At 38.7% G+C, this 61,596-nt stretch overlaps 2 protein-coding genes across 6 annotated transcripts; one reads left to right on the forward strand and one right to left on the reverse strand.

Moving 5' to 3' along the window:
* The first annotated feature begins 284 nt into the window (after positions 1–284).
* LOC109976085 (cGMP-dependent protein kinase 2) lies at positions 285–18,400 on the forward strand. Of its 5 annotated transcripts, none has more exons than XM_065959813.1 (20): positions 285–425; positions 1,127–1,310; positions 2,019–2,381; positions 4,099–4,265; positions 4,889–5,002; positions 6,248–6,353; positions 7,325–7,388; positions 7,490–7,567; positions 8,415–8,509; positions 9,686–9,754; positions 10,007–10,105; positions 10,213–10,360; positions 11,686–11,822; positions 12,534–12,623; positions 13,768–13,909; positions 14,018–14,181; positions 14,720–14,842; positions 15,236–15,298; positions 15,906–15,972; positions 16,638–18,400. In XM_065959813.1, exons 2-20 carry the CDS (start codon positions 1,192–1,194, stop codon positions 16,731–16,733), a joined length of 2,304 nt encoding a protein of 767 aa, XP_065815885.1. In that variant the 5' UTR covers positions 285–425; positions 1,127–1,191; the 3' UTR covers positions 16,734–18,400. The 5 variants fall into 5 exon arrangements, 4 of the variants coding, with proteins under 4 accessions (XP_065815885.1, XP_020481952.1, XP_065815886.1 ...); XR_010667079.1 differs by having other exon boundaries at positions 292–429; positions 14,720–14,847; positions 16,638–16,708; XM_020626296.2 differs by having other exon boundaries at positions 292–429.
* Positions 18,401–23,699: 5,299 nt separating this feature from the next.
* si:ch211-250c4.3 (uncharacterized protein LOC100535981 homolog) lies at positions 23,700–56,571 on the reverse strand. Its single transcript, XM_020626734.3, has 8 exons — positions 56,258–56,571; positions 44,216–45,012; positions 37,167–37,328; positions 32,730–32,892; positions 29,149–29,273; positions 27,940–28,061; positions 25,864–25,974; positions 23,700–25,620 (listed from the first exon to the last, which is right to left on the reverse strand). The coding sequence occupies exons 1-7, from the start codon at positions 56,334–56,336 to the stop codon at positions 25,872–25,874; spliced, it is 1,551 nt and encodes a 516-aa protein (XP_020482390.2). The 5' UTR covers positions 56,337–56,571; the 3' UTR covers positions 23,700–25,620; positions 25,864–25,871.
* Between the last annotated feature and the right edge of the window lie 5,025 nt (positions 56,572–61,596).

Genomic DNA, 61,596 nt, shown 5'->3' on the forward strand with positions numbered 1-61,596 from the left:
ATGGACTTGAACTTGCACCACAGTAAAATGTGTAACATGCATGTATTCAATTACTCACAACATTTGTTAAATTTGTTAAATTTGTTAACACCCCCCCCCACACACACACACACACACACACACACACACACACACACACACACACACACACACACACACACACACACACATACACACACACGCTCTCATTGTGTCATACACCACAAGACCACCAGGGGTCGCCAGATACTTCCACATTATCAGAAGATCCACTTGTTGACACAATTGAGAACGGTGCAGGAGCTCTTCCAGTTCAGATGGATGTCAGTGTGCTTCTCGACTGCAACCAAATAAGACTCCGCTGATTTATAGTGGAAGGATGCAACAGTGAGTCGGTCCTTTACAGCATCAAGATAATCATTTTCAACACCTTTCCTAGCAGCTCTGTGAGTAAGTAATGCATAATTCTATTTCTTCCTAAGTAGACAATGAATTTTGGTTAAACTGAAGGCTGCATTCCTCAAAAACCTGGATTGGGACTTGGGCTTATGGCCAATATGATAAACTTGCCAGGATGGTGTATATGTGTATGCATAGCTAGTTTTGTTGATGAAATGATTAAGAGATGATTTGATCAAAAGTAAAAAAAATAAATAAAAAAAAAAAGGCAGTCAGATGATGTAGATTGATAGATTTTGTTTATTTGAGAAGCTTAGCAACACTAATACATTAACCTGAGTATTGTTACAGTTATGGCAGATGATAACAACAGAAATAAAAACCCATTTGCCCATTTTATAAAGCCATATGTCCTTATTTTATAATACGATATGTGGTAATCTTGAGTCTAATCTAAAGTGATTTTTTTTCTGTAAGCTAAATGTCCCAATTATTTAACCAACAGATGGTGCAGGTGAGTTTTTCAGCTACAATGAGTTGCCTCATCACTTTGACAGCAGTGTCTTAGCTATATGATCTATAGCTTAATGCTTTTTTTGTCAATGAGCACTGAGTTTGTAGTAGCATAGGCTGATCAAAGAAAACACTGTAAGAAGTAGAAGCTGCCAACGTGTTCATCCTGAGCCATTATTAATTGATGAGTAGGCCTATTGGTCATTTTTATCCATAACATATGTTTGCACTGAAGACTGGAGGTATAAAAGAAGATAAGGACGCCTTCACTGCTGTGAGTTTGACCTGAGGGCTTTTCCTATGGTGGCCAGCCAATGCCTGGCCATGGGCAACGGTTCAATAAAAGCCCCAAAGGCTGAGGAGAACAGCTGCCTGGCCTCCATCCACCTGGACCCTACTGGCCTGGAGACAGAACTCAGGTTAGAAGCTCATGACACCATGGTGGAAAACGTATTGTTAATTGAGTAGCCTACCTATACCTAACTGTGAGTCCTACACTAGAGCACAGATTGGGCCCAAAAAATCAAGCCTGACTGACCCTCTTAGTAACTGTATTTATGGACCAGAGCCCTACTAAACTACATCTTTTTCGCTTTAATAATTTAAGTTTTAAGCTGTTTGAATGATAGAAATCTGTTCAGATATGCACAAAAGCATGTAATAGGTTATAGTCTTTTTTAAAGCAGTGTATTTAGTATTAGGATCCCTAAAAACACAGATTAAAACACTTTGATACTGACAATTTTATAAATTTTCTGCTGGTTCCCCCGAGCAGCTGTTTGTCATTTCTAAGCGGTGATCTATCTGTGTGAGTGTATCTCTATTCTGTACACTTAGCTGTGGACGTGGGCCGAGTTGGGTTAGGAATGGGCAGAGAATGTGAACTCTCTGAAACAGTTGGGAGATTACAAGGTGGTGAACCGCCACCTTACCGTGTTGGAGGTTTGTGAGTGAACATGGGAACTGTGTTGTAGGGAATGATGTTTTTTTTTTTATTAAGGACTACATCCAATATATTTTCAATCTGAGAAAGAAGAGTTTTATTATTTCAAAGAGTTGATATAAACTCAGGTCAACATCTGGATATTTGTCTTTTCATATTAGATTAAACACATTCTTTTACTCAGGATGAGGATTACTCACCTGGAGGCAGAGCTGGCACATCGGAACCAAGAATTCAGAGCCCAAGAGATTCAGTTATGGAATCTCCAGAGGGAACTGGAGGCCAAGATCTCCCAGATTGACAAGCTCCAGGATGCTATTGGCTACAACAGCCTGTGCTGCTCCTCGCCAGCCTTGTGTCGCCACAGCCACCGACGTTTCAGTGTCATCAACCAGGGGTCAAACCGCTTCCACAAGGTAGCTGTGGAGGTCCACCGCAGGCTCAAAGCAAAAGAGGGCGTCTCTGCTGAACCCACCTCAGAAAACTTCTGTGGCGGGGGCAGGGCGACAAGCATCTCCATCGCCAAGACCATCCGTAAAGATTCAGGGTAAGTTAAGAGAAAACCGGTCAGAAATGTATGCTTTGAATGAGAAACACAGACTCTGTAGACTTGAAAGTGACTAAAGCTAAACATGTTCATTCCAGGCCATTGATTGATTTCGCACAAAAATATATCAACCTCTGGGATCTAATGTCCACACGTTCTTAATTTGGTCTAACAATCCGTTTTCTGAGGTTGAGAATATCATAAAATTATGATATACAGTAGGAAATGTCAGACAGAGTAAGAGTGGAGTGACATTGCAAAATGTGCCAGAAGCTCTTTCAGTTTTAAGAATTGACAAGACACCCCTGCCTGGAAGTGCCAGACGTCTCCTCTCCTCTCATCTTTGCTGCTTGACTGAGCTCACTGCTGTAGCCTTACTTGCTGGTGATAATATGATCCCAGCAGTAAACAAATCAGTCTGCTGGGAATTAAAAAAATACAAAGAAATACATCCGTTTTAATAGGGGGATATATTTAACCTTAATTAAATACACCAAGTTCTTCAATTGTGTCAAATATATGACAACTGTTGCATTGTTTAAACAGTTGGATTAACCATGTTCTACCCATAGATATCATTGGCAGGAGGACGGGAGAGCACTGCGGAGCCTTTGTAATATCACCGACATCTAAAAGGCTCTATTAGCATGGCAGCATAACAGAAATGGAGGGAAACAAAAGGCCTCAGAATCAAAATGCAGGGGGTGGGTCATTATGGGCTTCAATTACACAACCTCTGCTGCCTCCCTTGCCCACTACTCTAAGATCCATTCAGCTCGCTACTTCACTGAATGCTAGAGAAAATTATCCGTGTGATGTGCTAATCAGTGATTCACAAAAAACAGTCTCAAGGGAATCTGCAAATAAAATGAAACTGCACAATTAATGCAGTGGTCTAACCTAGGATCCAGATATGCAAAGCTTTATCAGTCTAGTGGCAATGTCTGATTAAAACTGTTGAGAACCAACGCTGATATAGTAACAGATATGTTTTTGAAAAATGAAGCTAATTCCAGTATCAAATTCAGAGTATGATAAATGACTAGGAGAGGTCTGCAGTAACAACAACTAATGCTCTTTAATCTGAACACAGAGAAAATATGATTCTTCTTTTTATTTCAAACAGGCATTTAACCTTAATAATAAGAAAGTCATTTTTTTAGTCCAATTTAGGTGCATATTAGGGCCCAACCGATATGAGATTTTTGGGGCAAATATACAGATATCGATATTTGGGGGAGAAAAAAATCTGATACCGATAAATTGACCGATATCTATCTATGACATGTTCAATCTGTAGAGCTAAATAGATTTAGATAGACACATTTATTGCGTTGATCCCTTAAATGGAGTTATCAAACGCTTGTGAAAAAGATTTATAATGAAGACGAGATGGTCACTCAACTAGAAAGTAACTGCCCATGTACGTAAATCACACTTGACACTCTGAAATGTGATGATGCTTGTTGTTATCTGTATAGCACACTCTGTTGGTGACAGCCAGAACGAGAACTGCTAGTGTAATACAATGATACTCAAATAAAATGACATTTGAACAGTGAATAAATCTGGTAATATCTGCACATATCTAAGATAAAATAGTCATTGGATAAGTTAATATTGGCCGATTAATCGGTCGGGCTCTAGAGCATAAACAGGCTAATTGACTTTATTTGACTTTGTCACTCTTTGTTTCTGTTTCCTCTCTCCATCTCAGCACCAAGAAACTCATCAACAGTGCAATCATGAAAAATGACTTCCTTAAGAAGCTGGAGGCTCAGCACATGAGGGAGATGGTTGACTGTATGTATGAGAAGGTCTACACTGAGGGCCAGTTGGTCATCCAAGAGGGGGAACCTGGAAACTACCTCTATGTCCTTGCAGGTCAGCTCAGCACAATGTGTAGCGTAATGTCATTTTCATTACATGTTAAAATGCTTGTAAGTAGGCCTATAGCAACTAGATTTTGAAAAAAATCATTTTGGATGGTGGAATGAGCAAATTCAACCCAAATAGCACTTTGCAAAAGTCTTTAGCATGTGATTAGCAGGATCAAATTAAGCTGTATGTTAATGTAGTTTTAAGTTACAGTTGAAGTGTTTGTATATTTTACATTTAGAAGTATCAAAAGGCTTTGATTGAAGCAATTAAAGGTACTGGGTAATTAGTAGCACAAGGTACGCAGTATGGATGCAAGTTACACACCTATAGGAAGGGCCTCTTTGTGACAACTACTGCGAGGGCTACTGTCTGGTAGAAAATCTAAGACAAATAAAAAATACACAATTTGACAGAAAAAACAAAATTGGATTGCCTTCCAGAACCATGGACTCTAATCCACTCAGGTTTTTCAAAAGTCACTATTGGTTTGTTGAGAGCCAAAGGGGGGCCAAGTTTAGACAGATAGATCAGGGAACAGTTGATATTGTACAAAAATAAGAATAATTTTCATTTTTACCACAACATTAAAGTTACTTTAAAGCGTGTCTGTGTTTTCCTCACTGTAGAGGGCTTGCTAGAGGTTATCCAGAATGGGAAGCTTTTGGGGGAGATGCGGCCTGGCACAGCATTCGGAGAACTGGCCATCCTGTACAACTGTAAGAGAACAGCAACAATTAAATGTGAGTAAAAAAAAGCTATTTTTCTTATCCAAGGTAAACTCAGTCATGGTTCTTCACATGTATCACCTCTGGGATTAAATACATGCATACACTCCCTGGAGCTTGTGTGTCAAATGTATTGTGTTTGACAAGCATGTCCATATCATGTGTAACACACCTACCCACTGTATGGTGCATGAGCAGATGATAATTCTCAAAGGGCAACGTTAAATATATATTTGATACTTTTCTAGTCTTCTGACTACTCAAAGCTCATTTTACACCGCAGATCAAATTCCCCTTTTCAAACCATGTTAACCCACTGATGTCAGAGGCTGCTATGTAAAGTGTCCATCAGTCTTAACTAATCTCAGTCATACAGATTCACAATGATGCAGCAGCAGGTGCAACTTGGGGTGTATTGCCTTGCTTAAGGACACTTGGACATGACTGCAGGAGCTGGGGATTCGAAACCCTGTATACCTTCCAGTTAAAAGACCAATCGACTCTGAGCCACAACCGCCCAAATGTGTATAACGTACAGAATATGGTTATTGCTTACAAATCATTTTCCCCACATGCAAAGTGGTAAGAATTTATTATAATGCTGCAGCTGCTTCTGAACAATATAAAGTGTCTCACACATTCAGTAGGCCGAGAAGAAACTAAGCTAAATATAAAGGTTGCTTCCCTTATCATTAAACACATAAAATTGTGTGACTGTACTAAAACTATCAAATCATTATTAAAAAAAAACCTTTTCTTTAAAATGGCTACTGAAAGGGAAAAACTTCATTCAAAATGTTGTTACCTAAAACAATAAAATGCATACTAAAGATAAATGGGTTTCATTTTGAATCCTAACATACTGCTAAGTTCACCTACATGCCCAAGTTGTCCATGGCATGAGTTTGGTATAAATACTCTTATTTAAGTATTTTTATTACAGCACACCTTTTAAAAAAAAAAAGTTTAATTATATCTCTGATAAAAACATACAAGCTAGTCCAGTCCAGCAATTTCATACGGTGGTGATGTTATGTATGCAGAAGAACCAAAATGTATTTTTTTTAACAGAATGGAGATTTTTTTTTAAACCTAATCCAATTATTTTTTCTTACAATTTCATGTGATTTATGAGGAAGGGAAACACATGTATCTCCTCACCATGACATAACCCAGTGCATTAAGAAGGACCCCTCACTCTTCTCCTTAGTGATAAAACAATGTGGCTAATGAGTTGTTAATTGTTCCGCTCTCATCCAGCTGTGTCCCAGTCTCACATCTGGGCTCTGGACCGTCAGACTTTTCAGACCATCATGATGAGGACCACACAGGCCCGACATGAAGAGTACTTCAGCTTTTTGCGCAGGTAAACGCTCACACAGAAGTCTCTATGTGCCTTCTCTGAACTACAAACAAACCAATGTCCACTGAGGTTACCATTATATTCCTGATTCAAAAAAAGGGATTTAGTCAATGCAGTACATAAGCTGTTGTTTAAAGGCATCAATATAAATATTTTCATTGATGGGCTGGATTTAGACTATGTTAATGTTGACAATCATTGAGCCATCATGTGGTTACATCTTGTGATATGGAAGTTAACATTTAGTTATTTAGATCTTTATTATTGTTCATAGGATTTCCCTTTTCAACAACCAAAACATTTAGGGTCAGGATATAAAGTGACAAATAAGAACTAAAACTAAAATGCCACTAGATACTGAATGCTCAGTGAGAAGGGCAGAAAGGTACTCTTGTATGCTTGGTGGGCTAGTGCTAAATGGTATAAGTGCAGGTTTCACTGAGGTTTGAGTTTCTATATCTTGTTCCTACAGCTAAAATCTTAATGACGAGCATGCAGACCAGGAAAATGTCTAGGTTGATAAACTGTCAGGAAAAATTGGTTGTTGTGCATTATCTCAACAAACTGCCTTAAAGTCTGAAAACTGTGGATTTGTTTCACTTGAAGGAATCTTTTCAAGCCATTACTTGTTTTACACATAGCCTTAAATTAACCCATATTTGAGTTAAACAAAGACAAGTTGTTCTGATTTTAATAATAGGCCTAAGTGTATTCTGTAGATCATTTTTCTTACAGAATTGAGAATCTATTGAGTAAATAAAGAATCTATTGAGTAAATAAAGAGAACTATGCATTAAGTTTTAACAATAGTTATATATATAATTATTCGTTGTTATTAGATAAGACATCTCAGGAAAATATGGTCTTTAATGTAGTAGCTGAATTGAGCCAGAACGAGTTTGAGTTTCTTCTTTTGCTCTTCGTGTAACCAATCCCGACAGCTTCAATGAGTGTGTGTTTTTCTTCTTGTGAAGTGTATCTCTGCTGAGAGGACTGCCTGAAGAGAAACTGGCCAGGATTGTTGATTGTCTAGAAGTGGTAAGAAAGTGTCTCTTACCAGTTATTTTTCCTGCTCTGACTTAATTTCAATTCAGATTACGAAAGAGGAAAATATATTGACTGACCTGTTGTGTTTGCAGGACTGTTTTGAAAAAGGGGAGTATATTATTCGAGAAGGTGAAGAAGGGAACACGTTTTTTATCATCGCCAATGGAGAGGTGAGATATCCAAACAATCTTTACAAACATGCTATATCAGAGGTTTGACATTTCTAAATAGTCTAACATTCCTGAGTATTAAGGCTTTGGAGCAGATTTGTGTTAACTATGTGATAACCAAACCAAGAATGGGTAGGAAGGTTTGCTCAGCCCAATTAAGGTGAAAAATGACCCGATCAATCATTAAATCTTATCAAATATGTTTTCAATTTATCATAAAAAGGTCAAATCATTGTTTTCTGGTAGTCTTGGCGTTGTCCATGAAGTACCTGGACCAAACAGGAGACATTATTTCAAAAGTTAGATTCACATAATGTGTTTTACTTTTGGTTTCTGTATAGTTTTATCATCAGGTAAATGTTCTACACGCTACATCAGCATAACCTACACATATTAAAATTATTTGAAACAGGTGACTGACTGAAAAGCAATTTGTTGCAACCAACTGTTTATAGACCTCACGTCCGCAATGTAGATACTACAGTTAATTTGTGAATCAATCTGCTACCCCACAGTCTGTGACTTTGATCTGTTGAAACTTAAATGGGATACAGCAAAAATTCAGCCTTGTGCATTTTCAATCATAGCTCAGTATTTTTTTTTAGGGGTGATTTACAGACTACACTTGTATACTGAAGAATTTGCAGTTTGAGGTTTCACATGAGGCAGAGCAGCATAAATGTATTTATTGTTTGAATTCACCAGACATCCTGAAGGGCTCTATCCTGACAGGATCTCTCCTGATGTAACCTCAACATTTTCTGTGCTACACATCATTAGGTTATGGCTTACTTATTAGTTAAAGAAAGGTTGTAAGTGTTCACCTATTATTGCTTTCTGTCTGTAGGTCATTGTCACTCAGAGCACAGAGGGGTTTGCTGAACCACAGGAAATCAAGACTTTGGGAGTTGGAGACTATTTTGGAGAGAAAGCTCTGATCAGGTACAAACCACAACTCCATTCATGACTAAGGATACAGCATAGGAATTTTAAATCCAAGATATAACATTGATATGTACAGGCCACATATTATAATCCTTTCAAAAAGTTTAAATGAGTCTCAGAGCTCCCCAAAACAATTATTTTCAGTTTCTTAAATCCACTCTGATCATGTATTTGATCATGCCTATAAACCCCTCTTCTCCAGCCCTGCTCAGAACAGGCTGTTTCTGTAGCTTTAAATGCAATGAGCTGTGTCTGACCACACCCCTCTCTGGAAGGGTTTGGGTGGCTCAGCACCACAAATGTCCAAATGTTTAAGGTGAGAAGGCAAACACAGAGGGTGAGAACAAACACCTAACTATGGGAGTGTCACCAACCTGGGGAGGGGTTACTTCCCTTTGTGACATCACAAAGGGAAGTAACCCCTCCCACTTCAAATAGCCTGTTTGAGCACACATTTTTTGACTAGTGGAGCAGGGAAAAGATGTTGAGGATGTCATTTTCTCATAATTAGGGGGTTTGTAGATTGACAAGGGACACATATTAGTGCTTGAAAACATGGTGGAGTGTATTTTGCATGATATCTTACCTTTAACTATTTTATTTGTTCTTGAACATACATTTACAAAGATGAATGAATAACAGTTAATGTGGTGCACTGGCTTGTCCAGTGTGCTTTGACTTGAAGACACAACCATACACTGTATACATAATGTATGTTGCAATCCTTGACCACTCATAAGTTTGTCAAATACCCTTTTGAAGCCTTGAGTTTGGCTTACATTAAATGATTATCTTGCAATTGAGCTAGATAACCAACATGTTTCCATAGAATTAGATTCCTTGACTTGACTATATTTTGTGACTGAATAAAGAGACAACAGAACATTTGTAACAGCTGGATCTCTGTTGTGGGATTTTACTAAATGTACTCCAGGACATTCAGAACATACTGTGCCTTCAACCCACAGCCAGCAGCAGTACATATAACACAGCTATGTGACATGAACACACTCACCATCAGTATGTTCGATTCCGCTTGATGCTGTGGGATGTTCAATCACTTGTGTTCTGACAAAGACATGCCTCATCACACTGCATAAATGAGTGTGTGTACATATTTTGTACAGTTTTGGGCTGTGTGTGGTTGACTGAACTGTACATGTTTGTTTGCAGTGAGGATGTGCGTTCTGCAAACATCATCTGCAGTGAGAACGACACACACTGCCTGGTGGTGGACAGAGAGTGAGTAGCTGGAAGTTGTTTAAATGGCATGTTGTAACCACAGTTTGACCACTGTAACAGACACTTTAGTTAAGTGTTATACGGTTAACTTACAATTGATGATAATGGATGATTTATTTTGAAAACATTTGAAATATTTTTTGCTTTCTGTTGTGATTGCAAATTATTCCTTCATTTCTGTGACAAATGATTCCAATGGCGTAAATAAAGGAGGCTTTAATCTGCTAGTGAAGTTGTTCTTACTCCCATCAGTAATTTCAACCAAATGGTGGGAACTTATGAGGAGCTTCAGGCTTATCTCAAAGAATATGTGGAAGAGCTCTCCAGGTGTGATGAGAGGAGAAATGCTCTGTGAGTGCTGCTTTGTTCACTTGAAGTTATCTTTTGCAGATTATCCCTGCTAGGATTGATAGTGAGAATTGCTTAGTAACTGTTGTCCTGTGTTGTTCCTTGCGTAGGCCTTACTCACCTCAGATTGACTCTGCAGAGGCTCAGGAGCTGAGGAGGCTGAGGGAGAGGATCAGCCTGCTGCCCCCACAACAGCCTTTCCAGGAGCTTGAGATCATAGCTACATTGGGCATGGGAGGATTTGGACGAGTGGAGCTGGTGAGCTGCAGAAACAACAATATCACTACTATTACATTTTATCAGTCAGCCCTTTTTATATGGAGTTAGATCAGTCTCAATATTCACGAATGCACACAGAAGGATTCACAAATGTATTTCAATGCACACACAAATATATTTAATTCTTTATGAATGTAAAACAAATCCACAAATAAAAAAATAAGATTCACAAATGTATTTCTGATTCAGACACAAATTTTTATAGTTTTGTATATATGTAATAGAAATCAATGCCCACATTCCCGACCTACTCAAAACGGCTTTGTGACCCATTATTGGGTCGATCAGTTGAGAACCACTGCCCTACAGTACCATGTAGAACTTTACCTTGCTGTGATGAACCACATTATATCACAGCACATTAAATCAGAATGTTTCTTTTAGTATCATATTGTGTTGTATCGATCTGGACAGCTGAACTTATTGTCATACCAAATCCTAACGTAAAAATGTATCTTTGGGTAAGATCTATTTCAGTGTGATGTCAACAATAATTCTGGAACAGACATACAAGCAATATTGAGGTTACCAAGAGCTAATAGTAATTCTCAAAATGTGTCATGTGTTTGTTTAAAAAAAAAAAAACATTAATACTCATTAAGCTTAACTTGGTGCAGTATTTGAGTCCCACACAAAGTCCCTACAGGGGCCACAAAGTTTGTCAAATCTTAATGAAGCATATCATATCGTGTCTCGTCGTGTTGTGTAGGATTGTATCATATCGTCTTTGTGTCATATTGTAGCATCAGATCACATAGTATCGTATCATATCATACTGTATGTTATTGTATTATATCATATCATGTATCTAACATATTGTATCATATAACTCAGTGTATATACCATGTAGTAAAGAATCTAACCTTACCATAACGAATCACATTTATAGCACATATCAAATTTGTTTCTTATATCGTATTGTATTGTATCTACTTGGACTGCTGATGTTTTTCTTCGGCCAAACTAGTATTCATATTTATTTTATTAAGATTTGTGTAAGATCTATTTGCAGTGTTATTTAAACATTGTTTCTGGTACGGAGGGACAAGTAGTAATGAGGTTACCAGGAGACATTTTTAACTCGACTTGATGGGTTATCAATCAAAGTAAAAAAGATTGTTGAAAGCATTGCAACTTGATTTAGTGGATAACAGGCTGAAGTTGTCTTCCAACAATTAGTAGACTAGTATCAGTATTTAATGGCCAATGTTTAGTTGGTGTTATATAGTAATATTTAGTATGATATATATTTCTAGTATCTCTCAGTGACGTTGCTCAGTAAGCTCTTGTTTTCTGTTTCTAAGGTGAAGCTGAAGGAGGAGGATATCGCATTTGCACTGAAGTGCATTAAGAAGAAGCACATTGTGGACACCAGACAGCAGGAGCATATCTATTCTGAGAAAAACATTCTTCAGCTAACAAACTCAGTATTCATCATCAGGTGTGGGACACGCAAAACACACATTCAGGTTTCTTCAATCCACAAACAGCAATTATATGTATTTATGAGGAACCATATTGTGACTCTGCAATGTTATGTTCCGGTATTTAGTGTTTTTTCATAACCCTCTCTGGTGGGTGCATGTAGATGTTGAACAAAAGAGGTTAAAGAATGGGTAACTTAGCCAAAGGATCAATCCACAAAACCTCTTGTACTCTCACCAAGCAGATAAAACTGGGACTGGTCAGTGTGTTGGTTTCTCAGAGGAGTTGCTAAGGAACCTGCTGTGAGAATGCTGCTGACCACTGCACAGAGATTTATCTGGACTGTGACTCTAAGGAACAAAGCCTTGTTCAAGCAGTCTGTTGACTGTCAGTCCGAGAGAAAAGTTCAGCTCAAATGTGAAGTGCACTCCTGTAAATTCCAACTATACAACAGTTCTCCACTCACTTGATTTCTTTCCTATCAGTTCAGAGCTATTATATGCTCTGGTTTGTTTTTTCTATTGGTCTAAGTGTTAAAAAATCATATACATTCTGGTCTGTATTGGCTGTAAAGTTTAGGGTGAGATATATAGCCTGTATCTAAAGTCTTTAATGCAAAAGGCTGAAGCATTGGTAACATTAATTTGTAGCATTTCATCTCTATAGGCAAACTGTGATTTAGTGCAGAACAGTCTCAAACAAAGAGGCCCTTGTATTTGTGTTTCAGATTATTCCGAACATTTCGGGATGACAAATACGTCTACATGCTGCTGGAGGCGTGTCTTGGGGGAGAGCTGTGGACTGTGCTGCGGGACATGTGAGTGTAGGTCCTTTAGATACATTCATGAAAACTACCAATGAAACTATGTGGCTTCATATTTAAGGAGTGATTTAAGTACTCGCTTTAAAAGAAAACGTCTCACTGGCATCTGAGGTTGAAAGTTTCTAGTCTGTTGCCAACCACTGCAAACAGTGTACTCACACATCCATGAGTAAATAAAAGCTGTTGTCCAACAAAGACTTGATTTCCTCGTGCTCTTCACACGCTCTTTAAAGCTTAATAGAACCTTTGCATTGCTTTGGAAGCTGTTCAATGCTGCAGGGGTTGAATCTGGCAATTTCTTTAAAAGCTGGTTTATATTTCAGGTGTGGGGTCTTTTAAAACTAAACAATAATAGTTATTAGTGATGAACTGTCTGTAAGTGTAGAAGCTTAATCATACATCCATTGATCTGCAGACAAAAATGGTACACTTAACATGTCACACTGGAATGCTACAAAGTGAGTTGTTATCAAACCTTGTATGGGATACTTATTAGTAAACTGTGTGACATCCAAGAGAGGTCTTTCAGTTTGACTAAAGGACAAGACAATGGTATTCAGAGTGAATTACACCTGACTTTAGCTAAAACTCTAGAGGGGTATGCAAAGTAGTTTAGCCAAATTTAAAAACTTTCTGAGTCATGAGTATCAAAAACAAAGAGGAGGACCCACATGCATAACTAAACCAAAGATGTACAAAAATGCAAAAGTCAAAAACAAAAGCTTACTTTTTTAAAATGTCCTAACAAAAGTCCATCAAAATAAAAATCCAATTGAAGAAATAACAGAGTCAAGAGGAGAATCCACAGCACAGAAACACGAGCGGAAGATGAAATTAACTAATAATATTAATAACAATAGCTACGATTTCAAAAAGATAATTTTACTGCCCCTTGCAGAAACCAAAAAAGCAAACAGTTTAGTCCATGCTATGACTTTACTATGCTGAGCATTGTCATGACTGTCAGTGTTTATAACTGCATTTATTTATTCTATTAATAACAGGGATAGTTTGAAATTAAAGGTTTTTCCTTAAAAGAAAATACAATTAATGAACCCTAAGTTGTGATTAGTCTGCTCTTTGTAGATGCACTGAATACATCATGTTAGTGATTGTTGGTCTCTTTGTAACCTGACAGGAGTTGTTTTGATGATGCCACAGCCAGGTTCTGTACCGGTTGTGTCTTAGAGGCTTTCGATTACCTCCACACTATGGGCATCGTCTACAGAGACCTCAAACCTGAAAACCTTCTACTGGATGCTGAGGGCTATGTCAAAATGGTAAGCCACTTTTCTAAATATTAGTTGCACTGATGTACTTCATATGAGTGTTATTTATTCTGTATCTATCTTAATGAAAAATGTTGTTATTCATCTGCTTTTCCTCAGGCAGACTTTGGCTTTGCTAAAAAAATTGGCCGTGGAAAGAAGACCTGGACTTTTTGTGGTACTCCAGAGTATGTGGCCCCAGAGGTCATCCTGAGCAAAGGCCATGACTTTGGAGCTGATTGCTGGTCTTTAGGAATCCTCATATTCGAACTGCTGACTGGCAAGTAAGTAAGAAAAGTGGCTGCTTTTCACAGTCTTGGCTGGTTGGATGGAATTTAAAGGTTATTGGCAGGTGTGATGTGAATGTACAATAGAGTGTCATCAGCGTAGCAGTTTAAACAAATATGACCAAGGGAATACATTGAGGATGAGCAATACGCTGTATAAACACTGCACCTGAGGTAACCCAATGGTTAACAGCATTGAATAAAAAAACAACTTTTTCCTGTGGGTGAGGTACTAGTGAGGACCACCTTATGGTCATTTAGCTCCACAGTCAGATACATAAACTTCCCAGTCTGTGTTAGGTATTTGAACTATTGATTCTGTTGTACAGGCTTACCACTGCTACAGATGATGGATTATCTTGGTTCCTTTTTCAGAGCATATTAATTACTAATTCTGTCTGGACCTTAAGACAATTTCAATCAAAATATTAAAAACTATATCTGGAGAAAATAACCAACCATGCTGTTTAACTGTGTTGTCTGGACTTTTATCTTTGCAATGAATAAGAAATGTAAAGGCCTGTTTGTCCTTCAGTCCACCCTTTACTGGCTCAGACCCCATAAAGATTTACACCATGGTCCTCCATGGCATTGAGAAGGTGGACTTCCCCAAGAGAATAGGCAAGCGTCCAGATGACCTCATCAGGAGACTCTGCAAGTACGGTGAATCAGAAAGTGCAATCAGATCTGAGATAATAAAGCTTGGTGGCTGTTCATTTATACAGATAATGAGTGAATTATTTAGCATTAAGTAGTGTGGAGCAGACCAGGCAGTGTTGTTAACTGATAATTTTATTATAATGTTGTTAAACCAGAGCTAAGTACAACTGTCACAGTGATGTTGTTTGTTTATATTCGTCATACTGTAATCAGACATGTGGCAGCAGCTAATTGTGTTTGGTGGTGGTGCTGCTACTCTATGGCTTATTAAGCAATGTTTTAGACTAATTTAATCTAGTTTGTGCGCTAGTTTCCCCTCTGCTTGTTTTCAAACAGAACACCTCAAGGTTTATCAAGCCTTGAAAAGTAATATAGTATTTTTCCCCTTCAGACTCAACCCAGTAGAGAGGCTGGGAAACAAAAAGAATGGCATCATTGACATCAAAAAACACAAGTAAGTGTACTTTCTATTTTTAATCAGCCCTTTTTCTAAGCTGTTCCTTTTTCCCCTTTAATTTAAGTTTTAAACTATAAAAAACTCCAAAGTACTGATATGACCACTTTAGTTCTAATCCTAACTGTACTTAACATACATTTAGTTTTCTGATCACTCAAAGCACTTTCTATTGATAATGTTATCTGGTGATGTTCTAAATAGAAGTGTATGGGTGTGCTGCTTGTTAAAATGAGCCGGCTAAGATGCAGATTTGGTTAGCAGGCACCATAGACTGTAAATATTAACTTTTCAAAACCCAACAGCCAGAACTATTGGCCTGTCCATTGAGTTGTTTTGTGGTGAATACATATAGAAGGAGAATTTTAAAAAGAAAGATAAATGATACAAAATATACTATACTATACTATATATAATATATATATAATATAAAGTACATGAAATGTGAAAAAAGAGGTGTACATACTGTTCCACAAGTGTGCAAATGTTCACAGGATAAGGAATATGTGAAAATCATGTAATCATGCTATCTGTTTATGTGCAATAGTGGAGAATGAATCTTTGCAGTGTCAAATAAAATATTTTTTTGTGTGTCCTCATATTGTAGATGGTTCCAGGGCTTTAACTGGGAGGGTCTGAGGCGCCACAAGCTGCTGTCTCCACTTAGGAGAGAAGTGCGTATGACCGTTGACCAACTTCAGAGAAGTACAGACAGCATGCTGGAGTGAAAACTTGAAAACTCTCCACAGAGAGAAAAAAACAATGAAACAAAAAAACAAAGAAAGGAACAGTAAATGAAAACAAAAACAAAAGGAAAGGAAAACTAGAAAATATTAGTACTCTTTACTAATAAAGACAGAATAAGCACATTGTTATCCAATGTGACAATTAATAAAATTATTACATTTCCTCATACTGATATTTTAAACATGTGGGAGTTTAAGAAAAATATAGGTGGACTATACTTTCTGTTTGCATATTAGTAGTTATAAATGCCCATTGTGTCTTATTCAGATTCATAGCTATCAGTTAGATCTAGGCTTAAATAACTGAACAGTACCTAAAAACACAAGTCGGTGTGGTTAAGTTTGGCTTGGAGCTTATTTATTATTATCATACCTTCATTTAAGTTAATCAGTTCATTTTGCATTGACAGAACATATAGAGATTTCTGACTTTTCAGACTTTCAGTGTATTTGGTATTTGGTGGCTCTACCAGTTGTTATCATGATGAGGCTGTGCACTGATAAAAGAAAATCCTGCTCTGCCAGTGAGGATGTTGAGAATGACCCCATACAGACAAATGTAATGATTTCATGATGATTTTCTTTGTCCACAGCTGAAGGGGCCGCTGGATCACAGTCATTTTGATATTTTTCCTCCTGAGACAGAGGAGCCTCCTGATGAGCTGTCCGGCTGGGATAAAGACTTCTGAGGACTCTGTCCATGTTGGAAGGACAGAGGACCTGGCAAAACAAACTCCTCTTTGGCTTTTCTCTGTCACTCCAAGTGAAGCACATCCCCATTAATGAGACAGCACAGGTAATGGTGAATGGAGTTGAGCTTTCTAGTCTTCTGACTACTCAAAGCGCTTTTGCACCGTAAGTCATACACATTCACACACTGATGATAGAGGTTGTTATATTAAGTGTCCATCAGTATTGACAAATCCCATTCATACACATTCACATGCATCCAATGAAGCAAGCTTGCAGCTTGAAAGAGCTTCTTTTGGTTAAGTGTCTTGCCCAACTTCACATCGGAAATGCGGATGCAGGAGCTGGGGATCAAACCCCAGACCTTCCAGTTGAGAGAAAAGCAACCCTGCCACTCCCAGGTGACCTGCATTCAGGGAAGTTATTGTCATCCTGCAAAATTTAAATACTCTTTAAGAAACTTTTCTCCTGCAGAGACATATTGCCAAAACCTTACGGTAGCTGGGTTTACTTCTGGGTATGAAAAAGGGCTTCTGTAGGTACAACTGCAAGTCAGTTTCAAATCATTAACACTGAAGTTTCTGTATAACACAAAGTAGGAGGAGCCCTCACTGTACACTCAGCCCAGACTTTTAATATGTGGCTATGTGATGGTGATCATCTTCCAAATCTTCCACAAGCATGTACATTCCTGATATATGCCCTGAAAGTGCTGTGGTGAGACAGAGTCTGTCTTTTTTGTGCTATTTGGTGCACAAGGTTAATTCCCCAATCTTACCTACCAGGGCCAGCAATTGGCCCAAAAGAACTTAAGAACATTTTAGCACATTGCAAGTTTGTCTGGCTCCATTATGCCTGTTTTGATCCATTATTATCATGAAACAGAGGCAGAAGCTATGTGTGGTTGTATATGGTCAATGCAGTGGAAAAGGGCTACATTTGGTAACACAAGACTGTACCAGTTTATAGAAAAACATTTTAATGTTGTGAAATATATTTTCCATTTCTTAATTGTAGTAATTTTTTATCTAGATAAGAGTACTAATGTAGTCCATTTTATTATGTCCACTTGGTAAATGGAAAATGGACTTGAGCTTGTATGGCACCTTTTTTAGTCTTCTGACAACTCTGAGCACTTTTACACAGCTACCCATTCATTTCACACACATTCACACACTGATGGCAGAGGCTGCTATGTGAAGTGTCCATCAGTATTAACTAATCCATTCATACCAATAACACACACAACGACGACGAAGCAGCAGAAGCAACTTGGGGTTACTCAAAGACACATCGGACATGGTTCTACAGGAGCTGGGGATTGAACCCCCAACCTTCAAGTAGAAAGACAACGGACTCTACCACTGAGCCACAGCTGCCTCTGATGCACTGTAATATGATCCAGTCTCGTTCTGTCTACTCACAAGCTTTATCTAATAAAAATACTTTGGAATCAAACCTGTCAACTGACAAATTTACAAACCTGTTGATCCATGCTGATTATGATAAACCTATTTGGTATATCATTTGTTGTGGTTGCTGTGAAAATGTTATAATTACATTCATTATGCAGAATATTAGTGATGTTGACATTGTTTAACCCAAACTTCAATATTGTTTCTCCATACTGAACTTCATAGGTTCCCAGTCAATAAAGTATTAAAAAAACTTAATGGTTACTCACTCCTTTCAATAGTTTTGTTTTTCTTCAATGAAGCCTTCATGCTCAAGCATTAGCATGAACTTTAAAGTATATTGTTGATTCATGGAAAAAATGTTTTTACTATGAATTTCTTGAACAGGTTGAACCTTTAAATGTCTATCTCATCCTATTGCACAAAGCTCTGTCTGTTAAAGTGTAATGTTCCAACATCATGATAACTTTTTTTAAGGAGGCATTCTGGTCTAAACTGCGGCACAATAAAGCACGTCATGGCTTCAATTTGTAAATCAGTCATAATTTTCCAAAACACCGGAGTTTTAGTTTGAAGTTTTAATGATGTATCATAATGTGCTTACAAGATTTACAAAGTATAATTCTTTGAAGAAAAACATTTCATACTGTCACATAAAATGTGTCATTTAGAGATACTTCCGGGGCAAAAAATATTCAGGGCTACAGAGACGACCAACACAGTAAACTGAGCCAGAGCTCAAAATGGGCCAGTACTCATTGTTACTCAATACTGTTTATTTGACAATTTAGCCCTTTTAACCCATCTGTAATTAATTCAAAAATCGTTCTTGGTATCTATGTCTCACAAATCTAGAAAAGTTGCTGTTTCTCTACGTAAACCTGGAAGTAAGGAATTGTAGACTATGTTTTAAAGTGCTGTTGCCTCACAGCAAGAAGGTTTCTGGTTCAAATCCCCATCAGACAGGGCCTCTGTGTGGAGTTTGCATGTTCTCCCCATGCATGTGTGGGTTCTCTCTGGGTTCTCCGACTTCCTCCCACAGTCCAAAGACATGCTCGTTAGGTTTATTTTTGACACTACATTGCCTGCAAGTGTGAATGTGAGTGTGGCTGGTTGTCTGTCTCTATTTGTCAGCCCTGTGATTGAATGACGATCAACGACAGCTGACAGCCACCCGCGAACCGCGACCCCGAATAGGAAAATTAGTATAGATAAAGCATGACTTGCTTCAGGATGATGGATGCATGTTTTTAAGTAAAATTCTGTTGTTGTTGTTGTTGTTTTTTTTGTGGGGGACCTTGGACTCCTTTAAAAAGCAGCTCACTGGTTTTTGATAAATATGGTATCAAATTACCTATTCAGGTAAAGTTGGTTGAAAAATACCGTGACCAGCTGTATACCTGGAAACTTGTAAGCTGTTATTACAAATGTTCATCTTCTGTAGGAAACATTGGATTTGGAGTGTAAAGGAACAGACAGTGAAAGCATTTTAAACACAATAACACATTGTTCATGTTTTTTATATCAGGGAAGAATCAAAGTATGTGCTTCACTGAGTCTGTCTCAAGCTCAATCTGACATTATACAACAGTGTCTACAGACTGAGTGGTACCTCCTTTGTCCATTTATGTTGATGTGTGACATCAATGGAGTTATTCCTCAATGTATCTATAATAGTTAGACACAGGAAATACTAATAGTCATCAGTATTCATGTATTTGAAAGCTTATATTATACAACTTGAGTTTGTGAGAGTTCAATTGAATTCCCTTCCTGCTCTTTTTTATGTCTGTGTATAATTGAAGAAGAAACTGATCTGGCTTTAAGTTGTTTGCTCTGCGCTCTGTGTTTGTCTCTCAATCCGTTTCCCTCTGGCAGATTGAGCTCAAGTGCTCCTCCATCCTCTATTGCCATGGCAACGTTGGTGACTTCCAACAACACAGAGGTATGATTGGCATTAAGTGGCAACAGTTTTAATGCCAGTGTCTAATGTAGTGAAACCATTGGTTATAATGACTACTTAAAGAGGACAGAACTCCTCAGAGCACAGAGTTAGAGAAAGCAAGCATACTCATATGGGAGGGGGGGGCATCAGCCTGTGTGATGTATAGAACTATACTGAAACACAACGAACTTGACACAGCTTTAAACCATATCTGTTTTTGTACTATTAAAGTTTCTTCATTGCAATCCTTAACGTTTTTTATCCTGGTTCATACACTGATGGATGATACGTCTCCTACACCTATGGTGATAGGTGATCTGTCAGTTCGAAGGTACCTAGGAGATGGAGACAATGAATTGGCCCTTCTGCTTACCAAAGCAGACATTTAACTTAAGCTATCCATAAAAATAAAAAAAACATCTGCTTTTTTTATCGCACTACAAATTATCTGAAGCTAAAGTACATAAGAATAATGAATACCTGGATTGAAATCAGCTTAAACAATGACTTACTATCATGACTGCAGATTTGACAAAAGTGTATTCAACATGTATTTTAATTTAAAGTTTTATCCATGGCTCATCTGCTATCATATAGGAGGCAGGGTTTATGACCTATACTGCAGCAAGAATATGGGGGGAGCTCTAAATCTTTTGGCTTGACTTCCGGTGGTTTCATCCATCTTTCTATGCAGTCGAACATATTCTAGTTTTGTTTTTAAAAGTTCTGTATATATTTTTTTAATTGTGAGTATTGGATTGGAGTATAGGTTTATCTGTTCAGAAAGGGTCTCTGTCTCACCAGATTATGTCGATGGTTTTTATCCGATGTTCACAGCCCGATGATATTGTTCATTTAGTCTCTTTTCCTAGGTCCTTGCTCTTTATGCTGACTTTTCCACCACGCATGGCATGCTTGAACAACATCTGCTACTAACAATGTTAATGTAATGTTTTATAGCTTTGCTTTGGTGACATTCTGAAGAACACTTACTGTAATAACAGACCATTATTTAGAGCTGAGAAAAAGTTTTGCAATATTCTTCCTCTACTGCATGTGCAGCAGTGGGTGTAATCATTCCGTGGGTTATCAAATTTGAATGCATCGCTCACATTTCTCTTCTCTGTCTGAAGGAGGATACTGGCAAACAGTCTGCTTGTTGATCTCACTCCAGAGTGAGACATAAAAGTGTTTGTTCAGAGTTTAACTTTTGCACAGAGGTTTCTGATTGTTTTTAGTTCAAATCATGAGGTTATAGAGGATACATAAGGAAAAGTGTAAAGCTCACAGGGGTGAATGTTTATGTTTATATATAAAGAAAGGCTCTGCATCAAACAAAATGTTGAAATATGAAATACATTTCCACTTAAGGTAGTTTCAATAAAAATGACTCTTCAGCTGTTAAAAGTAACTTAAGATTAGGAATGACAGGCATGACAGAGCAGACTACTCTTGATTAATCAAAAATTACAAACAAGGATTTTTCAGTCTGCACTGGATGGCAGCTTGAAGACAGTTGTTTAACTGTCAAATGATGAATAAAGGAGAATTATCAACCTGAAGGACTTTACATGTACACATGTATGTTGCATAATATCCTTGTTGTGGTTTTAAGTTTGTTTTCAGAAAAATGTTTGTTAATCATGAACAGCAAAGTCATTGTTTCCTGATCCCATTGATGCTTTGATGGAGCTGTGATCAGATTTATGGCCATAAACCTGCTGTAGTTTACAAACTAAATACATGTTTTGAATAGCTCCCTACAATTTATAGCTGCTTTTATTTTAAGAAAGTTTTATGAAGTTTAGAAACTTCCCATGTGGAATAGGTGTTATAACTTCACATAATTATCCACCTACATATTATTATAAATCATTTGTGATATCAGTTATTGTGTCAAAATTAAATCTGTTGTGGCGCTGGGGGTACGCCCCACGTATGGAGGCTGTAGTCTTCCAAGCGAGCAGTCTGGGTTTGAATCTGGCCTGTGGCTCATTTCCTGAATATCGTTCCCCACTCTCTCTCTCCCTGATTTCCATCTCTATCCACTGTCCTGTCACTCCATCAAAGGCACAGAAAGCCAAAAAATAAATCTTAAAAAAAAAAAAATTAAATCTGTATAAATCAGACATACCTTCTTCCTCTGTTAACACTGATGTTACTGTAATACTGACGTTATTTCTGGATTCTGTGATGGAAAAACGAAGGCTCCCTCCAGTGGTTTCAGTCATTAACAACAACATAAATAAACGTGATAAGACATGGCTCGTGTCAACATCATTTTAGAGTCTTAACAACAGTGACAAAACAGTCAATGAAATATGAATGGTGACTGTTAATATTTACACGTATAATATTTTGAGTGAAGAGGTGCTTGTCATTTCTATGCGTCATAGCTTCCATTGCCCCTGAACAAAGCCCTGGCCTCAGTTGATACAAGGCTGCAGCTCTGTGGGGCCCTAAAGGGCTCCTTTAGAGGTGAGGCTCCAACCGTTTAATAGACCCTTTTTTCTTAAAAAATTAAGGTTTTTGTTTGTAGTTACTTATTGTCACCACCTGAGGCCGCTCAAGGCAGGGGAACATTTCATGTGTTCACAGCAGTTACCAACAGGCAAAGCGAGCCTGAATCATGATCTGAGCCACAAACATAAATTGACCTTACTGTGTGTGTTTTTACTGTTGTTTAAATGTACAGTTTATGAAAAGCATAGATGTTTTCTATGTCAAATATTTTGAGAAAGGCCACTCAGAATTCATAAAGCTCTGTAATTATAGTCGTTCATGTCAACATAAAACAGCATTTGCACTTTCTGTCGACCATGTAGAGCTTCTTTACTTAATAAAATATAATCAATATGCAGGTAACCATGTCTTACAATATCACTGTTCATTATTGAAAAGCTCCCTGAACTTGTAAAAGATGACAATACGTAATGGAAACACAAATTAGATTGATTGTTTGTTTGCTGGTTGGTTGGTTTTCTATTTATCCTGAAGCAAGTCACGCATTATTTGTTTCTAAGTATTAGTGTCTACAAAAGAACTAACATGGCAAGTTTAGCATTGTAACAGAGGGTGTGAGTTCTTGTGCGAAAATATGCCCAAAGTAGTACATTCATTTTAGAAATATGTAATATATAATTTACAAGCCCATCGTAGTTTGGACAGATGACTGTTCATTATGGGTCTGGTTTTCTGGAGGTTTCTGCTTCTAGAAAGAAGTTTTTCCTTGCCACTGTAACTTTGTTAAATATTGTTTATTGCTCATAATAGAATCATGTTGGGTCAAAGAGTAAGGTCTTTTACCTGCTTTTTGTAAACATTTGTTATCAATTGGTGCTAAACAAATGAAGATTCATTAATATTCACAAGAAGCTTAATATACTTACTCATTAGGAGGGAGTAACCTCTGACTCCTTGTATTGGTTTGTTTTAGCCTCAGTGTTTGTGATTTTATTCTGTTTTATTGAATTCGCTTTATTGTCATGATAGTTGACATGTTGCTTGAGGACAGTAACTATTGTGGAAATGTAAAGATAAGAATGAAATGAACACAAAAATGTAGGAAAATCTACTAATCTAACATTCAATGACATGTACATGTCTACTTTTCATTGATTTTATTTTGAAAAATAAATTTGTGTATGATGCAATATGCATACTGCAGCATACAGTACATGTACAGTAGTCTGATGTCCTACAGATAAACATCAGTTTTAATTTACATAAAAAACATTTCTTGTCAACATACGTCCCTTTAATGACTGAGCAGCCACTTACAAAAGTAAAGTCATCACATTTACCTCTTTGGAGTACAATGTAATAGTACATGAAGGAGTAACTCTTGGTATCATTAAGACAAAAAAATATTGCTTGAGTATTACCAAAACAATATGGACTATATCTCAGTGATGTCACACACTGGTTTCTTTGAAGCTGAACGATGGCAGATAGCTACAATGTGCAACCCTTCAGTCTACTCAACCGCACATTGACCAATGGCTTTTCCCAGCCTGACTCAAGTGGTGACTTGAAGAACTGCAGTTTTTTGCACCTCAACATTGGCTTAATTTTTTCGACTCTGAAGGTTTCTGCTTGTTTACCACCTATGATTGAGGAATTGGACTGTTGTGGTGTTAGCTGGTCAGAAGCTAAAGATGCATTGTCTTTGGGGGCAGCTGTGGCTCAGTGGTAGAGTCGGTTGTCAAAAATGGCGGAGTTTAATCCCAAGATCCTGCAGCTCCATGTCCTATGTGTCCACTTAACCCCAAGTTGTTCCTGCTGCTGTGTGGCAATGTGTATGAATGGATTAGTTAATACTGATGGACACTTTACATAGCCGGCTCTGCCATCAGGGTGTGAATGGGTGTGACCTGCGGTGAAAGTGCTTTGAGTAATCAGAAGACTAGAAAAGCGCTACACAAGCTCAAGTCTATTTGCTATTAAAAAGGAAGCATCTTGCACTTCCACTTTTTGTCTTTTTTTGAGTTCTCTCTTGTTGGTCTTCATGGTGTTGCTTGCGGTCTGATTCAAAGTGATAGACTCGTTGTTTTAAAATATTATAAAACAAAGCTTAGCTGCAATAAAAGCTCAAACCCTCACTAAAGAACAACTGCCAAACACATGACCAATGGTTGTGTAATGGTGGGAATGAATGTTGGTTTACTGGTTTCAGATTTATAGTACAATGGAAAAAATCTCTCCTTGATTTCAGATTTGGTAACAGTGATTCTCTTTTCTTTAACCGTTATTCATGAGTCCTTGAGTGAAATGAGAGACTTTCAGTAACATGAGACTGTCTCAGAAGATAAATCACAGCATATAACATGTTAAACAATAGCTCTGCATTTATGTAAACCCAAACTGAATGTATTTTTGTAATGTAAAAAAAAAGAATAGTCCTATGACACCTCCAATTGTCAGAGTTTATGAAACATTTTTAAAGTACTCTTTTAAGGCAAGCTGTGGTATCTGCCGTGTTATCTTCAGCCCTCATGTTAACATGATGTATGCTTTGTACATACTGTAGGGTTTATCTCGGGCTCTCTTCACACACATGATCTCTGCATTCACTCCACTTACACAACAACTCAGACATAATGTACAAGCAGTCTGTCATTCGTCTCTAACATATTTACAACACAGTAAAAAAAAGTAAAAAAAAGTTATGAGACGTGTATGTTTCATAAACATGTATATAGTGTAAATGGTATCAACAGAAAATGTATCATGCCGTTAAATTACGTCACAGTGTAGATGATTTTTAGACATGTAGTAACATTGTTGAGAACATGGCTTATTTTTCTTTTTGTACATAAACTATATACACACAGTTAGTCTCACTTTATCTTGTATCCTCCCTCACATGCAGAACATCCCTCATTCAAGAGTCCTCTCCTTTATTTCCCTCTGGTTTCTTCTTTCGTCATCATCCCCTCCTTCTTCTTCTCTGTGTCTCTGTTTCCAGTCTTCTATCATCATCTGTGTAACTTCCTGATGTCCTCCCCTTCTCATTATCACCGTGATCTGAGCAGAGGAGAAGACATAGAGCAGAGATTAGAAACAGTCTGTCTCTGCACCTTTATGAAGATCTCCAGCACATACAGTTCATGGAGAGTAAATGACACCAGAGGTAAACACGGTCTAATGTTGAAAAGTTCTCCTAGGAGTTTTTTTTACGTTCTATTGTCTTCCCAGGTTGCATCAGCTTCCTGGACTATTAGTTTGGCACAATTAAGGAAACATTAAAAAAAACATTGTCTGACCTACCTGGATGATTATTGTTGCCAAGGGAAGTCCAGTTTGCTTTGGTGGCCCAAAGTGATCATGGAGTTCCTGTTTCTGTTCCTGACAGCAGGTTCCACTGGTTCCAGATCAGGTCTGTAAAGAAGGGGAGACATTTATTACTGAGAGCTTTAAACATTATAAGTGATTTATCTATGAAACACTTCCTCAGTTTGCATCACTGTGAGAAAACATTAATTGTACTTTTTTCCCACAGTGTTGGAAAGTCTGCAGCGGGCAAGCGTGCATGTCTCATCAGGAGGGTGCTGTTCTTTCTAATGAATCCTGGACTGCAGCCATATCTCACCAGGCCTCATCTTAAATCCATGCAGGAATGATCCCACTCCTCCAGGCATACCTCAGGCCTGACCCCCCCCCCCCCCCCCCCCTCCCCTCCACCCGACTGGGTCTGTGCCAAGCCCTGATCAGGACAGAGAGAGAGGCTGAAGGCTCCTCCGCCTCCCCTCAGATTCCTACACAGCAGACCCTCTCAAAAGTTCACTTCACCCACATTCAGAGGCTCCTCTATCAAGCAAAAAAGGAACGAATGCTACTCATGCTTCCATCTGCCAGGAACCTGACACAGACTGCTTCTTACGGAAAAATTCACCAAAGCTGTCACTACTTTCCACACAGAAAAAAATAATTTCCCCCCTCATGCTTGCTTTTATTCACTGAAGTCAAATAACTTGCATTCCTTCTCTCTTTTTTTTAAGTTGAGTCCCACAAACAAGGGAAACAAGCAAAGCTCTTTTACAGGGGAGTTACTGTGGGGCCATTTTAAAGAAAGAATCAAGTTTGTGCTTTGTTAGAGAGCTTGGAAACATTTTACAACATTTTATTGTCCTTTCACGAATCCAGAGTGAAGTGAAAACCGGATTAAAGGATGATTTTATGCAAATGTTTTTGCAAATGTGTGTGTGTGTGTGTGTGTGTGTGTGTGTGTGTGTGTGTGTGTGTGTGTGTGTGTGTGTGTGTGTGTGTGTGTGTGTGCGTGCGTGCGTGCGTGTGTGTGGGTGGACATTTCAGGCTGTTGTGTCATGATGTTTTGACTGGGAAGCCTTTAAGAAGTGGGAAGAAAAACTGCAGTTTGATTGAGCACCAAATAAACAGTGACATTTATATTTTAAATACACAAAACTGGATCCAGAATGAGTGAAATTAACACTTTAAAGTCTAGTTTTCACATATGCACTCTGGAAAATATCTAGATAATTACAGGAGGACCGCTCCAGAGATTCTCCCGTCAACGCGGAAGTAGCGGCCGTAGCAACAGAGTCCGCTACACGACGTTATAATGAGAATATTTGCCTTTATATCAATGCTATGTGTAATCCAATGGAATGACAACATCCACAAAAGAGAGGAGAACAACAAACTGAGGAACAGAAAACATAATGCAGCCGTTTAATTATGTGCATGGAGATCGTAGTGGTCGCGTGCAGACACTTCAGGCAGTCACTGTATATAAACATCATTCTCTTTCTATTGGCTCGAGTTGAAATCTCTGGAGTATATGCTGCCGCATTCAGACATCAGCTCACTCTGACTTTCTGCGGATAAAACACTAGGGGTCTGGCCGGAGAAACTCCGGGTAAAGACCACATGAAAAATGTGGCTGTTTGCGCTCACACATTGCCTAAAGAACCTCAGGTAGCCTAATCTCCAGAGTTTTTCAGGAGATTTCCGTATGTGTGAAAAGGGTTTAGGTGAGTCTGCTGGCATGGTCAATGCTGTTATTTAATTATTTAACATGCCATAACAAGCCATACATTCAAATTCATACAACAAGTGTAGAAGCAGCCAAAAGACGCTTAACCCCCTAACCAAACAACACAAGTGTCCTCTACACCAGATGAAAAGCAATCCTCTTTTTTAATCAGTAAATTAAGATACATTTGTCATTTGAAAAAGCAAGGGTTACATGTTCAAGTGTGTCATCTTTTCCAAAATTATAATTGGTCATGTAGATTTGTTCCTAATGCAGTTCATATTCAATTCAATGATAATTGTGCAGTATTGATAATACAGGACATATTGTAGTCCTTGTGATTTCCTCACCTGTACAGCTGTGGACAGGACATCTTCAGTGAGGTGGAGGTCAGTCCCAGTCGGCTCTGGTTCCTCATCTTAGTCTTCCTCACCAAGTCTTTGACGCGGCCCCATGTGTAGTTTTCACTCAGCTGAACAGAAGGACACACAAGAACATCGAATCATTACTAATTCACATCATGCTGTGACAAGCAACAACAAAAGCTAAAGCTGTAAAGTACCAAAGGATTAAACATGTATTGATCTTCATTAACCAGAAAGTGAAATGTTATTTTTTATACCTTATGTGATCGATGTGAATTAGACAACTGCAACGTTTGTCCGCACTTCATTATCTTTGCATTTCTGTGCTTTCCTGAGGTAGATGCAACACTCCAGGTTAAGAACAAAAATGTTCCCCTTCTTAATTTCATAGCTTTTCCAACAACTTTTATACACAATTGTTTACTTGAAGGTCAAGGTCTTGCTTTGTCAGAGTCCCACTGCTCTAAAGTCAGATAATTTCTATCTGACTTGTCAAACTCAGTATGTCAAAAGTATCCTATTCAGTATCCTTCCATTAAAGCTGTTCATTTATGAGGACCGTGAGAAGAAGTTCTAGCTAAAGACAAATCCAGAAAGTGAAAATTGAGTTTGAATTAATCCGACACCTTTTGAAAAATCAGTCATGTATGACTCACAGCTAATAACAGGAATCTGTTAAGAGAAGGAATATCCTTCCAACTAAAGTAAATACTTTCAGTTCACTCCTCCAGGCACCAAAAATCACCATGTTGATGTTTCATCAGTGAGAGTTCTGTTTAACTGGTGTTAGGATGCTGACGTTGGAAAACCTGAAGTGATTCACAGCATGTAGGTGGGGAGTCACCCAGGGGTCACTCTGCAGGCACCCCATTTTATTGTGATTAAGTTTCCTTAATGAAGCTTCCAATGGCTTCATCAATCAGTACTAAAATATATTTTCTTCAAAAAAAAATAATTAAATATTGCAAATGCTGTTTGTCCAATTCCATCAGAAACTCTAATAAAAACAATAACAGTAAGATACAAACTTGCAATCATATAGGAACACTGTCAAACTGTATTTGTTAAGTGTCCTCTTCATTTGCAGAACTTTGAGTTGTTTGATTATTTTGAGAACGCTCTTTGTTAAACAAAAGGGACACACTGCTGTGTATGATTCCCGTAGTAGACCTGCAACACGTGTGGGTTACCCACCCTGCGATGGGGGATGGACAGGCCCTCGGTGCTGTCTCTGAAGCGGACCTCCCCCTCAGTGTAGCTCCTTCGGTTCAGGCTTCTCCTCCACAGCGGCACTGGGGTCAAATCCTCACTGCTCGTGTCTGGAACACAAATCACAAACAACAAGCTGTTACTGTGTGTGAGTGGGAGAGTTGGCTTATAAGCAGGAATGTAATCAGCATTTGCACTTTTCTGTAAAGGAAACTTGAGCACACAATATTTTTTTTTTTCAACATACATTTTTTTAATTTTTTATAATCAGTTTGTTTGAATAATTTTTTGATGGATGGGTTGATACTGGGGCCAATGTGATATATTTGATAGAGGATTTTACATTATTGTTGATGATTAGAGTACAAAAAACTGAAGTTGAACACCAGATTTATCATCCCGTTGTCCTGTTGTGTCTCGACTCTGCTCCTAGATAAGGTCGTAGTTTGGCCCATATCTGCTAAATGCTATACTGTACTGCTACTAATTAGCGCTGAGCAGGTAATATACAGTGAATTTGTCAGATCCTTTTAAACTGAAAACAGCTGTATGGTATCAATCGGTGAGGCCTAAACTGGGCTCCTAAAAGACTCAGTCTATAAGTACCACTTCAAAGCCTGGCATGCACTGTAAATGGTCATCCAGACTCACAACACATGTCAGAATGATGTATTCATCTCAGCTTTGTTTAAAGCTTTTTTGCTACACATTAACTACAGTGCCTCGCCTTAGTATTCAAGTCTCCTGATTGTTTCCAAATGTTTCAACATTTTAAATTGAAATGGATTTTATTGGGGTTGTGTGCACCAAAACAAAATTCTCATTAATTCCGTTGATTGTGTGTTTGGTGTGTAGTCCGGTGTGGGGAAGGCTGAGTACACAGCTCTCAAAATAATACACAAATAAAACATGAAAAGCTTTGAGTGCTTTGCTGTGAAAACTCATACAAAGATTACAAAGAGCAGGTGCAAACAACAGCCTACAGGGCAACTTGTGCATCAAACCGATGTTGGCTTTTTGGACTGATCTTGTTTTGCTAATCCAATGAAAAAAAGCACAGGTCAGTAATTGAATTCCAGGTTCCACAGTAAAAAATGTTTAAAGACCAAGGGGGTAAAGGCTTATGCAAGGCTCTGTTTATATTTAGTTTGTGATGTGAGGTGTTTGTTGGCATGCTGGAGGCCTCTGCTTGCATGTTGCGAGGGGAGCGATGACTGTTATGACAAATGGTGATGGAAATCAGCACAGGCCTGTTTTTTTAGCCTCTGTTCATCCCACTCCCCACTTTTCCAAACACCATGTAAACACATCTCCTTTCATCACATGGGCTCAGAGTTTCTACTGATCATTACACCCTGAGCTAAAAAGAAAACAACAACACCGAACTGCAGCAACAGATGTGTTATCCTGTTTTTGTTTGTGAACATAAAAGAAAGACAACACTAAAGGGGGTGATTCTGTGTGAACGCTGCATCGGTGAATGAACAACCAAAAATCCAACAACAACATGAGTCGAAGCCCTGTGCCATAGTGCTTTAATGAAGTTCTGCTGTCATTATAACTTACACATTGCACGTGCAACCGTTGTAATATTGGCGTCCAATCGTGTGGCTGCACATCACATTATGGCATTGCAGAAAGGTGAACACACACAGGAGCTTCACATACACACACACTTAGACATAAAGCACAGCGCTGATATGCCCTGCCGTCTCCACATCACCACCGTCTTCTCCCCATTACGCCTCTGATACTACCTCCTATGGCAATTCACAGCCAGATGAGCTTTTCCCCACCGTTCAGCCTCCATGTGTTTCACAGTGCAGGCTAAGGACGTTACAAGTGGCATTCGTATGCCATCTTGAACAGTCAGTGATTAAGAGCCATACATTTCACCCACTTTTAAGGCTGTCAACTCTGGAACAAGATTATTCTCAGGTATAAAATCTTCCTGAAAAAGGATTGAGTGCTACAATAGCTAAAAAAGCGTCTTGTATTTTAAAGTAATCGCTCTTATTGGTTTATATAATTTGTTTATTGATGTATTATGGTATATGTATTTAAATTTTTCTACATATTTGTAGTGTTACGTAGTTTTATGATGCTGAATGCTAGATATAAAGTTTACCTCTACATGTAAAGGCCAAAGTTAGGACAAGAGAACTAGCAAAAGCTATAAACTCTCTGTGCATCACCTTTGTTTCATGCTTTGCTTTTGAACCAAATGAAATGGCATCATCCCTATTAAATAAAACAAATTAAAATGTTCAACTGTCTCTGATAAATGAGTTCCTCACTTTAATCCATCATTCTTCTAATATTTCATAACAAAGCTCAGCAATAGAACATTTAACCTTGGCTGAGGGAGAGCTGTCCCCTCCTCTTCACTGCACCTAATCCGGGCCCCACGTTTCTCTCCTGACTTCTCAACCCCTTCTCCAGATCCCGTTTCCTGCCCATCTGAGGAAGAACCGAGGCATTCCTGAGTCCACGGGACATTTTGTGTTCCCGTCATGAGAAGGATGCCAGGAATTCTGCTCGAGTCTCCCACTCGAGTTATAATTTCATCTTCTAACCCCGCGGGATCACCGAGCCGTCGGCCAACATCACCTCCTCAAGCAACATGAGCCCCTCGGAAAACAACACAGTAATGATAACCTCCGGGAGATGACTGTGTTCCCGTATGACAAACATCACCTGGAGCTCGTGTCTGATGACAGGGTAAACACCCACGTGGAAAACGTTGGGGTAGCTTCAGGGTCAGGTTGTGAAACATGAAGCGTTTTAATAACATATCCTTTTCCAGAAGGTATCAGACAAACACTGAAATTAAAAACTTTAATTCATGGTTGGGCCTGTCTGTGTTTGTTGACACATCCCTCTGGAGCAGGTTATTAAGTGCTGATCTTTCTCGTAATTAAAGCCTGGGGGTTAATTAGGGCTGGTTTCAGTTACTTCCAGGGCTCTCAGCTTGACTCACACTTACAGGAAAAAATGTCTCTGAGATATTTAGTATATTTCTGTAGGGCTCCGAATACTAAATAGTGAATCTGAAGCCTAGAAATCAAATTCAGGTCCATCTAAACTGCCCATTCGTTCTTCATCCCTGCAGGTCAATCCATTGCTGGTTTAGTTTGTTCCTGCTCCACACTGAACCATCAACCGTTATCATCTCGACCACTAAACACTGCATTTACCAGGGCAATTAGTGGGCAGCACCGTTCAAAAAAAGCTTGATGACTGAATGCACAAACTGACAATTTAGTCAGACTGTCTAAACATCCTTTTGTAGACGTAAAACTGAAAGTTAGCAAGAGAGTTTTTCAAGCATTTGTTTCTCAAGTTCTGTACTCAAAGAAAATAGACTTTTAAAGGATATATGAACACTCAAAGGACAAAGGAAAATCTGTTTTGTCACCCAGAGGTTATTATTGTGTTAAAGTCTTGGCCATCAAGTCACAAGTTTGTTCAATCACACTTTGAAATGCATTGGCATTTTTCAGTTCCTTTTCTGTTGAAACTCTCTCATTGTCAACTTAAAAATGGAAAATAGCATTTAGAGTTACCTTTACTGGCGTAAATACATGGACGCCGGGTGACCTCTGGGATGGTGGACAGGTCGGAGAGGGTCCCACTGGGTGATAAACACTCACTTCTTGGGTGTCTCCTCTGAACCTCCTGGAAGGCCAGGCTGGCTGCTCCACAGCTGCAGTGCTGCTGGAAAAAGTCCTGCAGAGACGGCCGGGAGAGGAGAAGACACAATCAGCATGATAATACGTCGGTTTTTTTATTGAGTATTTCAATAGGATTTCTTAAGTGGTTTGCATTAGAAGTTGATCTTTATTATTTCAAGAGCTTATTCTGTTTATTATGTCTTTTGGTAGAAGAGTTATCATAGTGGATATTGAATTTGGTTCAGCTGAGACATATACATGAGATCGATGTGTGTAGATAACTCAATATGAAAACAGACAGCGAGTCTCGCTTCAACCTTACGTCAGAACTAGAAAAGATACAACAAACTCTAACATCACATCTAGTTGTTGCACCAACTGAACACTCATAAAGGAGTGTGATGGGTTTTTTTTAGCCATACAAAGACATTTTAATATTATGAAATCATGTAAAAAACATACCTGACGCATGTTACTTTGCCTTTGCTCATAAGCAAACCATGCACAATGCTTTCATTTGACCATGCACAGGACACCAGTGATATTATTCAATATGACGTATGTAGCATGACTTCATACTGTATATTATCTTTTGTGATTTTTGTACCCGAGTACAGAAAAGCACAATTCAAACACTTGAGTCATCCGAGTGCATAAGTCAAGCTGGGGTTCACATCCCTCCTCACTTCTATGACTGAACTACAGTATGACAGATTTGTTTTTACATGATCTCTTTTCCTGCACTGCAGTTAAGTGTCTCCTTCTCTGGGGGAAAAGTTCACATGGGCCCCTATAACAACATATCAGAGTGCAAGTCAACATACACATACGTTTCCTTCCTGTTTTCAATAGAAATGCACCCCTCTTTCAGCCATATTTACATTTTTATATAATAGCTGGTTATTTGTATTCTAAGAGCGTTACAGTTCTTTGTGTTTACTCGTGGAAATGGTTTTAAAGGTGGATGGCCTGTTGGACAAGTTAGACGGCTCCTCATCAAATTAATAAAAACAGTTTACCCCTGTTAAGAGGATGACATTGGTTAGGAGAAAAAACCCTCTGAATCACGAGTTACAACAATAGAATATAGGACAAATTTGATCTCTAAATGTTAAGTTAATGATTATCTCCTGGGTCAAGAGTGATTTCTAATAATACATGAAAATGTTTTGGTCTAAATTCTTTGACTTTGCCTTTTCATAAATACACAGCATTATTGATGGAAAATCTCTGTCCACCATTTTGTTAAAACCAGAACAGAAAAGAGGCTGTACTTATATCTTGCTTTTCTATTCTTTTAGCCACACAAAGAATTTTACTACATGTCAGATTGACCAATTCATGTCAACTTATTGTGTCACTACACTGTGGCTCAGTGGATGAGTTGGTCGTTTCTCAACTGGAAGGTCGGGGGTTCGATACCAAGCTGCTGAAGTTCCTTGGACAAGACACTTAACCCTTAGTTGCTCCTGCTGCTTGGTGGGCGGAGCATGTATGTGAATGGATTAGTTAATACTGATGGACACATTACATTTTCCATTCTCTAGAATGGATCAATATTATTACCTTATTGAGTTTTGTTTAAAGGTTTTTTATAAACATTTTGAGAACCTTTGTAGGGGGTACAAAAATAAGCACCTAACAAGATATACCAATTAATGATTTGACAAAGGTTCCCATTGGTCCTAAGAAATTGTAGGAAACGTTTTGCATTTAGTGAACATATAATTATGAATAGCATCAAAACAGGAACAAAGCTTTCCCAAATGGAAATTGAAAGCCGACAAAAAGTTTCCTTTTGGGCAGCATGTGTCCGCAACCATCTGGGCTAGGCAGCCTATTTGAGAAAAAAAAACAGGAAATATGGGGTCAAACTTTGGAAAACCTGCTTGGAGAGTGGCTTTGCCCCTGGTCTGTAGCTATTTTAAAGGACACGTTAGTGTCTCCTCTATAGATCCCTCAATTTAAACAGGAATGAATGAAATAAATGTAAAAAATGTTTGGCTCTTGAAAATAAAAGGAGGTCTCGCTGACCTGTACTTCAATCCCAAAGGGGGGTAGGGAAACTTTCTAGGCTCAAACTCAATGTATTATATCTCCAGTATTAAAATGATGGTGGTTACACCCCCCACTCCCACCCATACTGTAACATCACATTTAAACAGTAGGAAATGTGGGGCTGAAATAATGGAAAAACCTCTTTAATATATGAGGTTAATTTAACAACTGAATTCCAAATTCAAAGCAGAGCTTTTGTATTGAACCACAATATCTTTAACATGTGTACCCATTAAAGAGGCCATTGTGTGAAGCTGATACTAATATATTCACATCTTAAAATGCAGGTGGGTGTTACCTCCCTATCTGTGTGGTAAGCACTCACACAGCAGTTTATCACATCTTTAGGGATTGAAAAGGGCCACCCATGGGGAACCAATGACCCTTAACCCATCATCAAAGGATAAGGCTGTTGGAGGTATTACAAAGTTAGTCAAGGAGAAAAAAACGCCAAGGAATGTTGCTTCCATTACTTCCTGTTCATGAATAACTGAAGATACTGAAGAGGCGATAATGAGGGAATCCAACGTTTGTTATGCAAGAGACTGCATGTACTTCAAAACTGTGTTCTGGATTTAGTGTGGGCTATTGAAAGGCTCTCTGACAAAACTACATCATCTAAATGGTCTACTTACTGAACAGAAGGAGAACTGCTTTTTGTTTGATGACTACCTGCCTTCTTTATATCAAGTGCAGAACAGTGCACCATGCTGTCACGCATACTTAGAGCTGTCAGTAATGGTCCATAAGAGACCTAAGACAATGTTCACTCAGGTCTGAAGACTTGTATTTGCTATAGAGAGCCAAACAGCAGGGAGTCAGTCAATAAGTTTTGGGTTAGCAGCTGGTGTGGTCCATCTCTTAAGAGCGAGTATTCACTTTCTGTCGGGATGTAGATGTAAAAAACAAAAAACAAATTGAAGATTTATAAACTTCAAACGAGTGGTTATACACGCTGAAAACATGACAATGAGTCTTTCTCTCTTCTCCCTCTCTCAGTTACCCTCTTTGCTTGGATGCTTAGGGAGCTTTGAAGTCAGAGTCTCCTGCTGACTTCAGCCGTTGCTACAATAGAAGTTCCAGTGTCCGAGCCAAAACTGACTGCACAAGTGTCAGTCAGCGATGTCGGATTCCCATCTTTAGATGTTTTGCCAAGAGCTCTACCAAGGAGGCAACATTCCTCTTGTTCAAAGAACAGTGGCCCAAAGCTGTCACTGTGGTGTTGGAGAAGTGGTGATAATACCGATGCAAAAGCTTTGAGAAGCTGGTATAAAAATCCTGATACGGAAGAAGGAATTGTGGGGTTTTGTTTCAACTTGAAAAAAAGATTGAATTGGTTCCCTTTCTTTTCTGATTGCAGCAGTTGTGTGAAACTGTAAGCAAGCTATGGATATGCTGAATACGCCTGTGGAGGGCTACTGCATGGAGAACATCACACTATTTTGACAAACATGGTTGGTTTTAAGACTTTATCTCTCTGTTATCGCACCGTCTTGTGCGTGTAACACTTGTAGAGTCGAGGCTATTCAGCCTGTGGCTTAATAATGTAAGCAACAAGGGAATGCCAACAAAAGGTTCCTGTTATTTCACCACCTGCTGAGCCATCAGCTGCTCCAACACTCTTAGGGGGAATTTACCAAGAAAGCTTTACCTCCTCCTGCATCAAATTGTGCATCAATTGCGGCAGCTTTCTCCTCTGTCTCAAGGTCAGATTCACAAAGCAGACTGCGTTTATATTCAAGTGCAAACGAGCCCGTAAGGATTTCTGCTCTGTGAAGTTTGCGCCTATATTGTGTCTGTTGTAAAGATGAGCTGCCTGTCTGAACCTGTTTCACCCAGACTACATATAGCTGTTATTTGTGAATTTGGATTTTTTTTGCAATGAGGCTCTTATGCATTGCAAGAGGCAAATTTTGCCACAAATACTAAAAGGCACCTTTAAATAAGTACCAAAAACACTGGCACACTGAGATGGTGCTCGGAGGCACATTTACAGTAGGGGACTATTTAACTCTTGGCCTCTGTTTTCTGTTGAAGTACAGAGTGTCCTTTTGTCTCATTTGCACAAGCTTAAAAAAAGCTGCACAGTCCTTTTGTCAATCAGGTCCTAAGTGCTATATGTCTTCTTATATTATAAAAGATGCTGCGTTAAGGCTGATTTAATTTGGCCAAGTATGTCCAAAAGTAGGCTATGTGTCTTCCAAATATGGAAATACAACTTGGTTACAAACAGCCTGAAAACACACTGTAAAAGAAAAAACAGTGGCACACCTCTTTGGTCTTTGTCATTCTGCTGTCCTTCTGCAAGCAGCAGACCTGCCTCTGTAGCCGTAGGTTGGTCTCCTGCAGCTGGCCAATCTTCTCCAGGAGTTGGCAAATGTGCTCCAGGTAACCCAGGCCTGATCCCAGAGGGTTTGAACTCACCTGCTGTGACTGGACAAACAGAAAGTGTGAAGGTTAGTTAAGATACCAGCAGTGATCCTGGGGAAAAATTGATAGTTTTTGCACAAGGAAGGATAGTAATACATGTTTATTGGCAATGAGTATCACATTATAGAATGCTCTACTGTGGGCATTATTATTTTATACACAAGAAAACAAACTGAAAGCTACATTAATGAAAGCATTTCTTTAGACAATTACAAACTCTATCAGTACTGGTACTGAAGCCCCAAAAAGTCTCATCAAGATTGTGCCCTCTTTACATTGTTCAACTGGACTGCCGCTCATGGCAGCTCTTCATTCAGATAGAGTGCTTGTTAATTTGTTCCATATTTGTCCTGCTGTTAATGTGCTTGTCTTCTTGTTCTTTTGGTTTATTGGTGGATTGCAGAGAACTTTAAGGTGCATACTACCACCTTTTGAACTAGAGTGTGTAACATCATGTAATTGACCTAAACTATTCAATTCTGCCTGCCAGCCCTGTGTCACTGATTGTAAAAAAAACCCTCCTGACCCTCTTCTTCTCCTTCAGTTCCAAATACTCCGACAAGGTTCCACTCCAACCAGGTGGTGGAAAGTTTGATTCCTACTGTGCCTGGGAAAAAGAGTAGTAACAGGTTTCCCAGAGCACTTTCACAAGTGATCCACATAAGCTGCACTCATAAAAGCATTCCACTGTTGCTGGCTGCCTGCTCTCAATACATTTGTGTTAACATCATCCAACAGGGATGAAGAACAGAACGTAATAAGTTAGTGCTCTTCATCATTGCATACATACTAAAGACAGTAAGTCTTTTTGACTAATTGTCAGATGTCTTATTTTCCACATTACCAGGGTAGAAATGTTATAAACAAAAGCCAAAACATATTTAAGCTACTCTAGCATCATAAAGAGGGATTTGAACATCAACTTTATAACTACAGTATGGACTCAGGTAGAGTTTAAATCTTAATGAGGGATTTACAGAACTTCAGTCACTTGTGTTTAAGTTGATACATGCTTTACTGCATCACCATAGAAGGATGAAAAGGCTGAATTTGTGTTGGGTTTACATGTCTGCTGGCCCTGGAGGTGCAGATGTTCACGTTCGTCAGCAACATGAAAAAAGGAAATTTTGAGCAAATATTTATCCTTTTATCAACATTCCTAAAAGTGTCCCAACAAAAGCAGGATGTGAGCTCAGGTTGGGGTTTCCTCCCCTCTTTCCCAGGCTGCTGACTCTGAAACTCCATTCAGACAACTGGGGGCTCTGGTGGAAACACTGGCAAAACAATGGGCCAGAAGCCATAACAGGCTGGGGGACTGACATCACTCATTTCCTCTGATGGACGAACCTGAATGGCTCTTGACAATGAACCTGTTAGATTATGTTAAAATGCAGTCCTATATATTTTGTCAGATTTACAACCAAAAACTTTCCAAACATTGAGGCAAGAAATGTAGTTGTTTGCTCGTTTGGAGAAGTTAAAGAGATACTGTACTTCAAAAGCTATACCCAAGCACACAAGTGCATTTTTTTTTTTAAATCAGACAAATCTTTCTGGATTAAAGGTTAACATTATATGTAGCAGGTTGATTTTCTAATCTGTGAACTGCTCAGACCCTCCACTACATTCATACGGCAGATCTCTTGCAGATTCCCGGTGGCTAATTAAGATAAGGAAGGGTATTCCTTCCAGGAGATGACCCTCACTTCCTCAGTCGTAGTCCTTGATGAGGGGGGAGGGTCTGTAATCAGGGGCTGTTCTGGCTTTTGACAGTAACATTAGCAGAGCTGGTGCTGATCTTATCCATGGCCACACAAAGACCACTGAGTGATCCACTGTCGGGAAGAGAGTGGGACTCAGGAATGCCCCCTTTGCGTGCACAAACCCATTTTAAAATGGGCAAACTCACACAAACAAACACGCGCACCCTAGTTGCACTTCCTCTGAGTTTCCTCTAATCCCATGACTCAAGGGGCAATAATGTCACACGTGAGAACTGAGCGGTGTGAAAAGTATGTGAAACATAGATATAAAGCAAGTTTAGAAAAGCTAGGAACTTTACATTGTGTGCTTGTATTGGCATGAAACATTGGGTCCAGTATTGCCTGAGGTGAACATTGATGGTTTATGTCAGATCAGGAATCCAATATGTTCCACTATTCTAAGGGTTTAAGATAAATAGAGCCTTTTAAGTGCACTAGCCAAGAGTAACTTCAATGATACGTTTTACAATTTAAGGGTAATTTATATGCTGCAGCTAAAGGATGTCTGAAGCCTAAATATTCAAATTGAAACACTGAAAGAAAATGTTTTTGACTTTGTTTGAGTAGAAACTGCTTGTCTGGATTCAGAGGTACTCCAGGGTGCAGTTGTGTTTTGGTCTTAATGCAACCTTCTGCTATAATAACAATAGCAGCTTGCTAATTATTCACTGTGATGCTCAGGTTATGGAGACAGCAGGCTGTGAATCTTTCACTAGCCATGACCTCCAGCTACTGTTTGGGTAACTCAAGACTATCCAAAGCTAGATAGGGTATATGGTTTGACAGAAACTACTCGTTTAACTCTGGGTCTTGCTCAAAAAGGATTTTAAAAGAATGTGAATATCATCGATGGTTGCGAGGACCAACCTACTTCTTGGATTTTGAGAATTCTGGGCACTATGAATTTTTTCATAAATTTTTTCAAGATTCCCTTTTTATCAATTTCCCATTGATTGACATTAAGAGAATGATAAGACTTTAGACATAAGGTCACGGTGGAAAAGTGAGGTCTTCTCTTCTTTTCACTTATATATCTTTCCATTATCTATGCTGTATCAAAAAGATGTCCTGAACATGACCGTGTTGGAAAGGAATGAACCACCAGATGTGTGTGGAGCATCCAGATAGGGAGGGAAGTACACGCAGATCACGTACAGGGCTTCTCTCAGCCAGACACCAGACTCCTCGGCACACACAGATCGTGTTTCTGCCTCACTTCTCTGCAGTATATCTTTCAAAGTACTCAGGATGGAGCTGGAAGACTCTGTGTGCTGGAGATGTTCTGTTCAGTGTTAGTTTTGGCACCTGATCCTGATTTTATTTCGGTCTGTGAAAACGTATGAAAATCTATTCAAGTTTGGTCTCATTTGACTTGCTTTATAGTTCATAGCTTGGTACAGTATTAACAAAGAAGTATAAAAGCTATTAGATGTTGTCAGGGAAATATTTGGATATTATTTCTATCTCTTTTTCACATTCTGAAGCTGTAACCATCCTTTAGTTGTACTGTTTAATTGGTTGTATGTGTTGTGCTCATCTATTATGAGGTCAGCAGAAAATGTACTCTTTATCTTTTGATGGAGATTTTGGACATGTATAAAATCACCATCAAATGTTGTGTGGGTATTTGATGGTTATAAATGGTACATAAATTTCAAAGTGATGATTTGGAACCTCAAGTAGAACTGTGGATATTAAATACAGTCACCTTAACTGAAAGAGGTGGGAACACAGCTTTGGTTATGCTTTGTCTAACATCAGTGCCATAGTATAGGAACTGAAAAGTGAGGATCATATTTTTCAAAGTCTATCTTAATCAGCTACTCTCATGCCCTTGCGAACATTTCTTTTGCTATTGCACCTGTCCATGCTGGCCTACTTAAATAATAACTAAATTATATTAGATCAATATCACTGCGAGTGCTAGTCTTTGTTGAAATACATGCTGAAGTTTACACCGTTGTCTCCTCATACTGTATTAGACTATGCAAGGACCTACAGAGACAAATATTCTATCAATGAAACAATAACCATGTTTACATTGTCATTAAGTCTTTCCATCAATGTCAGCATGCATTCCAAAAGAAGTTTGTTTAAATCTGTGGTTGTTCAACCACATTGCATGGCACAAATATATTTTCTTCAAATGGTCATGCCCAAATTTGAGGTAAGAAGCAATTAAAATGGTATAGTATACTGATTGTGAGTTGGATATGAATCATTTAAAAATGGGAATCATGAACTTTCAAAGCACTTGTAATGTTGCATCTAATTGTCTGTATATAACTGCTGGACTGGCGACATAGACTCTTGCAGAGAAATCATGTTAGCCTTCCGTTTTTATAGATGTATGTTGGCCTGTACTGTATGTTGTCATGTTATGTCAAAGCTGCTTTCTTGCATCTTTTAAGCTGTATTTGTGGAGGGATTTAGTCAATTAATGTTTTCCGTCTAACCGTTGATTGTAGATTCCATTTCTGCCAAAGACATCAGACATGCAGCTATGCAGGACCATATGATTACTGTCACTACCTGGTGTCGGACATATGACAGCAGTACATTACTTCTATTTCAAATGTCTAGAGGGTAAGACTTGTAGAGATTATAGAACCAATTCTTGTTCTATTCAATGACATGTAGAGGAATAGAGCAGGAGAAAGGGGGATGTGGTGGTAAACCCAGAGAGTTGATGTTTGAGGTGAGCGAATCAACAATACCTCATGCTGTAGACTTCAGTCTAATTTAGCAGGGAAAGGAATTACATTATTAGCTGTGGTGACAAATGATGCAGATGACAGTGGGAGCAGCATTACCATACTGCCTGTCAGCAATGTACCCCCTACAGTCCATCATGCCGGGCCCCTTAAAGCTACTGCCACATGCCATTACCTCACCGGGGCCCCAGGGACTTTTCAAAGAGCCTTTATCTGGGTAAATATGTGTGTAATTTGAGATATTTGACACCTATTTCATGCATCAAGGTAGGCAGCCAAGCAACAAGAAGAAGCCCAGATGAGAGAGGGGCAGCGGTCAGTGACAGTATCGCTGGAAAAATCTCCAGTACCTTCACACAGATGAACAGGTGCTGTATGACATCCATGAAAAAGCTGCCACGGACTGTAACACATAACCCCCCTACGTTACTGCCTCCATTTGAGTGCAAACAGTCCTTATGTTTGGGTTACCTTGATGTGCCAACAATAATAAAAGCCTTGTCTTCAGAAAAGCCTTTGAACATGCCATTATTTTGAAAGGTCTTTGAGAAATAGATGGAAAAAACAGAATGGAAAATCTGTATTTCAATGAAGGTTTTTTTTTTAGCTTGCAGAGTTTGAGCCGTTTGAAACATAGTTCGACTTGGACTAAAATATCTCAGAAACATGTAAATTACTTGAAACATTTTGTTTAATATATCCTAGACTTATTTATGTTCTCCAGATGTTGCATTTTATTATCCTCTGATTTCATCCCAGTGCACCTGGGATTTGGAGGGTTTGGATTTTTTTTTAAACTACTGAATCAGTTTAATTTAACATTTGACTTTTTCAAGAGTTGTCATCTGTTTTTGTTATTGATTAGTCCCATGCCTGTTTAAGACAAAAAAAAACCCTGCAAAATCAATGACATCACAATCTGGCTAACATAGAAGTACGAGAACTAAGGTATTACCTAGCTAAAGATGGGTCTATAAGCATTGTAAGTGTTGATATAACATTTTTTATGAATTGGCACTATTCAAAAAGATTGATTACATAAAGATTTATAACATACCCTACAATAGTTTCTTAGCATATTTTATATATTTCAAAGTTAATTTGTATTTCTGAAAATCTAAATGATTAAAACTGGTATCTGCCAAGTATCCAGTTGGAAACAGTATTGGTTAGACTCTTAACAAATAAGCTTTTTTTTTCAAAATCTCAAACTTGAGAAGGTGTCCATGTGGTAATTAATAATTTACAAATTGTTGAAGTTATATTCTCATATGGAAATTAGATAACTAATTAAAAGGTACTTTAAACCCTTTGTAAGTAGCTTTCTGGTGATTCTAGACTCTAAACAACAGAAGGCATTCAAGTAGAAACTGAAGGCTGTATCAGATTCTCAGTCTAATAGCTGCCACTAATGAAAGACAGTCTCAGCGCTTGACTGTGATGTTTTCAGGAACATCAAACAGGTGATTATGACTTTGCAGCTTCCACAGCTGTCAGGTGCCCTCTCTGTACAGCCCACTGTATGTGAACAAGGAAATGACTATGTTTTCCCTTGTGACATGAATGAAACATGGCCAGGCCTGTCCTCATGAATGAATACAGTTGCTTTTTTATCATGCCTCCACGGGAAGGGGTTACTATACAGGTATAGCTGCAGGGATTATTTACATTCAACTGTGACTACTGACTTCAAGAGAAAGTAGGAAAATCAAAGGACATCTGTGCATTTATAACACCTTTAACTACAGTCTGGAAAATGACTGACTGTGTTGACCTTATTTCAGTTTCAATGATGCACTTGCCTGGTGACATAGAGACTGGAAAGAGTTTCAAGTTAAAGGTAATGACAGAGGACACAAAATAACTTTGCTGCTCAGCCTGAAGGGATTTTGCTCAGGTCTGGAGGAGCTGGTAAAGTTATAATTGTCGGTATTCACAAGTTTTGCAAGCACTCAACACCAAACAGTAAATAAATGATTATTTATCAGTAACATAAGATACCAATGCAGAATTGCCAAAATATGTTCAAATTCATTGAGAAACCATTTGTGGTTGATGCAATGAAATGAACACAAATAAGGCTTTCCATTCAATCTGAATGCATCTTAAAACTATTCCATGTGCAATATATATAAAAAGTGTGGGGGAAAAAGTTATTTCTAAGACAAAGTGTGTAAATGTGGCTGAACTAGAGGGAAAATCCTGGGGTGATGACGCAAAAGATTCGACAATCACCCACAATTTCATTAAGGTGAGGAACACCTTTGGTTCCAGTAGAACAGCTGGGTGATGAGACTAGGCAGAATTACAATCTCGAATCACAATTGGGCCAACTCAAGTACCCGTCGCTCATATATGGAGTAGAAAATGGAAAGATGGTTCAATAGCTAGGACAAAGGCCTTTTTTATTTACCTCACTTAGTCTGCAGCATTCATCCATGTACTCCTCCAAGCTTTCACTGGTGCCACTTCTCCATCTAGACTCTGGTTCAAAATTTTTGTCCATCATGTCATCACATGCATCTGTCGAGGACTTCCTCCTAGGCCTCGTGTCCTCTAAGCAGGTCCTTTCAGTTATAGTATTTTGCTCTTTTAGCTCTCCAGAAATGACTTCGTCTCCTTCAGGACTAACTCCTGAAGCCCTACATGGATCGATATCATCATCCTCACCTATGTGAAGTTCTACTGAGGGAATGAACACATCGTCCTGAGTATCCACTGCTGTACTTGGACTGTTTTGCACTGAGTCCTCTTCCTGTTTAATCTCTGAGCTCTGCACATATGTGACAAGTTTATCAGGGAGAGTGGTAGCATCAGAATTTAAGTTGCAGGAGTCGCAGGATGATTCTCGACTGTGCACCACAAAGCTCTGCTCAGAGCCCGTCGGTGTGGACGGAGAATTAGCTCCACTGGGCAGCTCCACTCCCGAGTCCTCTGACTCAAATTTGTACAACCTCGGCAGCTGAGAGTCTGAGAAAATGGCCGACAGGTAGTCTGACTCAATCCTTGGTTGTATGCACTTTTCATCTTGGTGTGATTGCTCGTCAGAGGCATTTGTGGGGTCTGTGATGTGTTGCTCAAGACCTGACACTGTGGAGATGGTGGATGAAGAGTCGTCGCTGATCAGGAGTCCCTCATGGAGATTGCTGAAGAGCTTCATTTTTGTCAGGACAACTTCTGTGTCCAGTACAGCATCTCTGTCTCCTTTTCCTGTCAAACAGACAGAGAAATATAGATTTATTATAAATTCATTATGGAGAGGTTTCTCTATGAATTTTATTTTCTATTTCACTCATTTCAGACAGATCAGGGACAAACAAAAAGCAAATGGAAGGAGGAAATCTGAAGGGATGGGGGGGGGCATTTTTTATGTTTTAACCATTGCATATCTCATTCGCTACAAATAGACACCAGCCACATTAAAGTCAATCACTTCCTATCTCACATTCCAGTGTTGGTGAAATAGTGCAATGAGTTGCTAACTAGGTTGGTAACAGTAAAATGTTGCTATTGTAATAGCAGTCCTATAAGTACGGAATCAAGTTTTTCCTTTCATATTGTGTAACACTTTAGAACTGCAGTGTTACTTAAGACATACTACAAGTAGCTTTTGTCTGATAGTGTTTTTGCTATTCATTGTCTTTTTGGCTGGTGCTCATCTGAAAGTGATGAAATATAAGAATTTGTCAGTTACATTTCTGTTAATTGAATTATTTAATTTGTTATGTCAAGTTGACCATAAAAAATGGCTTAAAAAAAAGGTTTATAGGTAGAACAACATTGCCCTCAAAAGCTTTTAGAAATCATCAGAACAATATTTTATTCGGTTTCTTGTTTGATGAAGATACCAATAAGATTTGGTCCAATTGATGCACAACATGTTAAGAGAAAGATACAGGTTTAATACTGTACAAATGGTATTGATGTCAGGGTATGTTGGTTAAAGAGATCAATCAAGGTTTTGTTTCCAGAATGATTGCAGTAAGAATAGAAATAAATAATTGTTGCTGGTTGACAGGGGAGTGTCCAGAAGGGTGGCCAGAAGTGGCATGGGCCCCCCTAGAAATCTGATTGGCAACCCCAGGTGCCACCCCAAAAATCCTAGACTCTGATTGGATATTTGCCCTGTCAGTGGAGGGACTTATGTTTACACCAACTATGAGGTCATTTTTTTTCAAACGCTGCTAGTATTTTTCATTTTGGACTTTAAATTGTCAATAAAAACGTTGCACATATATTTCATCAGACAAGTTAATAGGAAAGGAACGCACTTTGTGTTACTTTTAATGAACTTGCTGCCAATATGTGGAGACGAAAACATAGCAAGTTAGACTGTGCAGGAGTTTACATGCACATTTTGAAGCACCTTAAAGTGTGACTTTGAACAGAAATCTTCTTTTTGTGTCATTAAAAAATCAAGCTAAAGTTGCCTTTATCTGGTGTTATCTGGTGTTAAGCAGATATGATTGGTGAAGTTAGAAATAATTGATATTTATATGTGTGTGTTTGTGCGCACATCCCACTTCATTATTTGATGTCAAAGTCCAACATTGGAGGAGTAATGCATCCATCTTAAACCCATTCTCTCTGTGAGAATTTTGTTGCCCTTCAGCAATGTCACCCAACTTTGTATTTCCTAAGCCCAACGAGACATGGATCCTGTGGACCCTAAAGGTCTTTCTATAAAATACAGCTTTCTAGTTGTTTGGCCTTTGAACTGACTTATTCTGTTGGAGTACCATCTACATACCTGAACTGCCAGTTTGTAATGTAATTTTCTCACAGTCTAAAATGACTATGAAAGAAGAAACAAAGACCTTGAAATACCTGAGCTTGGGCCAAAAGTGTAGCTAAGGGCTGCCAAAGAGTGGATTAGCTTGACTTGAGGTATTTCAGTGATATTCAGATTACGTAATACCTCACTGGTGTACTACTATAATTAATTTTAGGGACATTTTGTGTGAAAAGTTTTAAAATCAACAGAAGCACAGGTATTTCACATCTTCCATGAACACCAGTTTATCTGGAGGGGATTCAGTCTTTTGACTATGAAAGGCCTGTATGCACCATCAATTTAAAAACATCTAAGCCTGGGTGAAACCTAAGGACTGGCGTTTATGTAACACTGCATAATTTAACTCAAATACCACAGGACTCATACAATTTATCAGTGTCTTCTACCAGACTGTCCAGCTTTGATCTGAAGCTCCAGCTTAGACCATTACCAGGAGCAGTCATATGTGTCCTCTCCACTTTCCCACTGTGGGGAATGTGATACACCTGTCTGTCAATCAACTGACATTTTTTCACCCTTCCAAAACTTTTAAGAGAAAAGACAAAAAGCAGCCCCTCTTTCCTCAGTGAAATGCAGGGGCCCGGATAAGCTTATAGGGGGGATGTTTTAATGGTTTATAAGTCCTCGAGATAAAACTGCAGCCAAGCACTATTTTGTAAGAAATATTTTCCCTCAGTGCTAGATCACACTAAAAACAAAAGTGAATGCTGGGCAGCTTCCTGCAGGCTGAATTGGAGATCATGCCCAGGCAAATATGAGATTAAAAGTTCTTTGAAGTGGTAAATCTGACTCTTTTATCCCCTCAGAGGGGAACTTAGGAGGAGGGAGTCTTTACAGGGGAATTTTCTCAAAAGCATATTGTGAGAATTTGGACTGAAGTGGAGGTCTCCGGCTTATTGATGAAAGACACAAAAAGGCAGGAGCAAAAGTGCAAATTCAGTGTGTATATAAGGACAACCACTTTCTTCTGTGTGGTTGCTACTTGGCAGAGGGGTTGCAGTGATTGTGAAGGGTGGAGGCCTGCAACGACGGATGAATGAATCGCAACGTAATTAGTTACAAACAGGATGCTAGCTGATTGGAGCTTATTTTAGAAGGGTTCAACTTTGATTGTATGTTTGATTGAAAATGTCGAAAAATTAAATATCTTTATAATTAACTAAAGGTGCATCAAATGAATGAAAAAAAGTTTAAAAACAGATAATTTTCCTCAATTAATGTGGCTCAGCAAACAGCAACACTCTCACAGTAACTGGAAAATGAGCTTTGTTTTAACAACTCTGTTGTGGAACAGCTCTGCCTAAACACTGATACATGTTTTGTTGTGCAGTATCAGCTTCTAGAGGCTCTCAGGCTCTTCCCATGTCAAACAACATCTGTGTTTTCCCACTGAAGTTAACACAAAAACAAAGAAGTCAGCCATTGAAAACAACATCAAATGCACGCCTCCTTTGTTTTCATTTAGCGTAACCAGAATCAAGCAATTACTAAATGTATAATATCCAATTACTGATTAATTTGTTAAAATCCCATACTGTAGCAATCCAACCAAAAAACAATAGCATTGTTGCTTTTTCTGAATGCCTCACAAAACACATTTACCTGCAACTTGCCGTGTGAATTGTATACATTATTATGAACCTTATTGTCATCCTCTACTTCTTTATTTAGCAACATACTGAATAACAGACTATGAAGTACAGCAGAACTCAAAATTAGATTATCAAAAGAATTTTAAAAGGGTCTTAAGGAGGAAATTCAATTGACTCTTTTGACACACTAACTGTAACACCAAGTGACCTCACTGAGGGCAGAGAATATGACACCATGTGTATGTTTGAATTTACTTTTAAGTTTCAGTGTTACATGTGTGGTAATCACTGGCATTTATTTCACTATTTCAATAACATATTTTCCTGTATGATGACTTGTATGATGTGGTGACTTCTTGTTGTTGGAGTATGTCACCAGCTGCTAAATACTCTTTATCTTTTAAGTGGCTCAGCTCGAGCTGTCAGTCCTAAAACAAATTTTCTGAGGAGCTGGAAAACTCATTTCCTGTTTTTTTGCTGAATGCTGGGAAAAGTAGTAGGATTCATGCAGCTTTCCATTATGACTTCAGCAGGTCACTAAAGCTCATTGTTGTTGTTTCTTTCGAGTGTGACTTTGTCCGCAGTCGCTTAAACCTGGTTAACTATTTCTTGACTCTATAGGGTTCTTTCTTTTGATGATGGCTGGTACCCAATTGTTTTTACTTTGGGATTCTCAATTGCACTATGTAGATGGTTTGGTGTTACTAGTAAGTACCAAACTAAAACACTGCCTTAGTAGGGGCAGAACAAAAAACAATTATTGTACAACTACATCACCAACATAGTATGAGTACAGTAGAGTACAGATGGCGTCTCTCTGGGTTCTACTGTACTATCAGGTTATCGTGAAGCTGAAAGATCAAACTAAACTGTAAACCCTGAGAGGAGATAGTGTTTCCTGTACCAGGTTCCTGGTCATCTCATAAGTGGCTTTATCATGGTGTAACCTGTGTATATGGAGATGCTTTTGTCTGATGACTATTTAAAGCTGCTTTTACACTACATGCCACATTCAAGCATTCATACCTCATTCACACACTAATGGCAGCAGTCTACTCAACCCTACCACTGAGCCAAAGCCAAAGTATGTCAAGAGTACGTCAAAAGAGTTTCTGTGGTTCACACACAGCCTGGAAGAATTCACAAGGTTATAGAGCAACGTGATAACCTGCAGTGCAGCAACCTCCATGTACTGTACGAAGGCATGGAGAGTAAATGAACAGCTTTATGATATGTGAGGTATTTTCAACGTCATCTACACTAAAGATAATTGGGTTCAATGCCTGCATGTCAACTGATTAATCAACTATGAAGGGCTGTCAGTACACATACAAAATAAACAGACATTACTTCAACCAGAAATATTTCTGCGAGTGACTTGATTGGCTGGACCATCCAGAGTCTTTAATAAGAACAGCTGTAAGAAGAAAGGACAAAAAAACAAAAGTGTTCCTCATAACCGCAGTCTGTTATTCAGAAATAACATTTCATTCAAAACCAGAAAGACCAATCAGAATCCAGTTTTCCTGATTATCGTCCTTATTTTCTATTCCATTCCTATTCCTCTTATAAGAGACCTTTTTAAACTGTTGTTTTATTGTACACACACATTTTACATGATGACTAAGTGTGATCTGAGGTCTGGAGCGGTGATCAATCTGAGCCTCCAGGGAACACAGACAACTGAGCCTTGATATTAACAGATTATCTAACTGTGATGGATGAGCAAAGGAAACTAGTAGTTAAACATGTTGCTCCACAGGCACCTTTCTGTTGGAGTTATCAGAACATGTACTTACAAGTAGGTTCATTTGAAGAGTAACCGTGAGAACATTTATATCTGTTTTATTAAGGTGTTGACGTCTATTGCCCCAGATGTTATCTGACTAGTAATCTGTCTTTCACTGAACAAGGACGTTTTGACGTATTTTATTGGGTCATTGTCAGAGAATGACAGCCTCCTGGCCCCCTTTGATGTTTCAGTCAACAACCTGTGGACTGGACGGTCCTTTAGGCATATAAAAGGGACGAAAAAGGCTGCCTGGAATTTCAATAATGCAATATATTGTGAGCTACCTTTCCCGGAGTATGAATATAACTGAGGCATGTGTTGAGGCGAAATACCAGAGAGAGAAAGTAGGTCAGCGGCTAACTCAGGTCTCAGGAAACAGATAAGGATGTTGTTGTTTTCATCAAAATGACTTTTCACAACAAATCAAGGGTATTTTATTTTGAATAGCCTAAAATTAACAAATAACACGTAGCCTTTAATGGTTTTACGAATTTTAGAGCATAACAACCTCTTTCTTTTGACCCTTGATGAATCCCGTTGGCTTAACGCTCCACTCAAGCTTTTCTACCCTTAGTTTAAGTTTTTATCAATGTTGTTATCTGTTAATTGTTTTATTCTAATTAGTATGTGAGGCATTTTTTAAAAACTTTTGTTAGTTTTTACAGTTTTAATTTTTAGTCTTAAAGATGTTTTCTATCGTTGTTCCTAATTTTTTGTATTTTCAGGCTGTGAAGCACGTCACCTGAATGATTATATGAAAGCTGCTGCACAAACAACACTTAGCTGAGTTTTTCTATTTGTGTACATGGCTTTGTCAGTGCCAGTCTACTCCTGGCAATTACCTGCACACAAGGAGCAGGTTGACTTTAATTACATGCTGAAGTCATCTGACCAGCGTAGCTTTGCACACAGTCCACAGAGAGCTGGACAGGTGTTGTCCTGATCCAGATGTCCTCAACCCTTCACAAACAGATCTTCTCTTCTGTAATTGTCTACACAGTCTGACTCAGACTATTTCCAGGCTCTGTGTTTGACTCAAATCCACAACATATAATTACAGACAGTCCGCCTCCCCTTCCCCTGCCCCAGACTCGTCCTTAAGCCTCTTCTCTGTCTAAAAATGTCCTTGAGCCATTTCCCGTCATCTTCATTTCACATTCCATGAAATACCATTGTTAACACTTAAGTGAGTCCTTCACAAAGGTAACGTTTTGAGGACTACAGGTGTTAGAGTCCTTAGATTATCCTCGACCAGAATAAAACTGCCGGCAGGAAAAACACAACTTCGATCCAGAGGTTAGCAGAGGCCAGTTAGCGTAGGAGTTAAAAAACACAATACTCGAGCTGAGTAGACTTCTTTTAACAGTTGACTCCTCCAGATAGTGAGTCATACATAAATACAGCTCAGGTGGAAAAGACAGGGTTAAGGAGTACACCTGCATTTTGACCAAAACGTTTAACTGAGCCAGATGTGACGCTGAAGAGGAATTCAACCGAAACCACACATCAAAGTGTGTTTCCAGGTGTTCACGAGCACTACTGCACATGTGAAAATTTTTGTTTAAAGCCTTTTTTCAGAGGGAGCTGTGGGAAGTCAGAGAAATTCCCTAAGTGATCTCATCTTGGTCTGCTTGGCTGTGTGGGGCTACAGTTCAGTTTTTAAGATAAGACAGAGTTGGGGTTATGAAGAAGGTAGCTTTTAGTTTACCTGAGTCTGTAGAACGGAGGCTACAGACAGATTAGCCGCTACTAGCTTACCACACCTGAATCTCTGGCCTAAGTGTCAGAAGTCCCAGGTAAATTAGTCAAATGGAGGCAGATTTTCTGCCTTTTTTTGCTTTTATTTGATAGGACAGCTGAAGACAGTCAGGAAATGTCGGGAGGAGAGAGTAGGGGGATGACATGCAGGAAAGGGCCGAGGTTGGATTTGAACCTGCAGCCGCAGTGACGAGGACTATTGCTTCTGTACATTGGGCTCGCGAACATAACTGCCAGGTATCGCACTACAATGGAGGCAGGTTTTAACAAGGAATGACTTGAATCATAAAAATCATATGTGAAACTATATGCTGCAAAGTACAGTTCATCTAATCAATGGTTAATACATAACAGCCCAAAAGTACTTAATTAACCCTTCAAATTACTACAAAGTTTATCAGACAACAAGCTTTAAGCTCATTTGTTTTTTCTTTGGCCTTACATTAAACATTAAAACCGCCTGACTTTAAAAAAAGATTCCTACATTTTGGGAAACATGAAAAGATTTGTATCGCTTTTGTATATTTAGCCAAGCTTAGCATAACATAAATGTGAAATGGCAGCCTATCTCTATCCAAAGTGACAGAGGGGTTGTGTTTCTTGGATGACATTAGAGGTTTAACAGATATATTCCTGATCTAAAGGTTTACCTTTTGTTTATTTATGTATTTTATATCTTTTCATTTATTATTTATTCATTCACAGCATTTATCACAGAGAAGTGATTTTAAATCTTTAAATGTTTCTTTAGGAACTTGAGTGATGTCTGACTGTTTATTTCCATTTTGTTTTGTAGTCTGTAGAAAAAATCAATGGTGCTTTATATTAACACTGTAATATCTTAATATTTTTACCAGCTCTGCCAGCTCACTACTAAACCATACTGTACTTGCCCTTTCAGATAAAGTAAATATTCCCAGCACTTTTTTTTTCATATCTCAATGTTTTGCAGAAAGTGACAGTGGCTCGAGTTCCATAGGAAGCTCTCAATCTCAGATCAAATCATACAATTCCATCATTAACGCGTAAGCAATGGAACTATTCTGGCAGCATGTTCAAAAGTAGGTGAATAAGTGTCCCCGAGTGTAGCCATGAAAGTATGTGTGTGTTTTGTGTGCACTTGTCCATAGAAAGTCCCTCAGGGGTTCTTCAATCAACATGAACAATCTTTAGTCCATACCTGAATTCTTAGTCATGGCAGGTTTCACAAGACAAATGTGATTTATTTTGTATGTGAAACACGTGATCAATAAATTATGGTGAAGAGAACATAAAATTGGATTTAATATTCAACATAAATTTAGATAAAAATGTGAGTACAAGGAAAAGCCTTTCTCCTGCATGTCCTACTTAAATTAGGTTCAGAAGCTTTCTTGACCCTTAAAGGGGATATTACCCTCAAGCCTTTAGTCCGATAACAGAGATTGGCTTCACCTTTAGCTTTAAACCTCGGGTTTCAGAGATTTTGGGCGGCTTTTGGAGGCTCTGCATGCAGGCATGTGCGAGCCCTCGGGCTGAACAGTTGTCTCAGTCGGCCCCTCAGATCTCCAGAGCTCAGGTCATAAACAGGCTGTGACAAGCCGGGTATTTTTACAGCACAGGTGGGTTATGGGTATGCCCACTCCCTGCAAGCACTTTGGGTGGTCAGTGGTCATGAGGACTGTCTCTTTAATGAATGTGAATCCCACTGTTTACTGTTTTTTGTCTGCTGCAGCCTACTAGGAAACTGATATTCCACATTTCAGGTTCAAGAGTGTAATTAAAATGTTTCAGTAGCAACTTTTAAATTGTAGTTTTATTTGTTAAATATTATTACAATGGCAGACTATTGTAACCCCCTACCCTCCATTGCATTCCCCCCATTATCTCCTCCTTTATGCTGAGGAGAAGCAGCACACCTCTGGTTTCTTCTCTCAACCCATGCCCCCCTTTGGGATCACGTCTATGTTTTCTACCTCTTCCTCGACCGCGGTGTCATCATCCCTGAGGATGATACCCAGACTCCCTCTCTTTATCACAGTTAACAGAGACCCCAACTCCACTCTTTCTTATCTCAAACCATTAAGATAAAGCAGGAATGTGCAGGAGCAGTGTAAGTCAAAACTCCGTCAAGATCATTTACTCTGACAGTTTGGAGTTTGACTTCCTATTCCCCCACGTGAGGCAAAGTGAGTATCTGTATCTGTCTGCTCTAAACTCTGGGTTTTTATTGAATTAGATGAATTAAAGTTGTTTGCTCATTGGGTCTTTTCATGTTATGATTTGTCCTTTTCATATTGGTCACATCATGTGAACTTTATGTTAGAAGGGACAGCATTAATAAATAAACATCAGTCATTGAGTTTGTTGTTGCAAGCTGCTGTTGCTGAATTTTATGATCACATGTGCATTTGGAAACCTTTTTTCTCGGTCCTTAGCCCAGCGATGGGATCAGTCCATTATGAGGAATCCCTTTTTTAATGTGAGGGAGCCACTATTTTAGTGTGTCTGTTTACATCAGTGAGTTTGTGCCCCAGTTTAAATGAAAGTGTTTGAAATGCTTTTTCAGACACAATTGTGTGGATGAGATAAGTTCTGAAATAGTTTTGCAATTTCAGATGCAGCTCAATACTGATCATCAGATCTTAATGCGAGGGCAACACCTGGTCAAGCTTAATGACTACGTAAATGAATCCCATTAAAACGCTATACAAGCTCAAGTCCATTAACCCTTCTAATGTCTGATATGAATTATTCCTCTGTGTTCTTAGGTAACAGCCAGAATGTGTATTTACATTCTTGCACATCTTCATTGGGAACAGGTTCTGTTACTTTGCCAAATAGTACTTACGGTGCAAACTGTATACACAAGACCCACTCGTTATGATACAGAAGAGTAATCATCTTTCACTCATACATTTTAACATCCTTGACTCATAATAACGTGGGGTTCAAATGCATTACTACTTTGCTTGATATGTTTCCGATACTCTCAGTGCGATTTTCTTCAATACAACAATCATGTTCCAGTTTTCAGATGAGTTCTCGCTCTTCGTCATTTTATTCACATCAGCTGTTTTAATGTCAAACTCAGTTCATGTTATTTCAGAAACCTGGCTAATGCATTAGGAAACTAATGTATTAGGTGATGCAGTTACGTTATCATAGTATCCACTGAAAAGTGATGCAGCACATAGTGAACACATGAAACTTTGTGATAACCTATTCTGAGCATTTCTCTAAATCCTAACATGTCAATCAGTTTTTCCAAACCCACTTTTCTTTCAACGTGTCACATTATGTCATATTAACTACCTTACTCACCTCCGCACAACACATTCCTGATGTCTGAATAATAACTGACAACTGTATGGGCCTAAGTGTTGCATATTTCAGGTATTAGTCACCAAATGATGATCAGAGAGGGCACGTTGTTTTAGATGAGAGAAATTTGAACTTCTATGGTTGCTTTCTGCACGTGTATCATCAGATTACAACCTGTGATGTTGTGTTACAGGTCGAAGAAAGACAGTGTTATTTCACATCGCCCACGTCCCTCCTCAAACCTCTATGAAACCACAAGAAAACACACGTGAAAGCTCATACAAAAAAAAGCTGCACCCTGCTGTACTGTAAACAATGTGTCATCTTTACAACGACCCTCTTCTTCCTCCTCTGATTAACATGGAGAACAATGTGACCGCTGTCAGTCCGAGTGTGGAGGCTCCCTGCGCGGCCACAACAATGAGCAGATTTATCTTCCCTCCCACTACACAACGGCTGGCAGGATTTGCTGCTCTGCAGGTGTGGAGGCTCCTACTGTAAATAAGCTGACAGAGCTATCTGAGCGAGGTTTCGGACGTGGAATGCAGAGTAACCTGACGCCAGGATTGGGAAGGGAAGAAGGAGGACAATGAGAACTCCCAGTGTACTGCTGCAGAACGCTTTGGATTTACATACTCAGCAATCAACCCAGATTAACACTTTTTACAATCACACTACAGAGTATGATGTCAGAAGATCAATGTAAAGAAACCATTTATAGTAGCTGTTCAAAATAGGCCAACTGAAAAAAGATGTACACCTGTTTTAATTTTTGGACTTTTATGAATCTTGTTTCCAGCAGCAGACAGCTGTTTGTTTGTATTTGCTGGAAACAAACCCATTGTACACCACTGAGAGTCAGACATATAGGCAATATGAGCATAGTTTAGCAGCTAGTAGCCAGCTGATGCACAAGTACATGAATAAAAGGCTTTGCCCACACTTGTCAAACAGACACATAAATTAATCCTAATAAGCTGCTATGTTGTATCAGCGTTTTTTTTTATATACAATACAAATGTCACCTTTAGTACAAACCAAATCACAAAGACAGTGCTGCTCAGCCTTCATGAAATGAATGGCTGGTAGAGGATGGAGGACAATGGTTTAGAGAGGATTTCTCTGTCAATTGGGAGATGCATCGCAAACATATTTAAAGGGTAAACTATTTACATTGTCATAAAAAGACATAAATAAAGATTGAAAAGGTCTTACCTTTCCTCCAAGGAGCCAGGATGGAGAGTGACCTCTGCCAGCTGATGACCAGCCCAGGCTTTTTCCCTTGTACACTCATGGTGCTGTGATATATCCCACGTTTGAAGTAAAGTCAAAGAAAAGGGGAATTAGAAAAACGTCCTCAGAGAAGCATTATCCTGTTTTGAAAGAGGTTAAATCTGTCTAGAAGTGGAAAAAGGTGTGGAGGTTGTCCTGGAGCAGGGTCATGATACCTGTGCTTCCCAGCCTGCTGCATAGCCTGAATGTCTGTGTGGAAGTGTGTGTGAGAGCGTGTGTGAGGGTATCCAGTTCCTTCAGCTGAGAGGAGTAAAGGGGGCCGGACTCAAAGTCATGAGCGGGAGGATGAGGAGAAAGCCTGAGAAGAGGAGTGGAGGACTGAGATTTACACTCAGCCTGAAGGCAAACAGGGAGCGAAGGAGCTGTAGGAAGAGCGGGAATGGTTAAAGAGGGAGGACTGAGATCATGAAGATAAAGTCCACATTTACATCAATCACAGTTTCAACCTTTTAACAGTGAATCCTAGTTATGAGTCTCTTTAAAGCTGTGCAGAACATGTGTTTTTTTTAATTTGCCTAAAACTGTAAAAATAAATGAGAATTGCTCACACTTTTGTTGTTCCTGTTAAATATTTTACAACAACCACAACAAAGCAGTTAATAAAAATGAATGTCAGTTTATAGACCTCAATGGTTTTTAATTTTAGAAATCTAATTTGTATGTTCTCATAAAACATTTAACATTCGCTAAGGATGCACAGTCAAGTTTGCTGACTGTGAACCACAATAAACACTTTTTTAAATGTTATGGAGTCCACTTAAAAAAATGTTCGATTAAAACATTCACAACTCTAAGTTCACTTCTGGAGCTTTCTTTTAAAGTATCACAGAGACTCATTTTGGACAGAACTCTGCTTCAGAAGGATCCTTTGACATGCAACTCAACATGCAAACAACTCTGTGAAGGCTGGGAGTGAAAAGTTTGTCCTCAGCAGCATTACAAAACAATTTCTATTATTGTATTTGGGGCTTTCAAGCATGAGACACAGTCTTCATAAATCAGTTAAGGGTTGTTTAGTTGTCATGGCAGTAAACATCATAGAGTAGACAACTTCTTTTTCAGAGGAAGAGGAGGAACTGTCATGATTCATCTTCGAGCAATGCAGATGAAAAGTCATGAAAATGCAATGCTTGTCAAAGCTAATTGAGAAGATACTTTGCAACATTCACTCTTACTCCCTTCTAAATATGCTAGCTCTGTCAATGGCACTATGCTTCATATTATGTAAATCCAGATGATATGACACATAACTGTCATATTTCATTTGAGTGGGAACAGGCCAACCAAAACTATCCACTGAGGAACTTTCAGCTGAAAGATACCAACACGCCTACAATGACAATGCTAACATGGATGCTAATGCTTCGAAGGGTAATTTGCCTAATTGCGTTCCCATTAGCTTATCTTGTAACATTTGCTAATTTGCATTGGCACAAGTTACAGCTGAATCTGATGGGCATGCCATTATTTTAACAGGGGTTTGTTCACAGAGCAAAAATATGATACTAGTGTGAAAGTGGATTATCTGGTGACAACAAAATAGCACAACATCCCAGTGAGCTATGAATGTCTGTACCACATTTTGTGCCAGTACACCTTATAGATATGGACACAAGATAGAGAAATCAATTCCAACTAGTAAGTAGGCTTTATTCTCTGGGAAATGGATGTAAGTTTAAGGCCTTAGACTGTATGAAACATGAACATTGTCTCAGTGACATCATCCATTGCTTTTACTTCCTTTTGAAGCCAGACTTCAGCATATATGGCATCACCATACTGAAAATGTTATCTCACCCTAACTAACAATCTAATAACATCGAAGAGATGCAGTTAACGAGTACCTAAAGCCTCTTGAAAAAGAAACTACAACACACCTATCTGTCAGTAATCTCAACTACCCCCTGAATAAAGAAAAATAATGCAAAATTATTATCTTAAATGTCATCAAAACAGATGAATTATAAAAAAAAGGCCTTTTACATTTTTTACCATTAAAGAAGCTATTTAAACCAAAACTGTTTTGTACCAGGCTATAAACATTTTTATTTCTGCTGTAAAAGGATAAATGGACTTGAGCTTGTATAGGTTTTTTCTAGTCTTCTGACTACTCAAAACGTTTTAACACTGCAGGTGACACTTACCCATTCACACCCATTCACACCCTGCTGGCAGAGGCTGCTGTGCAAAGTGTCCATCAGTATTAACTAATCACACTCACACACATTTTTAGGCTGCAGACGAAGCAGCAAGATCAAGTTGGGGTTAAGTGTTTTGCCCAAGGACACATCGACATGTGGCTGCAGGAGCTGGGGATTCAACCCCCGACCTTCCATAGAGACCTTCTGACTCTACCATTAATCCACAGCTGCTTCGTAAAAATTGTCATTTTGGGACCTAATGGGGATTCCTTAGTTTTAAGAGCATGCCTCAAGTTGGCACTCGAGGAAGTGCAGGTTTTTGCACTTCCACAAAGACTTTTCTTATCACCAAAGCTTGCTGCTTGGTACGGATTTCCGATTAGACTTATATTTAATTAGGCTTGTCCAAATGAAAGACTGACGAACTAAAACTCAAGGTCCATAAAGTCCATTCATATCCTTGTTCAATTAGACTTATACTGTATAGACAATTGTCATTTTGACACCTGGTGTGTGAACAACACATTGTAGTATTATAATGTAAATCACTAAAGCATCTAATGGTATTTAGTGGCTTCGTGTTTTAAAAAAAAACCTGCAGGTTTGACTGTACAGAGAGCAGGCATACTTACATGTACATCTTTCTTTCATTTGATTAAAACTTTGTAAACAGCTCACATTTACTAACTTTCCAACATGTAATCTCATATCATCAGTTTGAAGACAAGCGCTATAGGTGTATAATCTTCACTGATGTGCAGAATGTAGGCAAGTGTATTGCAAGAGTTAAAGAAGGGGTAAGGTTGACCTACAGTGTCAGTGAACATTGATATTTCAGGATAGAAAGAGGGTGGGAGGAAAGTGAGCAGTGCTGTCTTTAATTATTAACTCTTATGAGCCAGGAAATACCAGAGTACGGATCAGATGATATGATAAAGATTCCATGCAAATGCCATTTCCATTACTGTGACTCATAATTTTAGGAAAGGTTTATAAAATCTGAACACCTTTCTTCCATCTGCAGCCTGTATTGTATTTCTTTGTGTGATCTTATCTAAACATCAGACCCCTTCAAAATATTGACCCTTTATTGGATAACAGCCTGCCTGGTATTTTTTGAAACATTATTCCAATGTTTTTCCTTCACAAACTGAACAAACAAAGAAAAGTCATGGAATTCAGACACACCCAAGTGCTGCTCTCAGCCAGGTACTGACGTTAGATAAATGATCTCCTTCCTCATCCTTGTCTTTACAGTTTATCTTCGGCAAAGTATGGTAGAGACATTGAGCGGCTGTGGCTGAGTGGTAGAGTCTGTCATCTCTGAACTGGAAGGTTGGGAGTTCGATCCCAACCCCGATGTGTCCTTGGTTGCTTCCCCTAAATTGCTCCCTTTGTTTCATTATTAGATTATACATGTGTATGAATGGGATTAGTTAATACTGATGGACACTTTACTTAGCTACCTCTGTCTTCAGTGTGTATGGGTGTGAATGTGTAAGTGTGACTTGCGGTGTAAAACAATATGAGTAGACTAGAAAAGCTCTATACAAGCTCAAGTCCATTAACTATTTACCATTACATACACATCAATTTCTATCTAGACTTTTAATTAGTGACAATCCAACTCAAGCAAAAAGCATCCAAATACAGATACAAACCCAGTCCATAACACGTATTATACACTCTTTATACAATCTATGGTCTAAACTCAGAACTGAATCTGGCTGAGGCATTTGCTAATGCTAACCTTTGTGTATTTATTTTATAATATAACATGGTATCTTTGACAGTAAAACTTTCAAGTTAAAGAAATCTGGGCATCTGTTGGGCTTCTTTTAAATGATTTATTTAGGTTTAGCTTTGAAACCTTTTTTGTTTGATTGCAAAACAAAGACACAAAAGTAAGTACATACTATGAGCCGGTTAGTTGTTATTTATAGAAGAATTTATATTCACCTATAAATTCCAAATTAAAATGGAAATATATTCATCCATTTCTATCAATCATAGTTCATTTAGGGAACAAGTAGTATAACATTCAATGAAGTGACACACAGGGTGAAGGTGATCGGCTCCTTTAAGAGGGTTTTGTTGTGGGACAGGTCGGGGGAGAGGGGGGGTTAAGAAAACATGAGTGTGTGGTGGGAGGAGAAGCTAACTGATAAGATGACAAAGGCAGTAAGATGAAGAATGCTTTTCACATCCTTTCTCTAACAATAGTACACCTCACACTGTTTCAGGATCAGTGTTTCATTAAAAAATGGTTCAAAGGGAGAGGTGGCTGCACCTGGATTCAAACCTGAGCACATTATATTTTTACCTTTTGAGCAACGCTATACATCCGCCCAAGTACACACTACTCATCTGTTGGTTGTCATCTGAATTGGTTATAATTGCACCTCTAATAACTAGAGTAAGTGCTGAAATCTGAAAACATTGCAAGATGGCCACAACCTTTCAAAATTTGGCTCAGACCATAAAAGTTAATTTATCAGCATACACAGGGACGGAAAAAAAAAAATCACAGAACTTGTATTCACGGGGCTGCAGAAGCTGTTTACTTATTTCTGTTATTTCTTCCCTTTTGGAGGAAAAGTCTTGGGCTTCCCCGCCCTGATTGTGCGCACCTGCGTCTCGTTATCCCCTGATTGTCCTCGTGTATAACCCCTGTGTTTCCTTCCTCACGCTGCCAGATCGTTTTGTGTTCCCTTGTGTCGGCTCTTTCCAGCATTTTCTTCTTATGAGTTTTCTAGTGTTTGACTATTGCCTGCCTTTTTGACTTTTGTCTTTTGGATTTGTTTGCTTCTGTTATTTTGGGTAACCTGAGTACCGACCTGGACTGTTTAATAAACTCTGCCCTTTTATTCTATCCTGCCATGTGTGAGCCTACATTTTTTTGGGTGGTCCTTTTGTCTGACTGGTTCTGTTACCACTGTTTGGGGACGTTTACAATTTTGAAAATAATTGTAGCCACACAATAAAGGACTTTATAATATAACTATGATGTCCGACTTCTCCATCTTTCATGAATACATGAACACACAAACATTTTCCACACGTGAAGACTCAAAGCCCCTCGGCTGTTTTTAGTGGATGTTGTCAAAACAAACAAAATTG

This window comes from Labrus bergylta, chromosome 10, assembly GCF_963930695.1.
Source record: "Labrus bergylta chromosome 10, fLabBer1.1, whole genome shotgun sequence".
Taxonomy (NCBI): domain Eukaryota; kingdom Metazoa; phylum Chordata; class Actinopteri; order Labriformes; family Labridae; genus Labrus; species Labrus bergylta.

Bases quoted from the DNA above. Each gene is read 5' to 3' on its own strand.
- LOC109976085 (XM_065959813.1), top strand. From the start codon at position 1,192: ATGGTGGCCAGCCAATGCCTGGCCATGGGCAACGGTTCAATAAAAGCC. The intron at 1,311-2,018 runs GTTAGAAGCTCA...TCTTTTACTCAG, and splicing joins GGCCTGGAGACAGAACTCAG to GATGAGGATTACTCACCTGG. The intron at 5,003-6,247 runs GTGAGTAAAAAA...GCTCTCATCCAG, and splicing joins GAGAACAGCAACAATTAAAT to CTGTGTCCCAGTCTCACATC.
- si:ch211-250c4.3 (XM_020626734.3), bottom strand. From the start codon at position 56,336: ATGAGTGTACAAGGGAAAAAGCCTGGGCTGGTCATCAGCTGGCAGAGG. The intron at 29,274-32,729 runs GTAACTCTAAAT...TTTGTGTTCCAG, and splicing joins ATGTATTTACGCCAGTAAAG to ACACGAGCAGTGAGGATTTG. The intron at 28,062-29,148 runs GTGGGTAACCCA...CCTTCTGTTCAG, and splicing joins TGTCCATCCCCCATCGCAGG to CTGAGTGAAAACTACACATG.